This window comes from Lactuca sativa, chromosome 4 (assembly GCF_002870075.4).
Source record: "Lactuca sativa cultivar Salinas chromosome 4, Lsat_Salinas_v11, whole genome shotgun sequence".
In the NCBI taxonomy this organism is placed as follows: Eukaryota; Viridiplantae; Streptophyta; class Magnoliopsida; order Asterales; family Asteraceae; genus Lactuca; species Lactuca sativa.
In genome coordinates, this window is record NC_056626.2 from 58,410,161 (window position 1) to 58,482,249 (window position 72,089).

Sequence of the window (72,089 nt, forward strand, 5' to 3'; positions counted from 1 at the left end):
TTTTCCACCACTGCTTTCCTCCTTAGCCATATAAGCCTTTCCATGAGTAGGCTTCCTCACTTCTTCGTCTTCTGAGTCAGTAGACCAAACTTCGGTGCTACCGAACTCATCGTCATTAACCGAACCCTACACAATAAGAGCATTAATAGAAGGGTTAGCAGTAGACTTTTTCTTTCTCAACTCATCCAATCTCTTCTGCAGCACGGCTTCCTCATCCTTTCCATCGTCCTTTTCAGCCATCTTCTTAAGAACACAGTCCTTAGCGTAGTGGTTCTTGCCACCACAATAGAAGCAGCTTACTCCGGAATCGCCATCTGCCTTCGGTTCCTTCTTGGGCTCCTCAGCTTTCGGTTCATTGTTTGCTTTTTCTGAGCTGTAACTCCCCTGCCAGTTTCGGTTTTTGTTGCTGGGGAATCTCTTCTTTATGAACCTCTTAGGATTGGATACCATCATGGCATAATCCTCAGTTGAGAGGTCATATTCTTCCAAGTTGAGCTCTTCATCCTCTATCACGGCTTTACTTTTGGATAGGAGGGCCAACGAACCAAGACTTGAGACAACATTCTTCTCTTGAACCACAATCTTCTCTTGGGACTTTAGAATACCCACCAGTTTCGCCAAAGAATATGATTTAAACTGTTCATGGGCTTTGACTGTGGAAACAACTGCTCTCCATTCAGATCGTAGTCCGTTCAAGAAGGTAACCTTTTGTTCGATGAGCTTCCTTTCAATGTCGTGTTTGATCATCTTGCTGAGAAGATGATTGAAGCGATCAAACGTCTGGGTCACAGTTTCTTCGGCCCCTTGCCTGAATTCACCAAATTCAGATAGAATCAAGGTTTGGATGGAATGTTCAAGATCTTCGTCTGTGGAATACAGTTCGCGAAGTCTATCCCACACTTCCTTCGCCGTAGTGCATGAGCTGACCAGTCTGAATGTATCGGACTGAAGGGCGAATCTGATCAACCTTAGTGCCTTAATATTGCACTGAAATTTATCTTTTTCATCTTGCGCAATATTCGTCACGTCCTTAAGCAGATCGTTGTACTCTTTTTGCGTCTTAATGATTCTGGATGTAGCAGAATGAGAAAACGGTCCATTGATGATGGCTTCCCATATGAGAAAACCATTGTCCTCCGATCCAATCACGTAATCTTCAAAATGATGCGCCCATACTTCATAGTCATGGGTGTACAAGATTGGAATCTTTGTCGTCGAACCGATGCTGTTGGAAATATTAATAGGGCTTGATTGCGTCGCGTCCATAATGATCGTAAAAACCTGTTCAAAGATCAGACTTGTAATAAAGCAGATTAGGGCAAAACAATAAATACTAAGATACGTCAATTAAGATGACGGCTCAATAAATATCGATGATTGCGGAAAACCCTAATGGAAATCTTTTTCACAGAAAAGATGTGTATCAATTACACAGCCTCCTGCTCTGATACCAATTGAAGGGATTAAAACAACTTTTAATCTATGAAGATCGATTAGATCTTGAACAAGTATTTGAATATGAAACAGCAAGAACACAATATTAAAACAAAGCAGAACGCAATATTAAGAACAAAACAACTTGAATCAATCGTGTCGAATGATTAAATAAAATCCTTAGAAGAGCTCGATTAAGAACATCAACTGTAAAGGATTGGAAGATTACAAGAACGATTACTGGAAAATATTGTACTCTTGATAAATCGCTATATCGATAATCTCTAGAATCTTAACCTAATATGCATGCAAGCATTAACTTAAATACTATACATAAAAGGCTCTCGGTTGGACAGGCCCAAACCGGAGAATAAAAGGCTAATCTACCGAGCCCAAAAGACGCAACATCAAAACTCTTTTCAGCCCAACACCTTTGATCAGTTTAATAATCTCCTCAGTAAGATGATAAAGCACAGTATTGAAAGGAAGGTTATTGAGCAGAAGGTCACCTTCATGAACGGTATTAGACCCGAATGGATGGCAGTTGTCTCCAAAGTGAAGGCACACGAACAGTTCAAATCATACTCTCTGGCAAAACTGGTGGGAATTCTGAAGTCCCATGAAAGTTCGGTGTCAAAGGAAACAAACGTGGTTTCCAGCTTGGGTTCGTTAGCTCTTATTTCAAAAGGAAAAAGTGGTGTTGAAGAAGAAGAAGAATTAGATCTTGCTGACTATGATCTAACTGGTGAAGAGTATGCCCTGATGGTTTCCAATCCAATAAAGTTTATCAAAAGAAAGTTCCCAGCCAACAAGAACCGAAACTGGCAGGGAAGTTATAGTTCCGAAAAAGTGAAGGAGGAACCGAAGATGGGGTCAAAGTCAGAAGAATTCAAGAAGGAGACGAAGATTGGTGGTGGCTCAGGTTTTGATTGCCATTATTGTGGAGGCAAGAATCACTTTGCCAAAGACTGAATGCTGCAGAGAAAGTCTGAAAAAATTGATGAATACGATGAGGAAGCGAACCTCCTGAGACGACTAGAAGAGATCAAGAAAAAGAAATCAGCAACTATAAAATAACACCATGAATTCTTTGATTATACATGATACAGGTGATAATGATGAATTTGGTGGAGTGCTGGTGTGGTCCACAGATTCAGAGGACGAAGAAGTGAGAAAGTCAACTCATGGCAAGGCTATGCTGGTGAAAGAAGAAAAGGTTGTGGGAAGATGTTTGATGGTAACGGAAGGTGTATCACAGATGCGAGGATACAAAACAGATGGTGGGCTGGAAGATGAGAAGGAGAGAGAGGACAGGTGTTTCGCTGCGAAACCTGTCAGTGCACAGATCAACGAATGTGATGAGTTGATCAAGAAGGTACAAAATATTCATACTTCTCTGAAAATTCCTATTACTAACTATGAAAAGGAACTGAATAGCTTAAAATCTAAATTTTCTAGTTTAAGTAGTAGTCTTACCCAAACTCGTGTCACAAACTCTAACCTGACTGATCAAATTAGCAGGATATTGACGAAGAGTGAGGAGAGGAGGATCTGGATTGAGCAGAAGGAGAAATAATTAATTAGGTCTAGGGATGAGTCAATCTATTTGCAACGAGACAATCTTAAGATTTTAAAACAATGAAACATTTTTTGTTTGAAATAGGAAAGAAGATACATCGCATGATTATACCCTTCCTTGAGTTAAAGGAGGATGAAGTCGATGCCGAAGCTTACAACTGTGAAAATGTTGTATCTTCTGACGAAATCTCTCCTGCCTACAAAATTGGTCTTGACAAAATAGAGTCCTACATAAAGTCAAAAGACCATAAGGACATGCTCAAAAATCTGTTAGATGAAAATGATAAATTGAAACTAAGAACCGAAACTGTATAGAAATTTGACTCATTGAATGCCAAATTAAGTTCAGAAAATAAAATTGATGTTGAAAATGCATCTGAAGTTAATGAGGATGATGACATGAGTGAAATCTCTGTAGAGGACGTGGTGGACTATTCTGAATTTGTCAAAAGCGAACCCAAACCTAATAAAAATATGATCTCTGAAAACTCCGTTGAGTTCGATCGCTCATCGACAGACAAGAACAAAGTTCTCAAGGAAAAAGCTGTTGTATATCAAAAGGTTCAAACCACTCCAAATCAAGTTTACACAATTCAAGGAGTCACACCACAACAAACAGCCGAATTGACAACATTGGTAGAAGAAGATAATGCTAGTGGTTGTGATGAATTTTTCTGGTCAGCACCTATAGATAACGCTGATGAAACAAAAGGTTTATCTCAGAAAACCTCATGGAGAGTGAAGGATAGATATGTGGCAAAACCACTCAATGAACCTACAAGATATGATGTACCAAGCACAAGCGGCACCAAAACATCTTCGGGAAAACCAGTGATAACGTCCAGTGAGACGTGTTCGTCAAAGAGCGAAAGACATGCTCAAGTACCGAAGAAAAATGTCAATATTCATAAAAATCCAAAACAGGTGGCAGAACGGAAACACCAACGCAACCTGAGATACAAGAAGAATCTCTCAGAAAGAAAACAGTTTTGGCAATCCTAGAATCCTCATTACGTAAGGTATGAAAAGATACATAAGTCACGAGGAGAACCAAAGAGCAACCGAAAGGAAGGTTTCGGTCCTTGGAATGAAAGCAACCGAAAGGAAGGATTCGGTCCTCTACATGAAAGCAACCGAAAGGATGGTTTCGGTCCTCAACATGTAAGGAACCAAAAGAAAAGTTTCGGTCTTCAACATAATAGCAGCCGAAAGGATGGGTTCAGTCCCAGGTTCAATCAGAAGAACCAAAGAGAAGAATGTTCCTATTCTCAACCATGGAAGAGCAATAATCAACGATCTAATATTGCTTCTAAACCTTATTCTTCTCATTCTCATTCTAATTCTTGTTCTTCAAAAGATTCAAAGGGGGAAAGGAAAGCTCTTTTCAGAAGACAACAGATGCCTGAAAGAGATCCAAAAGCATGCAAACGTCAAAATTTCAAATCCTATGTCTAAATCAAATAAATCTAAGTCAAACAAAATCAAAGTTTCTACAATAAAAAGAAAAGATGAAACAACTCTAATAAAAAGAACTTATATGGTTGATGTTTCTCTTACTATTCCCTGTCCTGTAAAAGGCTCACAAGGACCCAAGAAACTTTGGGTTCCTAAATCTGCTTGATATTTTGTAGGTTATACGTGACGAGCAGTTTGACGAAGAATGGTACATCGATAGTGGCTGCTCGCGTCACATGACAGGAGGAGGGTAAAAACTGAGGGAGTTTCAGTCTCTCAAGGATGGTGGAACAGTGAAGTACAGAAACAATTCATTTGGAACTATCAAAGGCTATGGAATGATTACGAATGGTGACTTCTCAATCAGAAAGGTCGCACACGTTGAAGGATTACAGCACAACCTCATAAGTGTATCACAACTAGTAGTTGGGACCGGATTGTAGGTCTCCTTTGATGATGAATGCTCAGAGATTGTCGAAAAGAAGTCAAATAACATACTGCTGAAGTTGAAGCAAAAGGAAGAAATGTACCCTTTAAATCTCAATCCAATTAGAGGGAAACCAACCGTTTGCTTGCTAACGAAGGCTCACTCAGACGAAAGCTGGTTATGGCATCGAAGGCTCTCTCATCTCAATTTCAAAGATATCAACAAGCTGGTACTGGGAGATCATGTTAGAGGTCTTCCAGTTCTCAAATTTGACAAAGAACATCTATGTGCAGCTTGTGAAATGGGAAAGCAAAGTCGACAAAGTCATCATTCTATTATCAACACAAAGGTGATCGAACCATTAGAGCTATTGTGTGGTCCTTCCTCTATTGATAGCATTGGTGGAAACAAGTACATTCTTGTTATCGTAGACGACTTCTCTCGCTTCACATGGGTATTTTTCTTGAAGAAAAAATCAGAGGCAACTCCCAAGCTCAAACTCTCCATAAAGAAAGTAAAGGTTTAACTACGAAACGTGGTTCGTAACGTGAGAAGCGGCAACGACTTGGAGTTTAAGAACAAGGATTTCAAAGATTTTCTAGCTGAGAAAGGAATGAATCACAATTTCTCTACTCCATATACTCCACATCAGAATGGAATCGCCGAAAGGAGAAATCGTTCTTTGTGCGAAGCTGCTCGAACTATGCTAAGCTTCGCTTCCTTGCCTTTATATTTCTGGGTTGATGCTATTGCTGCTGCATGTTACAGTCAGAATAGATCGTATCTAAAAAAGTGATTCTCTATCACTCCTTACGAGATCTTGAAGAACCGCAAGCCTAATGTGAAGTTCTTTCACGTGTTCGGTTCAAGATGCTTCGTCTTCAACTCAAAGGAGAATCGAAACAAGTTTGATGCTAAGGCCGATGAAGGGATCTTTTTGGGCTACTCCTTGAACTCTAAGGCGTATAAAATTCTGAATAAACGCTCAAAGAAAATTGAAGAGACATACTATGTCACTTTCGATGACGGTTATGTCAAGAAGTTGAAGACACCTGAAGGTGCAATGCAGGAAATTTTTCCAAAGTCTAGTCATGTCACTGTGCCTATCTCAAATCTTTTCGAGCAATATATGCTTATCTTTGATGAACCAGAAAAAGCTATTGATTCTGAATCTAAGGCTGAAGATAACAAAGTCGACAGTATAAAGCAAATTATTGACGATGATGCATCGAAAATGGCGACTGAACAACCGAAGGCAACCGAACGGCCTGACTCAAGCGAACCTGTTGGAGACTGTTCTTCTATCCAGGATGAGAGTTCATCTCTAACAAATGATCTGGGTTCATCATTTTAGGGGGAGAATTCTTCGTCATCATCCAGTTCAACCGAAATTCCGAATGAAGGGGAGCATTTTGATCCAGATATTGAACTCATGTCATCATTCGAGGGGGAGAACACGAATGTCAATGATGATGATGATACACAATCAGAATTGGAAGAAGAAGTCATGCAAAACTGGATCCCTCTTACGATCCAAATTAACCTCCTCTCATTAAATGGACCAAAGACCATCCTCAAAGTCAAATCATCGGGGAATATTCAAAAAAGGTATTAACTCGATCCTAGATCAAAGTGAACCAAGCTGCACTATTCTCTCATGTAGAATTTTTCATGTTCAACTCTTTCGTCTCCAAAGTTGAACGGAAGATCGTGAATTCAGTTCTTGATCATTCTGATTGGGTTCAAGCCATGCAAGATGAGCTGAACGAGTTTGAAAAAAACAAAGTATGGCGTCTAATTCCAACTCCAAAGGATGATTCAGTTGTCGGTCTCAAATGGGTATTTAGAAATAAGATGGATAAGGAGGGGAATGTGATTCACAACAAGGCCGATTGGTCGTGAAAGGATACTACGAAGAGGAAGGTATAGATTATGAAGAGACCTTTGCTCCAGTTGCAAGATTAGAGTCAGTTCGAATCTTTCTTGCTTATGCTGCACACAAGAACTTTGAAGTCTATCAAATGGACGTTAAGTGTGCCTTTCTCAACGGAGAACTTGAAGAACTCTGTACGTTGAGCAACCGCCAGGCTTTGTGAACGAGAAGCATCCAGATCACTGCTACATTCTAGACAAAGCAATATATGGCCTGAATCAGGCTCCTAGAGCATGGTATGAAACTCTTACTCGCTTCTTAAAAATGTCCAAATTTAAACAAGGTTTGGTTGACCCAGCCATCTTTCGTAAGAGAGAGGGTAACCACCTTATGATAATCCAAGTTTATGTTGATGACATCATCTTCGGCTCCACGAATCCCAGCCTAACAGTTGAATTCAAGAAGTTGATGGAAACTAAATTTGAGATGAGCTCAATGGGTCCAATTAACTTTTTCCTTGGCTTAAATATTAGACACGGACCCGAAGGCATTTTTATCAATCAGGAGGCATATACAAAGATGTTACTTTCCAAGTTTGGGATGCTTGGCGACTCCAAAGTGAAAGTCCCTATGGCTTTTGGAACTAAGCTTACACCATCTTTGGAAAAGCCAGCTGCTGACATGATGCTTTATCGTCAGATGATTGGGTCACTAATGTATCTCACAGCCAGCAGGGCAGATATCATGTTCTCAATCTGCTATTGTGCCCGATTCCAAGCTAACCCACGCGAACCTCACATGCTAGCCGAGAAAAACATCTTTCGTTATCTGAAGCGAACTTCGTCTCTCGGTCTATGGTATCCAGCCAACTCAGGTTTCTTTGTTCATGCATTCTCAGATGCTGGATTAGGGGGTTGTGGATTGGACTGTAAAAGCACTACTGGAGGATGCCAATTTCTTGATGGTAAATTGGTTAGCTGGCAATCAAAGAAACAAACCTGTGTCTCTCTCTCCACGGCTGAAGCTGAATATATAGCCGCTGCATCATGCACATCTTAGGTCGTTTGGATTCAAAGTCAGCTTAGCGACTATGGGCTGAATATGAAGAAAATCCCACTATATTGCGACTCTAAAAGTACAATTAGGATTTGTCATAACCCAGTGCAACACTCGAAGACAAAGCACATAGCACTACGGTATCACTTCATCAAAGATCATGTGGAAGATGGTAACATAGAGATTCACTTCGTTAGGACTACAGATCAATTAGCAGATATATTCACTAAGGCTTTACCTGAAGCAAGTTTTAATAAGATCTTACAAGGCCTAGGAATGATGGAAGCAGAATCAGTACCAAAATCGCCTTCGCTTCACAAAAGGTAAGAAGCGAAATAGAGCGAAAGCTTGGTCTATTTCGGGTTCGGTTCACCCAGGAACCGAAATGAACCGAATGCTCGGTCTATTTCGGGTTCGGTCCTTCTGAACCTGTTCGCCTCTTTTTCATTAAAAGGGATTTCGGTTGTATTCTTTTGTATACTCTTTTCATACTCTTTTTTATGTTTTTCTTTTCATTTTTTTTTTATTCTTTTCATAAAATCCAAAAATATTTTCCTTTTGTTTTATTAAATTTTTTTTTTCACAAAATACAAAAATATATTTCCTTTTATTTCATGTTTCGCATGCTTTTCTTTGTATAATTGCTACTCTCGATGCTAAAGCTCAAGCAGGTATAAATTCTTTTCTATGAATTAGTTAAGTGTCCTTAGATTCATGTTGTTGCATGTTGACCAAAGCCTCTACAAATTTTGAGTGACGCCTTAATAATGTGATATATACAAATCATGTTTTCCCAAACTAGGTTGTTACATTCACTCTAATCGTGAGCTACCTTACTCTTCTCATATTGAGTTTAGAGTTTTCTGATTGGTCCTTCTTTTATAGCAGAGGTACATTCGCTTCTTAAACCACCTATATCTTTTTTCTTCATTACACTTCATCTCACTAATGCAACCCTTGAGACTCTCAGCACTAACCACTGAGGTTTATGGTTACACAAAAATCTGTGTTAATGATCTTAGTCTCGTGACACTACTAAGTGAAACCCACAATTCAATACCCTTAATGAATTGACGGTGAACAATTACTATGTTCTAGCTTTCATCAATGAAATCTCTTTTTATTTTGATAGATCCTTTTGAAAATGTCTATCACCAAGACTTTTCTTCCCCAAGGATCCAGTTATATATTTTTTTTGAGATTTCTCAGTTTCAACAAGTTACTAAATACATATCAAACGTACTTGTTCAACATGTCACATTGGTCTCACAATTACTTCATTCTCTTTTGGTCTTATATTAAGTACCGAAACTTGAATTGAAGTGAAATCCACCCTTACAAACCTTATATCTAAAAGATGCCTTTCATTGCCTCTTAACAAACACTTTATTGTATTCTAACAGGAAACCAACCAGACACTTTGAAGTTTCTCTTGACTTGAAAGGAAGAGATTTGTGCCCGGGATCTACTGTTTCATGTCTTATTCAACATCACAATATCCCACCAACTTTGATTTATTTCTTTTATTTCTTTATCATTCATACTCTATGCACGGAAATCTTTGATTTTCCAAAAGTTTGGTTCTATTTAATATGAGCTAATTTTTACAGTTTGGGTTCTAAAAGTATTATGGTGATCGATAAGATAATGGTGACGATGGTTCATATAGATTATATGGGTGGCGTTTCAGATAAAGCACTTGGATGAGTCAGCATTTATCCAATCGTTTCGTCGATTTGAAAAAGGTACTTTCTATGGAAAGGCGCGTTAAAAGTGAAACGTCTTTTCACACTCCTGCGTCATCATCGGGGTTGCCAACTATCCACTCCCCATCACATTAGGAACGGTTTCACAAAAGGACGAGATTTTAGCCGGATATTTCTCTCTCCTACACTCATGTATAAAAGGGTTTCTCACGCTCCACTTTACTCTTTTACCGCTCACAAATCTTCTAAAAGATAAAGGCGATTTCTTCAACTGTTCATCATCTTCTTCTCAAGCTTCATCAATGGCGAAATCATCTTCTGCTCAAGACACCTCTGTTCACTCCAACCTTCTGGCCATTAAACCCAACCAGAATCTCATTATCGACCTTACGCCTTAAGCCTATGAACCTTACATGCTACAAATTTTGGAGTGCCTCAAATACTCTCCACTCGTTGTCGCTCTATCCCAGGTGGAAGTTGTTCCCATGTCTTGCCTTTCTCACATCTACTCCACTGCATACTACTACAAAGTTGCTGAGAGACTACACTTCGACATTCACAACGAGAAGACCTTGATTTCAAAGAATCGCTTCTGCAACCTACTAGGTCTTGCTCATAACCCACTATGGTAAACCCTGATTCCATCACCACTGGTCAATTGTTCTCCATGTTCTACAATATGGGGTACACTGAAAACCTAACCACTGTCACGAAATTCAAAAAGTTCTGCCTTCCCTCACGATGGAACGACCTCTTTACTCTCTTATTCAAAGGGCTTTCTGAGTGCAGCGCTGGATCTGACGGTGCAAGAAAGTCCTTTATGACAATGCTTTATGGTTTGTACAATGGAGTACATTTGGATAATGGCTCAGTTTTATGGCAACAACTTGTTCAAAGCTTATTTTCTTCTTCACGACATTCTGAAGTCTCCTGTGGAAGGTTCTGGTCTATTATCACATAATGGGCGATGGATCGTCTCCATATCCCAATCATGGCAGATTCGTTTCTCTCTTCTATTGCCACGTTTCATACAACCAAGATTCTAGTCAGTGATCCGTCCAAGTATTTGTTTGTTGGATCGATTCCGGCATCCATGTATGCCTGTGTATCTGACCAAAGTCTAATCATTCAAGAATATAAGAAACTTCCATCTACGGGCCCAAGGGAACTCACACGAACAATGGTTTGTTCCATTGAGGAATCAGATAAACCATCCAAGAGGGGAAATAAACAGGATAAACCGAATGAAGGACTGGTAATCAAAGGAGCTAAGGGGCAGGCTCCAAAGAAACGAAAGACTGAGAAGGCAACACCTTCACAGCCTAAGCAGAAAAAGGCAAAGAAACCTGCTCGGAGGCTTATTCTTCAGTCCTCGAGTGATTCAGATTCTGATTATGTCCCTATTGGATATAAACGACCCTCTCCTACTGCATCTGGGAGCAAAAGTTCTGATGAGGAGGTTTTGATTCGTGGTGATACCCCTCCTCGTTCACCGACTCCAGAGGTACCTGTTCGATCTAAAGCTCCTTCTCCTCCACTTGCTTCTATTCCTACTTCCCTACCCACAGCCTTACTTGTTATCACATCTCAATTTTCTTCCACGATTCCCATCCCAATCCCCGCTTTTGTTAATGCTACTACCACCACCACAACAGGAGTTCAGACCAAAGTCTCTAATACGGGGGTTCGTTCTTCTCCACCCGAAACCCCTGTCACTACTAAACAGCCATCTCCTACCCATTCAACTGAAACCAACACTGTTCTTGGAGGTGAGGACTTGGAGTTTGATTCCACTTACTTCAGTCCTTATCGTGTTCAGAGCGAAGACAATGATGATGCTCCTATATCGGGATCTGCTGGAATTTTATCTGGAATTTGCTCAACCACAATACCTGACCTGGAGCTTGAAGAAAATCACAACAGTCAGGTTATTGATGCCCTCTTCAGCTGGGAAATTCATCAATGTCAAATTCAAAGTGACCCGAGGCTCAGATAGCTCGGTCCATACCATTTCCCTAGCTGATCATCCACATCTTAACCCTCACGACTGGATACTCATCAACAATATCTTGTTATGCAACTATCAAGCGAATGCTTGTTTGCTACATTCATGAAGTAGCAAAAATGGATCAAGAGATTACAGATGCCATTCAAAAGCATACTACTGTCAAAGCAATTGGTAGAGCTGGCAATGTAAACACGATGGTCAAGGGCAAGATTGACACCAAGTTTCATACTGTGATGTTCGTTAGGGGCGAAGGTAAAAAATGCATGTTCACTCTTATTTACGTTTCTACTGCTTGTTTGGAGCATATTTTGGAGATCATTCATAGGTGTAATCAGAACAGTGAAGCTGACAAGAAGTTGTTTACTGATATGCTTCGTTGGTATATTCAGTTTGGCAGACGCTTCTTGCCATTATTCCTCGGCTGTTCAAAGTTGTGAAGCAAGTCAAGGTCACACAACCGAAGTGAAGGTCTCGCCCCAATTGACGCAAAGGGGGATATTGTTGGGATTATGATGTTGCGTCTTAGGCTCATTCCTTTTAGCCCAGTTTTGTTGCCGGTTTGGTCCTGTCCAACCGTGCATTATTTTATTCTAGGGTTTTCATATTTAAGGTGCATGCATGCATCCTTAGTAAGTAACTCTTTAATTATTTTCTCATCAAAGTATTGTAAACCCTAGCTCGCCTCTACAGTGGAAGTTCTTTATCGAGCTCTGCTAAGGCGTGACGACATTTGAATCATAAGCTTCATATTGATTCCATATTGTGTTCTTAGTTGTATTGTGATTGAATTGTTTGTTCTTTATTAATATACATGTGAAAGATCTAAATGATCTAGAGATTTTTTCTCATCAGTTCACCAGTGTACTCTATCCCCCTCATGGTTGCATTTAGTACATCTATTGTTGAGGAAAACCCTTTGCAGTAATGTCCGTCCCGATGAAAATCCTAGATTAGGTCCCTTGTAATAGTTGTTGTCATATGGACGTAAAGTGAGGATAACAGGAATGGGTAATGGGGTTATTGTTGGTTGGTGAAGTTAAATATAATTATTTATTGTGGGTTGAAAACCGTATATGCTCAGCAGACTCCCATGCCTGAGCCACTCAGTTTTATTTGTATTACAGGTAGTAGCACGAGAGCATAAGTTGGACAACTTGTGAAGATATTTGCTTTATAGGCCAGTAGTTGTGTATAACTGTTGTAAGGCTTATAATATGTTGTTTATGCTTTTGTGTCTGTATCGGAACATGACATCCCGAGTTTTGATATATAATGAAAATACATTTCTTCAAGGAATGCTTTGATAAATTTTATTTATCATATTTTGTTTTCGGAACAAATTCCACAACTCTTTTAAATGAAAGGATTACTCTGAAAATTATTTTAAAAGCATAAATTAAATCGGTATTTTCTGGCCATGATTTTGAGGATGTCACAGTTGGTATCAGAGCATTAGTTTAAGCGAACTAGGAATTTGTAGGATTTCTGGACTTAAACTTAGAATGCTAAGTGAAGATTGTGGGGTGAGTGTCTGCTGTATTTTTGACACGAGCACTAGTTTATTTTAGGAAAGTTGCCTAATATGCTTTTATGTGCTAAATGTTATATGTTTTCCATATATGATATTATTTGTTCGGATCTATGGTTTGTTGCCAACCGGATCTGGAAGCCTTATGTGTTTAGGATTCTAAGCGTAGGACTACGGTATTAGAACTAGCATGTAAACGTTTTAGAGTGATGAGGATGATTTGATTTTCTATCATAATAGAGGATCTAAATTCACCTTCTTCGGTGTATAGATCAACGGTGGCAAGAACAAGAAGTGGTGTCGGAAACGCAGACGAAAACAGGAATCACCGGCCTCAACCACCAGTGATTGAGCAAATACCTGTTGTAGCAGCAACACCTGAGCCAATGACAATGGATGGTGTACAATTGATGATTCATACGATGTTGGATCGTCAGATGGAAGAAACTAGACATCTGCTGCAGCAGAATCATGAAGAACCTTTAATGCCGATTGTACAGCCTGAATTAAGTGAAGGGCAGTCGGAATGAGGAAACTTCAATGGGATTATTGGTCAAGCCAACCTACCGGTGGTTAGACATAACAACCAGGATGGAGGAAATGATGGGCGTAGGTGTAAGTACAAGGATTTATGGCATCCAAGTCACCATGTTTATCCAGAAGCCCAACGCCGGTAGAAGTTATAAACTGGATCTCGGAAATGGAGACAATGTTTGCAAGTTGTGAATGCAGCAACAGATAGAAGACCACTCTTGCGATCCCTGTGTTAAAATCTAGAGTGTTGAGTTGGTGTAAGCTTTTAGCTAACTTAATGCCCAAGGGAGAAGCTAGCAAGATGTCTTGGGAAGACTTTGTGGAACAACTGAAACTACAACACTGCTCAGAGTAGGACCTTCTGGAAATCAATAATGAGTTTCGGAATTTGAAAAAGCGAAAAATGAGTGTTATTGAATACGCTGCAAGTTTCACAGAAAATATGAAGGTTATCCCATACGTAGTACCAATAGAACTCTCAAAAGTCAATAAGTTTGTCCTAGGATTACCAGCGGACATTGGTCGAATGGTTAAACAAGCAGCCACATTGAAAGCCGCCATCTGGGCTGCTAAGAATGTTGAGACCCAGATCAGGGAGAAGGGTCTGGAGAGGCTAGAGGTTGGTGAGAAGAGGAAGTTCGACAGACCCTCAGGGTCCAGCAAGAAGGGTAAATTCTCGAAATCCGGTTCGAGAGGAGGTGGAGGAGGCGAAGCAAAATGGTGTAACAAATGCAAGGAGAAGCATCTTGGGAAATGTGGCAGGGAAACCACATGCTTCAAATGTGGAAAGCCAGGGCACTATGCCAACAAATGCACCCTTACCAATAAAATCTGCTATGGTGTCGTGAGGAGGGGCACATCTCGAGGGATTGTCCTAAAACGAAGGAGGCAGCAAGACCCAATATTCCACCAAAGCCAAAGGCAAGAGCCTTCCAAATGACACTGGAAGCTGCTAAAGAAGAAGCTGATGTCGCTTCAGGTACCTTTCTCGTAAACGAATTGTCTGCCCAAATTTTATTTGATTCTAGAGCCAACTACTCTTTTATTTCGCATTAATTTGGTAGAAAACTAGCTTTGCCTATCGATAGACTAGAGAATGCTTTATTAGTCGAAGTTGCTAATGGTAATTTTATACATGTTAGCCATCGTTTGAAAAACATCTTACTTGATTTGAATGGGAATAAGTTCCACGAGGAATTATTGCCTATCGAGTTAAATGGTTTCGACATCGTGCTGGGAATGGATTGGCTTAGCGCCAATGATGCTGAAATACTGTCCAAGAAGAAGATAGTAAAACTAAACCCGCCAGGGAAGGAGTCATTTATGGTATATGTGGACAAACGCAAAGTAAATTTTGGAATAATTTCTCTAATGAAAGCCAGAAAGTGTTTAGCCAAAGGATGTACATCATATTTAGCATTTGTGATTGATGCACAGAAGGAGCAAAAGGAGATGTAGAGCATTCCTGTGGTGTATGATTATCCAGAAGTATTTCCCGAAGATCTTCCTGGATTACCGCCTGATCGACAAGTAGAATTTCGTATTGACTTGTTACCAGGAACCACGCCAATAGCAAAAGCACCTTATCGATTAGCACCAACGGAGATGAAGGAGCTGATGATGCAACTTCATGAGTTATTGGACAAAGGTTTCATTAGACCTAGCTCATCACCCTGGGGAGCTCTGGTGTTATTCATAAAGAAAAAGGACAAGAGTATGACAATGTGCATCGATTATAGAGAGCTGAACAAGGCAACAATAAAGAATGGATATTCGTTGCCGAGGATTGATGACCTATTCGATCAGCTACAAGGTTCGAGCTATTTCTCGAAGATCGATCTTAAGTCAGGATACCATCAGCTGAAGGTGAGAGAGCAGGATATCGAGAAGACTATGTTTAGAACACGATATGGATACTAGGACTTTTTTGGTTATGTCGTTTGGACTAACCAATGCTCCAGCCGCATTCACGGATTTAATGAACAGAGTTTGTAATCCATTCCTTGTTGAATCTGTGATAGTGTTCATCAATGACATTCTGATTTACTCGAAAAGCCAAGAGGAGCATGGCAGACACTTGCGAGAAGTGTTAGAAGTATTGAAGTAGGAGAAGTTGTATGCAAAGTTCTCCAAATGCGATTTTTGGATTCGATAAGTCCACTTCTTGGGTCACGTGGTCAACCAAGAAGGGATAATGGTTGATCCAGCAAAGATTGAAGTTGTGATGAAATGGGAACAACCAAAAAGTCTCACGGAGATCTGAAGCTTTTTAGGATTAGCTAGATATTACCGACGGTTTATCCAAGACTTTTCTTCGATCGCTACTCCATTGATAGCTTTGAATCACAAAGGAGCTACTTATTCTTGAAGTGATAAGCACAAAGAAGCATTCGAGTTGCTAAAGAAGAAGCTATGTGAGTGAAACGACCCAAAAATCATGACTAAAAAATTTCTTTTAAACATTACTAAAAATAGATTTATAACAACGTATCATAAGTCAAACATAACCTTTGAGTATTAAGTTCAAAACGTAATATCATTATCAGAGTCAAACATTCCCAGGCTAACTGACTATGGTGTGTGCTCTGCAATCTTCCCGAGCTCCTCTTTCGCAAACCGAGTACCTGAAACCAAAACTGAAAACCGTAAGCACGAAGCTTAGTGAGCTCCCCCAATCTACCACATACCACACAAAAACATATAAAGCACATATTGGGCCTTGCCCACTGCATCAGACCGAAGTCCGGAAACTGACTGGGACCTTGTCCCCTGCATCGGACCGAAGTCCGGGCTAACTGGGGCCTTGCCCCCTGCATCGGACCGAAGTCCGGACTAACTGGGACCTTGTCCCCTGCATCAGACCGAAGTCCGGGCTAACTGGGGCCTTGCCCCCTGCATCGGACCGAAGTCCGGACTAACTGACTGGGACCTTGTCCCCTGCATCGGACCGAAGTCCGGGCTAACTGGGGCCTTGCCCCCTGCATCGGACCGAAGTCCGGACTAACTGAACAGAACATAACATAAACATATCAACTAGCATGAACACACGTATACTGCATACTACTTCGGGCCGTAGCCCGGAACACGTAACACATAAATCCTGTCTGAGCCACGAAGGCATCAAACATACTAACTACTATATCATATCAACATCCGAAAACTACTGTTAGCTAAACGGGCCGGCATTGTGGCCTTAGACCCATTCCTACTGGAAGGAGACTCACCTGATATTGCCGAACTGCCGCTGCTAACCCCTTCGACCGCTACCTGACCGCTAACTCCGAATTGCTGCTCCGCTAGCTCCCCGAGCTACCAACAACAACCCAACACTTAGTCTAACTGACCTCCAAAGGTTAACCAAGTCGACTCTGGTCAAAGTCAATGTCCTGGTCAAAGTCAACCCTCCAGGTCAACCCTACTCGCCGAGTCACCCTGCTGACTCGCCGAGTCCATAAATCCGGAGTCCTTCCACTCGCGACTCTACTCGCCGAGTCAGCCCCTGACTCGCCGAGTTTACTGATCCTCGATTCCTGTCCTGACCAACTCACTGAGTCCTGGCTCGACTCGCTGACTCGAGTCTTAACTCGAAGGGTTTAGGACCACTCGACCTGACTCGCCGAGTCTAAGAACAGACTCGCCGAGCACACGACAAACTTCATCCAACTCGACGAGTTGTTCATCCAACTCGCCGAGTTCATGCCCATCTTCATCCGACTTGACGAGCTGTTCATCCCACTCGTCGAGTTCCTCATCATCTCCAAGCTACTCGCCGAGTCCACTCGAAGGACTCGTCGAGTCCACTAAGATCCACTTACATGCAGAGGACTTCCGAGTCATGCATGAGCTTCAAACTATAGATCCACCCTCCCCACGCCTATTTCCCACGTAAAGTTGCAACCTTTACGTGTAGAGAGTGAGATCTAGGCAAAATACATCCATAGCTAGGGTTTAGGACCAAGAGACTCCAATTCCCACCCAATGGCTGATACTTTATGGGATTACATACCAAAATAAACATGGATCTGAGGTAGCAACCTCAGATCTGGACCTCAAGCTCAAGATTGGTCTTAAACATGGCTTAAAAGCCCCAAAACTCATAACCAAGGAAAAATATGGAGGAGAGAAACGAATTGATACCTTCCAATGCTCTGAAATGCTTCCCAAACTTCAGATCCAAAGCCACTCCCTGATGCTTCAAGGATTCCCACTCCTTCTTCTTCCTTAAACCCACTCAAAAATGGCTAGAAGCTTGAATAAACACAATGGGGGCTTAAGGTGCGGCGTTCTGGGTGCAAGAGACTGTAAAGGAGCCCTAGGAAGAAGGTTAAGATGCTTAAATAGGCTCCAAGCCCCAGATTTAGGGTTTTCCTCGCACAGACCAGACTCGCCGAGTCCACTTGGCCGACTCGTCGAGTTGATCACTTTCTTATCGACCCGGATCCCGCTCCGACTCGCCGAGTCCTTCCTTTGACTCGTCGAGTCCCTCTTAAATTTAGGGTTTCCTTTACTTTCTTGGCTTTCAAAATCCTGGGTGTTACAACTCTCCCCCACTTAAACTAAACTTCGTCCTCGAAGTTTGCTATGATCAACTGCCTGCGAACTGCCCCCAATTCTCTGCCTGGAAAACTAACACCCCTTTTGTCCGACACTCCAGCCACTCACCATGCCGATCATTACCATTGGAACATGCTGAATCCCTCTCTTTTCCATAATTTCCTCAACGATACTTCCTCCGACTGAAAATCCTGCTGCCTCCCATTTGCCTACCGGATGCACCGAGACTACTCTGGTCTAACCAATCTCCCTATATCTGAGTTACCGGACCCCCACCGGTCACTACACTCCATCGCAAACTCCTAGTCTCTCCCAGCGACTCCTGAAGATACTTCGACTATCTATAACTGTTATATCTATTATGCCGCTCATACTGAAACGATGCTGCTGGAACAGCTTGCTTATATCCCATCTGATTACTCAACTTCTACTAACTCGAGCCTTCCATCCTGAAAGAAAGGCTACCTGCCTAGCTATCCTTACAGATCACTTACACTTGGCAGAAGGTTCAACTGATCCTGCTGAGAGAGACTTGCCATTTCCAAATCAACCAACTATACCGACAGCACTTGCATTCCAACACGAAACTAATACTGACCCAAAACCCTGAAACCTTCAAACACTGAACTGCCTGCAATAATGAATATGCCTGAAACACTAAACTGACTGAAACACTGAGCTGCCTGAAACACTGAACTGGCTGGAACACTGAGCTGCATGAAACACTGAACTCCAACCCAACTGTGGAGTCAAGGGACTCCTCACTTAGTCGCTTCCACGACTCCTGAACGAAATCTTCCTCTAGGACTAGTTTCCACTAGTTATCCTGTCACTGTGGCTCTAGTAACCTTCCGATCCAACCGATCGGGTTCATATGTCACATCCTGACATCATCAGTTCCACGACTAACAACATGGTGGCTCCCAGACTGACGGTAGCCCACAACATACCCGAACCCCAACGGTCCACTGCGACTCTGATCTCATAACTGATGTGACGATCTATAGCCCAAATCGCTGACTTAGCCATAACTGATCCCTTTGGGAAATCCGAAAGCTAACCCGTGGATTCCCATATCCTCACTGCTGCACCCGAACTGGTGGGTACAACTGCTTTTCCGCGTCCAACACGCGCTCATGCCCCCTACCAATCTGATAAAGGCTGCAACTACGCTCGCGGACTTACAACTCTCTAGTACTATATGGCTACTAGTGAATGCTACGGCTACCCCCGCAGACTTACAACACCACTACTACTACTCTATCCCGAGGACATCCTGACTATCCCTAGTCCCGCTAGTGATTCCTCATCCCGATTTCTAAAAAAAACAGTCCTTAGACTTTGAATTCTGCATCATCCTCGACATCTTATATCCTTGATATACTAAGCGCTTCGTCGAGGAATCCTTCGGCTTGGTTCCCAAACCAACCGTCTACTAATCCGGATACAAGAAGCTATTGTTGGGAAGTTTCCAACCTCCCAAGCATGCTACAATTTCCGCAACCTAGATAACCTGCTCTATTGGGGAGCAACCGCTGACTATCAATCTAAAACCAAGGTATGCAAATGGCATATAACTCATTCATAAGCAGGCAACACTATAGCACAACACTTATACCACAATTTGATGCAGAACCATAACAATATAATCATGACATAAGCTGACAGAAAAACAAAAGTTACGTACCTTCATTACTCAGTGCTGCTCGAATCCCTGCTGAAATCTACCGGAAAACTCGGCTCTGAGCCGTAGGCACCCTTGCCCGGCCTCGACAACTGCTGGCGGTACTCGAAGTCCCAAGGGCAGGAGCTGGCACCTGCCCTGCTGGATACAAACTCCGACAGTGGGCCTTCTTGTGGCCCCTCTGACTGCAATGGAAACATAACGGATCAAGCCCCTGGGCGATGGTAACAACACAGTCTCTGCTAAAATGACCAATCTGGCCGCACTTGAAACACCCAGCATCGCCACCACTTCTACGCCTACACACACCCATGTGTGTCCTTCCGCACTTCCCGCATCGACTGCGGCTCTGATAGTTCCTCGTCCTCAAATCCGAACTCTTGGGCCTCTTACCCGAACCTGTGGCTACCTGATTCTCATCAATTTTCCTTTTCCCTTCTGACTCCCTGCCCGACTCTCGCTCCTGCGTTACCCCGACGGCAACGCCTGCTAACTGAACAACAGATGTCTGATCCTGAAGCCTCGCTATCAATCTATCAGTGATCCTCACGACCATGTCGGGCAGATCCTCGCGAATGGCTCGCGAAACTTCCTCAACTATCCAATCATGCAATGGTCTCTCTTGGAGACAGAATTCCCCACTCACCCCTGCCCCCTGATGGCAGGAACTAGAAATGAGATCTCCCTCCCTGATGGATCCCTGAACTCCATAAGATTCGGGACCTAGACGAGCCCCAATCTGTCCTGAAACTAACCCGGCCTTAAAGGCCTCAAGATGACTGTCCATGAGCTCCACAATGGCCTCTCTAACCGAACCGAAAATCACTGGAGTCTGATCAATGATGTTGCGCGTAATCTCTGCGGAAATGAAATCCCTCATCTGATCATCAAGCTGCCCGGCTCTGAAGCCCGAGCCAGACCCCTCCTTGACACCTGAACTGCTAACTGGTATCTCGCGCAACGTCACCATGCTGAAAATATATAACAAAATCCTGATCAATTTACATACTACTGCTGAGGAATTTCTCGCATACTCTACTGGTTCCTTGATTTTGCCTCGGCCCCTCTTGAATCGAATACGGATCCTCTGCTTTCAGTAGTATGGGCCCCTACTACCTTCCACATCTATCCGTACTTTCCTCAAGAGTCACCTCAACTCCACCAATTCCCCTTTACTCTTCAACTGATCTCTGCTACTCTCATCCTAGGCTTGCCCTAGGGAACTTATGACTCTACCCAAACAGTCCTCAGCTGCTGAAGGCCTCCTAGTAATGCCAATTAGTCACCACCTGAATACCATCACAGGCGACGAGGCTCAGATAATCCTTCAAGTAAAAGACTCGTCCCTACAACGGTTGGACTCAGACAAGAGCTGCGCAGTAGGGCCAAATCCAGCACTCTGAGATTATTCAACCCTGATCACATGTGATGTGATGTATTCACCTAATAGCTAACTCCCATCACTCAGAGTCCCACAAAGCACAAAGCAAGCAGCATTCGGATAAAGGAAATATACTCAAGCAAATCTATCCTCATAACGAAAACTGCACTAGCATACAATGCTAAGCTCATGCTATCAGGCATAACCTACACAGGCTATCCTACTACTGTCTATTCAATACTAGCATGTAATTCTCATAAAGCCGAACACATAAAGCAGGCACATAAGGCATCATCCTAGATCCTTAGTCCTATTCTAGCATGCTGTTGTACTGAAGCTGAAACTGAAACTGAAGCTGATACTGATAATCATAATATAACTTGTATGGGTAAATTGGGAGTACTTACTTGAGCTCGGTTGATTGCATGCACCACACCTTTTTCTCTTTTCAAAGTTCTTTTTGCTTTTCTAAAACTGTTTTTCATTCTCCAAAATTCTTTTTTACAAAAACTGTCTTTTCACATTTTGAAAACTTTTTATCCGACCCCTCAGTTTGAGTTCAGGCACACCCGAGAGTATGCCCGAATCCCTCAAACCAAGGCTCTGATACCAACTTGAAACGACCCAAAAATCATGACTAAAAAATTTCTTTTAAACATTACTAAAAATAGATTTATAACAACGTATCATAAGTCAAACATAACCTTTGAGTATTAAGTTCAAAACGTAATATCATTATCAGAGTCAAACATTCCCAGGCTAACTGACTATGGTGTGTGCTCTGCAATCTTCCCGAGCTCCTCTTTCGCAAACCGAGTACCTGAAACCAAAACTGAAAACCGTAAGCACGAAGCTTAGTGAGCTCCCCCAATCTACCACATACCACACAAAAACATATAAAGCACATATTGGGCCTTGCCCACTGCATCAGACCGAAGTCCGGAAACTGACTGGGACCTTGTCCCCTGCATCGGACCGAAGTCCGGGCTAACTGGGGCCTTGCCCCCTGCATCGGACCGAAGTCTGGACTAACTGGGACCTTGTCCCCTGCATCGGACCGAAGTCCGGGCTAACTGGGGCCTTGCCCCCTGCATCGGACCGAAGTCCGGACTAACTGACTGGGACCTTGTCCCCTGCATCGGACCGAAGTCCGGGCTAACTGGGGCCTTGCCCCCTGCATCGGACCGAAGTCCGGACTAACTGAACAGAACATAACATAAACATATCAACTAGCATGAACACACGTATACTGCATACTACTTCGGGCCGTAGCCCGGAACACGTAACACATAAATCCTGTCTGAGCCACGAACGCATCAAACATACTAACTACTATATCATATCAACATCCGAAAACTACTGTTAGCTAAACGGGCCGGCATTGTGGCCTTAGACCCATTCCTACTGGAAGGAGACTCACCTGATATTGCCGAACTCGCCGAGTTTACTGATCCTCGATTCCTGTCCTGACCAACTCACTGAGTCCTGGCTCGACTCGCTGACTCGAGTCTTAACTCGAAGGGTTTAGGACCACTCGACCTGACTCGCCGAGTCTAAGAACAGACTCGCCGAGCACACGACAAACTTCATCCAACTCGACGAGTTGTTCATCCAACTCGCCGAGTTCATGCCCATCTTCATCCGACTTGACGAGCTGTTCATCCCACTCGTCGAGTTCCTCATCATCTCCAAGCTACTCGCCGAGTCCACTCGAAGGACTCGTCGAGTCCACTAAGATCCACTTACATGCAGAGGACTTCCGAGTCATGCATGAGCTTCAAACTATAGATCCACCCTCCCCACGCCTATTTCCCACGTAAAGTTGCAACCTTTACGTGTAGAGAGTGAGATCTAGGCAAAATACATCCATAGCTAGGGTTTAGGACCAAGAGACTCCAATTCCCACCCAATGGCTGATACTTTATGGGATTACATACCAAAATAAACATGGATCTGAGGTAGCAACCTCAGATCTGGACCTCAAGCTCAAGATTGGTCTTAAACATGGCTTAAAAGCCCCAAAACTCATAACCAAGGAAAAATATGGAGGAGAGAAACGAATTGATACCTTCCAATGCTCTGAAATGCTTCCCAAACTTCAGATCCAAAGCCACTCCCTGATGCTTCAAGGATTCCCACTCCTTCTTCTTCCTTAAACCCACTCAAAAATGGCTAGAAGCTTGAATAAACACAATGGGGGCTTAAGGTGCGGCGTTCTGGGTGCAAGAGACTGTAAAGGAGCCCTAGGAAGAAGGTTAAGATGCTTAAATAGGCTCCAAGCCCCAGATTTAGGGTTTTCCTCGCACAGACCAGACTCGCCGAGTCCACTTGGCCGACTCGTCGAGTTGATCACTTTCTTATCGACCCGGATCCCGCTCCGACTCGCCGAGTCCTTCCTTTGACTCGTCGAGTCCCTCTTAAATTTAGGGTTTCCTTTACTTTCTTGGCTTTCAAAATCCTGGGTGTTACAGTGAGGCACCAATTCTTTCTCTACCTGATGGAGTTGAAGACTTCACTGTCTATAGCGATGTGTATGGTGTTGGGTTGAGTTGTGTTTTGACTCAAAGTGAAAAGTTGATAGCATATGTGTCTCGACAGCCGAAGGAGCATGAAAAGAACTACCCCACTCATGATTTGGAGTTGGAGTTGGCAGTGGTAGTATTTGCTCAGAAAATATGGAGGCATTACCTCTATGGATCGAAGTGCAAACTTTTCACTGATCATAAGAGTCTCCAATATCTCTTTAAACAGAAAGAATTGAATATGAGGCAACGACGCTAGATAGTGTTACTCTAGGAATACGACTGTGAGATACTTTACCACCCCGGTAAAGCAAATGTTGTTGTTGATGCTCTCAGTCAGAAAGTCAATCTTGAAAGGAAAAGGCCAAGAGCGTTGAGAATAGAAGTTGTCTCGACAATTGTGGAGAGAATAAAGAAAGCTCAAGAAGAAGTTTTAGTGAAGAATGACCGAAAAGAGGAACGTTTCGGCAAAATGTTGGTGTTTGGTACAAACAGTCATGGCCTGAAGGTATTCCAAAATCGTATTTGGGTGCCTAAGTCAGGAGGAATAAGAGATCTTATGATGGAAGAAGCTCACAAAACCATGTACTCAATTCATCCCAGTAGCACTAAAATGTATAGGGACCTAAAACCCTACTACTGGTGGCCGACGATGAAACTTGATGTAGCAAAGTATGTGTCCGAGTGTATGACATGTGCTAGAGTTAAGGCACAACATCAGAAACAATACAGGAGTTTAGAACCTTTACCTGTGCCTATGGGTAAATGGGAAGACATTGCTATGGATTTTCTCACTAAACTGCCCAGAACCAAGAATGGCCATGACATGATTTGGGTGGTCGTTGATCGCTTCACTAAGAGTGCGCATTTCATAGCAACCAATGAGAAATGGTCTCTATATAAGCTTGCAAATTTTTACGTGAAGGAAATTGTGAGGCTTCACGGTGTTCCGTTAACGATTGTGTCATATGGTGACAGCCGTTTCTCCTCGCGATTTTGGAGAAGTCTACAAGAGGAATTGGGTACCAAGTTGTGTTTGAGTACAACTTACCATCCACGGACTGATGGTCAGAGCGAACGATCGATACAAACTCTTGAAGATATGCTGAGAGTGTAACAGCCCAGAATTTCAGGTATTGTTATAATTATGTTTTGGGGTGTTTTTAGAGAGGACTCGGCGAGTTGGAGCCTAGACTCGCCGAGTGGGATCGCGGACCTGGTCGCGGGTTCGCGACTGGACTCGACGAGTCCGGATATGGACTCGGCGAGTCTACGCTGTTTAGCGAAAACCCTAACCGTTCAGGTTTGGGACGTATATGAGGGACTTTATGGCCGTCATTGTTCACTCTAGCCTTCTGAGAGAAACCCTAATTCGATTGTGTGCATCTGGAGCAAGGTTGAAGACCATTGTTGATTTTGGAAGAGTTGTTGTGCAAGGAAGAGAAGGCTTGGTTAAGGGAACAACAAGAGAAGTCACGTCCTGAGGATTGGGGACACAGAGAGCACATTATTCAGGTAATAATTCGAGTTACATTCTTCTATGTTGATGTGTATATGGATTTAGGGTTTATGGAACCCTTTTGTGGCTAGATTGAATGTTACCTTAGTCCCCCAAACGATTGGAACCCTGTATTGGGACCTTTGGAGGTCCAGAATGTCCCATGCCTGAGCATTTCGGGAATCAATGGAGGTTTTGGATTGGAATCCTTATGCCTTAGGTCAAAATGTAAATTATGAGTCATGGGGTGTATTATGAGCACCGAAATGGGGACATTACGTGATGAATCAGTCTAGGAAGGCCAGACCTATGAATGGTCGGAGCAGTTCTGACCTTAGAAAGCAGTTTGAGCGGTTGCATGGCATGGACTCGCCGAGTCCGATGAACAGACTCGGCGAGTAGCTTGAAGATTAACTGGAACTCGTCGAGTTGTTCTTCAGACTCGGCGAGTTGAGTCGGGGTGGCCCCGCGATTCTTCCAGGAGGAACTCGTCGAGTCAAGAGGGATACTCGACGAGTAGAAAGGGAATATTAGAGAATTGGTGAGGACGTCTAGACTCGCCGAGTCCGGTCAACTTGACCGTTGACCGTTGACCGTTGACCAGAGTTGACCTATGTCTGACTTCTTAGGGATAGTCAAACTTAGAAGATAAAAGTGTTAATAAGAGATATATGATGTTGTAGGGAGATTGTAGCTCGGCGGATCGAGCACGAGTGATTTCGGGATTTGCTAGCTTTCAATATTCACGAGGTGAGTCTTCTCACTATACTGTACCCGGAAGGGTTTGACTGTATGACCGGAAGATCAGATGTGATATGTGATATATGTGCTATATGTGGTAAGTTATTTGTTATATGTGCTATGATTGTTATGGACCGGAAGGCGATTATGTTATGGGCCGGAAGGCGATTATGTTATGGACCGGAAGGTCGGCGTGGGTAGGACCGGAAGGTTTACCCAGCAGGGACGGAAGTCCCCTGAGACACATGGACCGGAAGGTCAGGGCCTGGAAAGGCGTATGTGCGTAAGTTGTATATTGGGGAACTCACTAAGCATTTATGCTTACAGTTGTTATGTATGTGTTTCAGGTACTAGCGAGGACCGTGGGAAGGCGCCGGCGTGATCTATACACACTGATTGATGTTTTGAGATCTTGGGAATTCTATGAATTGTATTTTGACATAACACTTGGAATAATTATGCCTTGTTTGAATGAAAATACTTTATTTTTTAAATGAAAATTTTGTTTGAAAATTTGGGTTGTTACAATTGGTATCAGAGCCTTGGTTTAAGGGATTCGGGTGCACCTTCGGGCGTAACTGAACTCAAACCGAGGATTTGAGGAAAACTTTTAAAAATAAAGGCATAAACTTTTATAAATGATTTTGTGGTAAACAAGAAAGAAGCAGTGTGTACGATCAGTCAGCGCCCGAACGGTAAAGATCCCTAAAATACCTTACAATGTTATGTTATGAGATGAGTTATGATATGAATTGTTATGCATGCTAGAAGACTAGGTATTCATGATAGGACTAGAGTGGCCTGATTTGTGATGCCTTAGTCTAGGGAGTTTTCCGATATGAGATGCTTGATAGCGTGCAGGTAGATAGTGCATATCAAAAGTAGAGTACTCACTATCCGGGGTTTGGGGAGGAAGATTTGGGATGAATGCTGATGCGGTGTGGTCGGTAGTATTGGGCCCGTACTACCGAAGACACCGGGTCAGCGGGAGACCCAAGTAAGAATCTCTGGATATCGTAGACTGAGTAGGGTTGCGTTATCGAGTACGATTATACTCGATGGAGTCTCTGATAGTTTTATGTTGTATTTCAGAGACATCATGGTTAGACCACGCCATGGAGCGAGTTCGAGCGGTGTGAGTGACGAGGAGATTCGTCAGATGATTCATGAGGAGGTAGCTGCAGCGATCCGGGCTGAGATCCCGGAGATGTTTGGGTCTATTAAGACCACCCTGATGGAGACGTTTGAGGAGAGGTGCGCCGCATTGACTGAAGCTGCAGCCGCTGCAGCTACCGCAGCTGTGGCCGCTGCCAGGCCACAGGGGGGTGACTCGTTGTTGTTCCGGGAGTTCAGCAACACGAAGCCACCTGAGTTCGATGGGACGTAGGACCCGATTGCTGCGATGAGGTGGATCGTTGATATTGAGGGGTGCTTCTACACTTGTTCATGTCCGGAGCACCTGAGGGTACGGTTCGCTTTGAACCAGCTCCGTCTGGGAGCGAAGGATTGGTGGAAGTTCGTGACGGCGAACTTCACTTTGGCAGAGATTTCAGCAGTGACATGGGAGGGGTTTACTTCTATGTTCAGAGACGAGTACGTTCCCCCGGTGGAGAGGGAACGATTGGTTCAGGAGTTCTTGACCCTCAAGCAGGGTACTGATTCGGTTGCGGTGATCACGCGGAAGTTTCATGAGAGGGCGATGTTCTGCCCCGAGCTGGTGTCCACAGAGCAGGCTCGGATGAGCCGGTACTTGGGTGTTTTGAGGAGGGATATCCGGGAGTTTGTGTCAAACTCCACCTATCATACCTTTGCTGAGCTTCAGGCGAATGCCAGGAAGCGCGAGATCGAGTTGGAGACCCAGGCCAGGGAGGAGGCCGAGTCTCAGCAGGTGGACCGGCGGCCGGCTCAGTCTCAGCCGGCAGCCAAGCGGACTGAGTCCGCCGATTCGAGGATGGGAGGTCCGAAGGGCCGCACTTGCGGAAAGTGCGGCAAGGGTCATGATGGGGCGTGTCGATCTGGTGCTTGCTACAAGTGTGGCAGGGAGGGGCACATTGCTAGGGAGTGCCCCAAGGGGTTTACGGTTTGCTTTCATTGCAACCAGACAGGTCATCGGAAGGCCGAGTGCCCTCAGCTTCTTCATGGATCTGCACCTACTGCCAGAGCTACTGCGACTCGACCGGTGAAGGCCGAGGCCCCGAGGGCTCGTGGGAGAGCCTTTCAGCTGACTGCGGAGGAGGTCCGCGCTACGCCCGATGTTGTGGCAGGTATGCTGTGTTTCATGTATTTATTTTGATGTCGCGATGTTATGCTATGCGTAGGTACCTTCCTTGTGAACTCTGTGCCTGCTTTAGTGTTATTTGACTCAGGTGCGAGTAGGTCCTTTGTATCTTTAGCTTTTATTCAGCATATCAGCGTTAGTCGTGAGTCGTTGAGCCGGCCTCTGAGAGTTTCTATAGCTGGCGAGAGAGTGATTTGTGCCACGGAGGTTCTCCGGGGATGTGTGTTAGAGATTTTCGGGGTTGAGTTTCCGATTGACCTGATTCCTATTGCGATGGGTGATGTCTGTGTCATTGTGGGCATGGACTGGTTGAGCCGATTCGGCGCCGTCATCGACTGTGAGCGTCAGCTGGTGACTATACGAGACCCTAGTGGGGGATTTCTTTCGGTGTACGGCGAGGGTACCCGTTCGGGATCAGCTTTTTGTTCGGCCGCCAGGGCGAGGCAGTGTCTACAGCAGGGCTGTAAGGGTTTTGTGGCGTATGTGATGGATACGCGGGAGGTTTTCGAGAGACCGAGATCAGTTGAGGAGGTCCCAGTGGTGCGTGAGTTTCCAGATGTTTTCCCCGAGGAGCTGTCGGGAGTACCTCCTCTGAGGCAAGTAGAGTTTGGTATTGATCTGGTTTCGGGGGCCGCGCCTATTGCTAAGGTGCCTTATCGTCTTGCACCTCCAGAGATGCAAGAGTTGTCCTCGCAGCTTCAGGAGTTGCTGGGGAAGGGATTCATTCGGCCGAGCAGCTCGCCGTGGGGAGCGCCTATTCTGTTCGTCAAGAAGAAGGATGGTTCACACCGGATGTGCATTGATTACCGGGAGTTGAACAAGTTGACGGTCAAGAACCGTTACCCGTTACCGAGGATCGATGATTTATTCGATCAGTTGCAGGGAGCATCTTGGTTTTCCAAGATCGATCTGAGGTCAGGGTACCATCAGGTGAGAGTACGGGATGAGGACGTCCAGAAGACAACGTTTAGGACGCGATATGGGCATTATGAGTTTGTGGTGATGCTTTTCGGGCTCACCAATGCCCCGGCTGTGTTCATGGATCTCATGAACAGAGTATGCAGGCCGATGTTGGATCGGTCAGTGATTGTATTTATCGACGATATTCTAGTGTATTCGAGATCTAGAGAGCAGCATGAGGAGCATTTGAGGGAGGTCCTTGAGGTATTGAGATCGGAGAAGCTTTATGCAAAGTTCTCCAAATGTGACTTCTGGTTGCGGGAGGTCCAATTTCTAGGACATGTTGTTAATCAGGAAGGGATATTGGTCGATCCGGCCAAGGTTGAGGCGGTGATGAGTTGGGAGGTGCCGAAGTCACCCTCTGAGATCAGGAGCTTCCTTGGGTTGGCAGGGTACTATCGGAGATTTATTAAGGATTTCTCCAAGATGGCAGTGCCGCTAACCAGATTGACCCGGAAGGGTGTTGCATTCTCATGGGGACCCGAGCAGCAGACCTCCTTTGAGACACTTCGCCAAAGGTTGTGCGAAGCCCCGGTATTAGCTCTCCCGGAAGGGATGGAGGATTTTGTAGTATATTGCGATGCATCGATCTCGAGGCTGGGTGCCGTGTTGATGCAGAGGGGTCATGTGATAGCTTATGCGTCGAGGCAGCTGAAGCCTCATGAGGCGAGATATCCCACGCATGATTTAGAGTTGGGGGCAGTAGTGTTCGCTCTCAAGATTTGGCGTCACTACTTGTATGGGGTTCGATGTACGATATACACGGACCATAAGAGCTTGAAGTATTTGATGGACCAGCCCAACCTAAATATGCGTCAGAGGAGGTGGTTGGATGTCGTCAAGGATTATGATTGTGAGATCTTGTACCACCCAGGCAAGGCTAATGTGGTAGCCGATGCATTGAGCCGCAGGGCGGAGAGCACTCCACTGCGAGATGTATGTTTGAGATTGACTGTGATAGCTCCAGTATTGGATGCTATTCATGGGGAACAGGCCGAGGCTGTGCAACCAGAGATGCAGAAGAGAGAGCGGGTCATTGGTTTGGTTTCAGAGTTCGTTACGGATGGACGAGGGCTTATGACGTTTCAGGGTCGGATTTGGGTACCGTTCGTGGGTGGTACGCGTATTACTTTGATGGAAGAGGCTCATCGATCGAAATTCTCGATCCATCTCGGGGCTACGAAGATGTATTTGGATTTGAGGAAAGAGTATTGGTGGCCCTGTATGAAGAGGGACGTCGCATGGTTCGTTGAGAGGTGTTTGACCTGCCGTAGGGTTAAGGCCGAGCACCAGAGACCGCATGGCAAGTTGCAGCCATTGGAGGTTCCCGAGTGGAAGTGGGAACAGATCACTATGGATTTCATCACCAAATTGTCGAGGACTGCCAGAGGAGTCGATGCCATTTGGGTGATTGTGGATAGGTTGACGAAGAGTGCACACTTCCTTGCCATCAGTGAGAGTTCTTCAACGGAGAAGTTGGCGGAGATATATGTGAGAGAAGTGGTATCTCGGCATGGGGTGCCGATCTCGATTGTTTCAGACCGTGATGTGCGCTTCATTTCCAGATTCTGGAAGAAATTCCATGAGGAGCTGGGTACTAAATTGCATTTTAGTACCGCATACCATCCCCAGACAGACGGCCAGAGTGAGCGAACGATTCAGACGCTGGAGGACATGCTTCGAGCATGTGTATTAGATTTTGGGGGTATCTGGGATGCGTATTTACCCTTGGCAGAGTTTTCCTACAACAACAGCCATCATTCGAGCATTGGTATGCCACCCTTTGAGCTGTTGTATGGCAGGAGATGTCGAACCCCCATTTGCTGGGGAGAGGTGGGGCAGAGAGTGATGGGCAGTACAGAGATCGTGCTTCAGACGACAGAACAGATTCAGCAGGTTAGGCAGAGGTTATTGACCGCCTAGAGCCGACAGAAGAGTTATGCAGACAGACGCCGATCCGAACTTGAGTTTCAAGTCGGCGACTTCGTTCTCCTGAAGGTCTCTCCTTGGAAAGGAGTGATTCGATTCAGGAAGAGGGGCAAGTTGGGGCCCCGGTATATTGGGCCATTTCGTGTGATTGCAAGGATAGGCCAGGTAGCCTATCGTTTGGAGTTGCCAGCAGAGTTGGGGCAGATCCACGACACTTTTCATGTGTCGCAATTGAGGAGGTGTATATCCGATGAGTCGGCAGTGGTTCCATTAGAGGATATTCAGGTGGATGCGAGCCTGAATTATGACGAGAGACCAGTGGCCATCAGGGATCGGAAGATCAAGGTTCTGAGGAACAAGGAGGTACCTCTGGTGTTGGTTCAGTGGCAACACCGGAAGGGATCGGAAATGACTTGGGAGCCAGAGCGTGAGATGCGGGAGCAGCATCCGGAGCTATTTTCAGAGTGAGACTTCGAGGGCGAAGTCTAGTCCTAGTGGGGGAGAGTTGTAACAGCCCGGAATTTCAGGTATTGTTATAATTATGTTTTGGGGTGTTTTTAGAGAGGACTCGGCGAGTTGGAGCCTAGACTCGCTGAGTGGGATCGCGGACCTGGTCGCGGGTTCGCGACTGGACTCGACGAGTCCGGATATGGACTCGGCGAGTCTGCGCTGTTTTGCGAAAACCCTAACCGTTCAGGTTTGGGACATATATGAGGGACTTTATGGCCGTCATTGTTCACTCTAGCCTTCTGAGAGAAACCCTAATTCGATTGTGTGCATCTGGAGCAAGGTTGAAGACCATTGTTGATTTTGGAAGAGTTGTTGTGCAAGGAAGAGAAGGCTTGGTTAAGGGAACAACAAGAGAAGTCACGTCCTGAGGATTGGGGACACAGAGAGCACATTATTCAGGTAATAATTCGAGTTACATTCTTCTATGTTGATGTGTATATAGATTTAGGGTTTATGGAACCCTTTTGTGGCTAGATTGAATGTTACCTTAGTCCCCCAAACGATTGGAACCCTGTATTGGGACCTTTGGAGGTCCAGAATGTCCCATGCCTGAGCATTTCGGGAATCAATGGAGGTTTTGGATTGGAATCCTTATGCCTTAGGTCAAAATGTAAATTGATTCATGGGGTGTATTATGAGCACCGAAATGGGGACATTACGTGATGAATCAGTCTAGGAAGGCCAGACCTATGAATGGTCGGAGCAGTTCTGACCTTAGAAAGCAGTTTGAGCGGTTGCATGGCATGGACTCGCCGAGTCCGATGAACAGACTCGGTGAGTAGCTTGAAGATTAACTGGAACTCGTCGAGTTGTTCTTCAGACTCGGCGAGTTGAGTAGGGGTGGCCCCGCGATTCTTCCAGGAGGAACTCGTCGAGTCAAGAGGGATACTCGACGAGTAGAAAGGGAATATTAGAGAATTGGTGAGGACGTCTAGACTCGCCGAGTCGCCATAGCACTTGCCGAGTCCGGTCAAGTTGACCGTTGACCGTTGACCGTTGACCAGAGTTGACCTATGTCTGACTTCTTAGGGATAGTCAAACTTAGAAGATAAAAGTGTTAATAAGAGATATATGATGTTGTAGGGAGATTGTAGCTCGGCGGATCGAGCACGAGTGATTTCGGGATTTGCTAGCTTTCAATATTCACGAGGTGAGTCTTCTCACTATACTGTACCCGGAAGGGTTTGACTGTATGACCAGAAGATCAGATGTGATATGTGATATATGTGCTATATGTGGTAAGTTATTTGTTATATGTGCTATGATTGTTATGGACCGGAAGGCGATTATGTTATGGGCCGGAAGGCGATTATGTTATGGGCCGGAAGGCGTTGTGTTATGGACCGGAAGGTCGGCGTGGGTAGGACCGGAAGGTTTACCCAGCAGGGACGGAAGTCCCCTGAGACACATGGACCGGAAGGTCAGGGCCTGGAAAGACGTATGTGCGTAAGTTGTATATTGGGGAACTCACTAAGCATTTATGCTTACAGTTGTTATGTATGTGTTTCAGGTACTAGCGAGGACCGTGGGAAGGCGCCGGCGTGATCTATACACACTGATTGATGTTTTGAGATCTTGGGAATTCTATGAATTGTATTTTGACATAACACTTGGAATAATTATGCCTTGTTTGAATGAAAATACTTTATTTTTGAAATGAAAAATTTGTTTGAAAATTTGCGTTGTTACAGAGAGCATGTACCCTGGAATTCCAAAGTAACTGGGATGAACATTTACCTTTGGTTGAATTTTCCTACAATAATAGTTTCCACTCGAGCATAAAGATGACACCTTATCATGCTATGTATGGATAAAAATGTCGTACGCCGTCTTGTTGGCTTGAGGCTGGGGAAAAGCAGTTTATGGGACCCGAGATAGTCCATCGAACTGCTGAAAAGTTGAAAATAATTAGGGAGAGAATGTTAGTAGCTCAGGATCGTCAAAAGAGTTATGCTGACAACAAGCGAAGACCGATGACTTTTGAAGTTGGAGATTCGGTTTTGCTTAAAGTCTCACCATGGAAGGGACTTATAAGGTTTGGTAAAAGGGGAAATTTATGTCCAAGGTTTATTGGACCGTTTAAAGTTCTTCAGAGGATTGGGAATCAAGCATATAATCTAGAACCACCCGAAGAACTGAACGGAATTCATAACAGTTTCCATGTGTGTTATTTGAGGAAGTTCACGGGAGAAGTTCCCGACATGATTCCAATATCTGAATTAAGAATTGATGAGAACAAAAGGTTAATTGAAGAACTAGAGGCAATAGTTGATCGAAAGACTAAGAAGTTGCGACGCAAGATGGTCAAATTAGTGCTTGTCCGATAGAAACATGCGAACGGGCCAAATCTCACCTCGGAAACGGAGAGTGACATGATGAGTCGTTATTCGTATTTGTTTGTTGATGTGTGATTCCGGGGATGGAATCATCCTAAGGTGGAGAGAATTGTAACACCCATGTTTCTAGGCTAGGCATTAATGATGATGTAATATTCTAGGTTAACCTTTGTAACCCGTCTTGAGATAATAAAAATATATTATTTGAGTATTATGTGTTTTGTGCTTAATTGTGTTTCGACTTAGCGGTATGCAGCCCAAAGTTCGAATTTGAGATAGAGTGGTTTCTATCCGAAACAATCTAAACAAGAATTGAAGATCTTGTCGATAGTAGTCTAACGGTGAAAAAACAGACGAAAAAGGACGACAGATGAAGAAGATATGATTTTCGAACGGAGTTTTTGTTGGATTAGTGTCTAAGTCCATAACTATTTTGGTATGTACTTCACCCGATTATGAGCATGGTCCTTTTGGGTTGCCTTCACCATAGCAATATGTAGGATGAATTAAGGAGAGAAAGGTTTAATTATGATTTATTAATATATTATAAGAATAATATATTAAAGGAGAAATAATATTGTTTAATTAATATTAGTCAAGAATTAATTGAGAATTAATTTTGTGGTTAAAAGAGATTAATTAAACTTAGGGGACGGGAGTTGTAATTATAAGATAATTACAATTGTGCTATGGATTACCTAATAATATATAGGTTGGATGAATTCAATGGTAAGCCCATAAGGAATTCGTCCAAGGGATATCTTTAAGGAGTCCATGTGTTGCTTAGGGCTTAAGCAGTCAGATTAGGGTTTCCTAGCTGAAAACCCTAATAACCTACATGTATATAAAGGGCCCCTATGCCCCAAACACGTGGCTAAGAGTTCCTTTAGGGTTTCTATAGGTTTTGGGCAGCCTCCTCTCTTCTCCTCTTCATCCAAGTTGCTTAGTGGTGTTTGTGACTCCATTAGAGGTGCAGCACTTGAGGCACTAAGCTTTCTGAAGCCAATTAAAGCAAGGAATTGATTGTTATTGTTATATAACAATCAAAGGTAATTACTAAACCCTTATTTTAGTTCTTACATTATAGATCTAGGGTTTATAGCTTTGGATATTCAATTGCATGTTCATTAGACAAACTAGATCCAAAAGCTATTAGGGTTTGCATGTACACCATAGGAATGATGTATTGCTTAAAACCCATCAGTGGTATCAGAGCCTATGGCTGTTTGTTTGATGTATTTGATGCTTTGGCTGATTATTCATGCTTAAAATCGAAATTTTTTTGGTTCTGGTGGCTGGACTCTCCGAGTTCATGGCTGAACTCACCGAGTCCATAGTGAACTCGACGAGTCCATGCTTGACTCGATGGACTCGTCGAGTTGGAGTCGCAGATGGAGCAGATTTCAAGATTTTGACCTGTTTTGGCTGTAGATAATTACCTAAAACGTTTTATATTAATAAAATCCGATTTTTATCAATATTTGGAGTTTATCCTTGCCAAAATTGAAGATAATTGTCAAATTTAGATAATCTTTTGTTTTATTAGATAAATATTGATTATTTGTAATTTAAATTTGAACTTAAAAGTTTTGTTTTTTGAAATTTAAATAGTTAAACCTCAATGTTTTGAAAAGTTTCAAAACTTGCCCTCAAGTTTTGGAATTTAAATTTTTCACTAAAAGTTTAATTTTGAAATGTTTAAATTCTAAACCCTAATGTTTTGAAATGTTTCAGAACTTGCCCTCAAGTTTTGGAATTTAAAAGTTGATTAAAATTTGAATTTTGAAATGTTAAATTCTAAAACCCTAGTAATTTGAAAATTTCAAATCACACCCTTATGGTTTTATTAATTAATTAAAGTGTATAATTAAAAGAGATTTAATGAACCCATAAAGTTTTGGTTTACATTTAATTAAATTAAAAGTATAATTTACTAAATTAAACCACCTAGTATTTTAAAAGTGTAAAATACACCATATACTATATATATAACATTAAAAGTCTAATATTATATATATATATATATATATGTGTGTGTGTGTGTGTGTGTGTGTGTATATATATATATATATATATAAGTAAAAGTCAGTCTTACCGTTAGTAGGCCTCATTCACGAAGCTGGCCTATAAAGGGTGTTTAAGGAAATTGCCTATAAAATGGCGATTGAATAGGTATCCACTCTTAGCCACCGCACTCTTGACTACTGGAGGGTCGTTAGCCGAACGGGTAGGATAGGACAGAAACCTTCCATTATAATTATAATGAAGTACAAAGTAACTACATGCTTTTACAAATTCCCAAATCATAGTTACTTTAGGAAAAAATGTGAAATTGTATGCTAACCCATGGAATTACACTTCGTACCCTTGTCAAACGTTAGTGGAGCGTGTGTGGTTAACCAGAACACTAATTTGGGGATGACATTGGTGGCGAAGGGTGGCTCGATGCTTATCATAGATCAATGGAGCGTGTGTGGCTAACCGGCACATTGATTAGGTGATAGTAGCATTGCGTGCAACACGTGATTCGTATGGTTATTCACACCTTGTTTGTGATCCTCAGCATCCTAGTCACAAATAGTAGGGCATAATTGAGATTAAACATGCCATTGAAAAGTTCAATGAATCTCAAAAGATCTAGGAGTTTCAGTTCATTTAAAGCTTAAACTTCCTTTTCGTTTTTCATGGTGGAAATTGGTAAATCGTCATTTACCTACCTTCAAATATTCTGCGACTAGATTACAGCATCCCTCTTCTAGGTTTTAGAGTATTGTGTTAGATCCTAGCTTGATGTTTCATTTGGGTGTTACATCAAGAATTCTAATCAACTTAACTTGAATTTTCTCCCGTTTTGTAGATGTCTAGTTCTGAAAATCATGGTCTTCCCAAATCCCATTGAACAAGCTTTCAAAATGAAGATGATGTTCCACGATATGATAGAGGAACAAGAGATCATGCTTCACTTCTTCCACCTCCTCCAATTGTTCTCCCTACCCCGCAAGTTCAAAGGCTTGAAAAGTTCAAGCTCACTCAAGCCCTATTGGAAATTAAGCATGAAGATGGAAAGTCTGTATGTGCATACGTCTTAGAGATGAAGTTGCACATTGATAGGTTAAGGATGTTGGGTGTCGATATCTCAGAAATATTGACTGTTGACTGGGTTCTTCAATCAATTCCTGAATCATATAGTGAGTTCATTAGAGAGTACTCTATGATGGATCACGACGTGACCCTCATTGATCTCACGTATTTGCTTATAGATGTTGAATCAACAATGATTTGGCGTGTTGGTCAAGCAAATTTGTCTGGTGAATCAAACTCCCAAAATTTAATGGACACAGGAAACGTTGGAAGTCCAGAAAGAACTAAGTCTGTGATTGTCCGATGTGTTGTACCAAAGGATTCCATTTGCTTTTATTTCCAAGAGAAGGGGCATTGGAGACGAAGCTGTGCAAACTATGTGAGAGATCGAAGAGATGGGAGAGTCAAGGCGTATGGCTCTACTTCAGGTAAAATCCATTATCTAACTCTTTTAAGTTCCTATTCTAGATTCTTAATACATGATGTGATAAGGTTACATTTTGATGTTTTGTAGGATCGGAGAAAAGAGAAGAAGCTTAAGGGAAGAAGTGAGCTGAATCTAATCACGAAGAAATGGATTTCGATCGCATTTCTTGAAGATTGGATTCTTGAGCTACTACTTGGAGTTAGAATAGATTGCTAAGAAATATGTAATAACATAGTTTTTCAGTTGAATTGCATTGTAAGGACAAGTTTTTCCGCAATAAAATAAATTTTGATTTATTTATCCTTACAATGGCGTGTATGAAAAATTGATGTTTGAAGGTTTCTATTATTAGCAATAATGGATTTGATTCTTAGTTATGTTATTTGTGAAGATGTCAAGAATTTACCAAATAGGGAGAGTTTCTCATTGCCCAAGTTTCAATTGGACAGAAACTTGGAATCATACAACTTGGTTGTGTGATAAATAAGAAGCTTCATATTCGGAAATTAGACTAATTTTTTGACAAACTATCAATTGAAGGACTAGGAGATCGAGTACATCAACCATTGGGTGTTTTGTTTCAAGGGAAGAATAGTAAAGGAGGAAAGAAGAAGTTCCTCTTTTGTATTCATGATTTGGAAATATACACAAATTCACATCTATCAAGGATCCCACTTCGCATTAAAAATTGTTAGAAAAATATAAAGACAAAGTAAAGATTCGCAAAATCGTCCTTTGGTACATGGAGATAAAGAAAGTTTTGTTGCAGACAATGAAGACACTTTCTCTATTTTGAAGTTTCGAAATTGATCACAAAGGTGCAGAATGTAGAGTCTATATTAGTTGTGATATGTGGGAATTTAATTAGTGTATTAAATTTGGAATCATGTACAAATAGCGAAGGTCATCCTATCGTCGTTATCTAATATATTTACTAGGCATCTAAGGGGTTCATACTTTGAAGTTTAGTCATAGTATTTTTTTGATTCCGTGAGTACCCTATAATTGGGGTAAGTACTTAGATGGTAGAGTAACTTTTCACAATAGCCTTCTCATACTTGTACTCAAACACTCTCTTTGTACTCTTTTGGAATATACATGCTGAAACCAAATCTTATTTAGATCATTGTGTTCTCACTCTATTTTTTATCGATTGATTAAAACACATTTCTAATCAAGTTATCAGTGAGAACAAGTGCAAGTTCAAACACCACAAACAACTAAGGAGTCTAAGAGTTTGATACTCATTTAAGGAGACAAAGGAATTAGGGTTGATGTAGAAAGGATGAGAAGTCATCTAAGGAAATTTGTTTTGCACCTGTGTCCAACACTACAAGAAAAATAGCCTTTTACGACGCGCAAACCACGACACTCATTGATTTATGTTACGCAATGGAGAGTGACGTTAAAAAGGTGTCATCTCTTCAAAAAATTTAAGGATAGAAGACACGCATTATTGCGCGCCCTTAAATTAGTGTCTAAAAAAAACACGGAGGGCACCTATAATAAATTGCGCGTCGTCTAAGGATGTCGCTTTATAATTTTTAATGGAACGCGCGTTCCATCCTTTAACAGTAGGGGGAAATGAAATTCTGAAAAAATTAAAAATCCCGCCTTCCTTTTTTTTCTCCTTTCCCTCTTGCCCAAATTATGGACGCTCCTTCCTTCCCCCTCCTGCTGCCTACTTCTTCCCTCACTTCTACCTACTGGAACCACCATATCTCCCACTCTATGTTGAAATTGTTAGAAAAAGCCCTAATTATACTCTCAAGTCTAAATACAGAAAAAATAGAAGATGGTGAAGAAGTAGCAGTAGAGGAAGTGGAGGATGAACAGTCGAAAATGGAAGGAATGACATCAATAGCGTTGTTACTAGATGGCAGCCATACGGAGGTCAACATTCTTTTCTCCACAAATTTCTGCCCTTGGGTCATCTTTATTTCCCTAATAGCGTGCCCTAAGAGTTATAACTATTACTATGGTTTTCAGCCATTCGATGCTTCATCTCTCCCCCATTCTCCTACACTCCTCCATCTTCTCCGAAGGTTCGCCTTCATGATTCTCTCACCCCACATTCAAGCGATTCTCTCCAAAAAATACTAGGTAAAACTTAATTTCATGATCTTGTGAACAAGAAAGTCAAGTCGTCGCTGTCTTCTTCTTCTTCTATACCATAGATATCGTTCATAGTCTCTCTCCTAAAACTGATGCCACATGGCTTTAGTTTCATACGGAACCAAACATACTGATGCTATTTGAATGCTCATGTATCATTGATTCATTGCTCTGTTGATCTTCATTTTGTATTTAGATCAGTGGAAAAGCTTCTATACATGCCTATGCATAAAACAACTATGTCAATTTGAGTATATTGCATCAGCCATGTAAACAGTTCTATTCTTTATTTTATTTTTGCATCATGTCGATTTGAGTCTATTCTTATCTTGATAGGTAAGAACTGTGAAGGTTATCAATGTTTCCTTAAGTGCTTCCGAGCAAGACATCAAGGAATTCTTTTCGTTTTCTGGTGATATTGAATATATTGAGATGAAAAGGTTATTTCCCATTTTCTTAGGGTTTTTAAACATAGGTTTTTCTTTTTCTATAAATTATTCTAAAGAAAATCCATGTCATAAACACCATTTCAGTGAGAATGAGCGAGCTCAAAATGCATTCGTCACTTTCAAGGAGCCTCAAGGTGCAGAGACTGCAGTTCTACTCTCGGTATATACAAATCTTGATTATCTTGTACACAATTCTTCACAATTTATAAGAGTACACTCTTCCACCTTCTGGTTTTGATGATTTCAGGGAGCAACTATAGTTGACCAATTTGTTACCATTGTTCTTGCACCAGAGTACACTCTCCCTCCTTTTACAACTACACTTTCAGATCAACAAAACACCGTATGTTCTTTTTGTTATTTTATCATCAAGAATGCATGTAAATGCTTTGTTATATTATCTGATATTGATATAATGTGGTTCATAATTTAGGCAACAGGGGGGCAAGGTGTGGGAGGTGCTGAATCTGCTGTTCAAAAAGCAGAAGATGTCGTGAGCAGTATGTTGGCAAAAGGTTTCATACTGGGAAAAGATGCAGTAAACAAAGCCAAATTGTTTGATGAGAAAGTCCAGTTTACATCAACAGCTGCAGCAAAAGCAGCTACAATAGACCAGAAGATTGGTCTAACTGAGAAAATCAACCTGGGGACAACATTAGTGAATGAGAAAGTGAAAGAGATGGATCAGAAGTTTCAGGTGTCTGAAAAGACAAAAACGGCCTTTGCGACTGCAGAGCAGACTGTAAGTGTTGCGGGATCTGCCCTTATGAAGAACCGGTATGTGCTGACTGGGACCGCCTGGGTCGCCGGAGCTTTCAGCAGGGTGACGAAAGCCGCCAGAGAAGTGGGACAGAAGACCATGGAGAAGGTGGCGGTGGAAGAACAGGCGGCTAGAACGGGAACCACCAGGACTACTCATCAAGAACCACCGCCTACTTCTACACACCCTGCTACTAGTTGAACAAGAGCACCACATGATCAGGTCTTGTTGCTTCAGTCAAGTGTTAGGCTGTAGATTATGCAGGATTTATGGATTTTATTATTATGAATTTTCTGTTTTTTTTTTCATGGTTTTATTGGTTTAGGAGTTGATATATGACCTTTCATTTGTGATGTGAAGGCAAAGATTCAGAAGAAAGAGGGGATTCCATGGCATCAACAGATTTTGATCATTGATGGAAAGATCCTCGAGGATGGTAAGACTTTAGCAGATCATCACATCCGAATTGGATCTAGATTGGAGTTGGTTGTGAGTTTGGGAGGACCATAAAGTTGTTGTGTACAATCACCCTATCATGTCCCAAGCCGATGTCTCCTACAGGTATCTACATCGATCATGATTCGAATCTTATTCGATCACTTCTCATTTCAATTGTTCTACACAAATACCTGTGTCGATTGACTTGATTTTCATTTGATCACACATAATTGACTGATCTTTGTGTGTCCGTATTAGTTTACACCAGAGTTTCTTAGGTTTTGTTCATTCATTTCTGTATCTGATTTGGCCAAGTTTATTTTAGGTAAAATCGTGTTATTCAAAAGTGTATTCTTGTCATTTTGTTATTCTCTTCCGGCTTTTACTAATCTGGAACACACAACTAGGATGATTCAAAATCAATCAGTAACTTCAAATTACCTTCATTTATATTACACACTATTAACTTAAGCTCTGTATTTTCCTAAATTCCTATTTATTGACTGAAAATTTAGCTGATTGTCAGTTGTTGAATCATATATGCAAGTTTTTGTTAAGACTTTGACAGGGAAGACAATAAAGTTGGAGGTGGAGAGCTCAAAGAACATTGATACTATGAAGTCAAAGATTCAGGACATAGAGGGGATTCCACTGCATCAGCAAATGTCTTCTGCCTATTCTTTCCTCTAAATGGTGTACCACCATACAACATCTCATATAATAAAATACATGAAATAAAAAAAAGAATATAATAAAAAATTAGTTAAAGTATTGAAATGGGTAAAAGAAGGTAATTCAAATAAATGGTGTATATTTTAAAGAAAAATTTTAATTCATGAAAATTAATAAGCTTACCCACTGCCCACCAATCAATAGCACTGGAGTGGCCAGCTCCTGTTATGACTTCCTGAAATATCATCATAATTTCAAAGGGTAAAATAAAGAGACCATAAATAAGTGAAATTACGTAAATGCCCTTTGAGTACTTTTCATACCAGAGGTGGTGGTGAGCCCTCCTTTTGTGTTTCTTACCTCTGCTAAAAGTGAATTGAGGCCTGAAATCCAAGTTGCAGCTCAAAATTGTTGGGTTAAGAAGGGTGGTGCATTCACCGGTGAGGTTAGGTATGTTTCAAAGTGTCATTTATCAAATTACCATCCTTTTTTTCTAAAACTTTTCAATTTCCTATGTTTGATTTCTTCTTCTTGATTCTTACTAAATACTGAAGTTGGTTTTCTATATTTACAGTGCTGAGATGCTTGCCAATTTGGGTGTCCCTTGGGTCATCCTAGGTCACTCTGAAAGGAGAGCCCTATTGAATGAAACTAATGAGGTACCCTTTTCCTTGTGTAGATTTTACTCAGCCTGTTCAAATCAATTCACACTTTTCCTTGTGAACATCTTAATCAGTGTTGTATGCAAGTTACTGAAAAAGTTTTGTTTTCTTTTTCTTGTTTCATTCAGTTTGTTGGAGACAAGGTTGCATACGCACTATCTCAAGGTTTGAAGGTTATTGCTTGTGTTGGGGAGACTCTTGAGCAACGAGAAGCTGGAACCACCATGGAAGTTGTTGCTGCACAAACCAAAGCAATTGCTGGTAATTATTTTAAAACTAAACTTGCTTCTACTGTATGTCAAAAATCAAAAATCTTGTTTTATCTTTGATATAATAAGTAACTTGCACACAAAAGTTATGATTTTGGTGTTTAATGCAAGAAATCACAATATGCCTTTTCTATGTGATTCTGATTTTGGTAATTTTTTGTTGCAAGAGGAAAAGAGGAAAAGAAAGCTCAAGCCGAAAGAGATAAGATGCTGCAAATGCAAGTGTTGCATTCTTCATTTCAATTGTTAGTATGAAACACAGAGTAGATGGGCCAATGTAAACTTCTTATCCATATAACATCTGTTTGGAGCATTAGTCTTAAAGAATTATGAAAGGCAAGATACAACTTTACTTAGTTGGAATTTGATGTAGAGAGTAGATTAGATGCAAATTTAGATATTGTAAAAAATAGAATTGTATGACATTAAATTTTATGCAATGGATTGTATTTTTTGTATATGATATTTTATTTCTATTATGAGATATTAAATGCAAATTTAATTTAAAAATTAATAAATATATAAATATTTTTTTAGAACATTTAAAATTATGATACGCAAAAATGTGTGTCATCTTCATTTATGACATGGCCTTTCTAGACAGGGGCTTCCTTGATACGCATTGCGTGTCATAAACACGTGCGTCGTAAGGTTACGACACGCAAATGCGTGTCGTCTTCCTTTATGACAGGGCCTTCCTTGATACGCATTGCGTGTCATAACCGCGCGTCGTAAATGAGCGTCGTAAATGCGCGTCATAAATGCGTGTCGTCTATAGACGACGCGCAAAAGCGCGTCGTCTCTCTTTATGACAGGGCCTTCCTTGACACGCATTTGCGCGTCGTCTGAGCGTTTTACGACGCGCAATGAGCGTCGTAAAAGGCCTTTTTTCTAGTAGTGCAAGTACTTTAGATGAGGTCAAGTTGATCAACTAAAGAGCGATAATTTTATCATCACATAAAAGAGGAAAAGAAAATATTGAGTTCAGCAATCATCGTTGTTACTATTATTACCCTCTTATACCATGTTGTACACACATACATTTGAGGAAGGCTTTCTGCTTGTCATGATCTTGATCAATCAGTGATTGTGTTGTACAAGATCACTAGTTGTAGTCACAAGCAACGATACTACATTGAAAGTGTTAAAGTCATTGATATGACAATCATGATTTTCTTTCAAGAAGAAAGAGAGTTACCAATCACATAGACAGAGCCGGCTTGGGATTCGAATGGTTGTAAGTAGCAGAAAGTGAGGGTTTGAATCTATATAGTGGAAACCCAACCATCAATGCAAACATGCGAAAGGCAAATCGACTTAGGATTTGATGTCGTGATCCAAAAGAGTTTTTGCACAAGAAGAAAAGAGAGAATTATTATTTTTTATTATTGCTATGAAATTGGTAAAACCACAATGTGTCAAGGGTTATAGTTGACCAAGTAATGAAAGTATGCATTTTTGGGCATTACGTGTATAGAGAATCGGTTTATAAGGAACATTTTCTTGAAACTCGTTACCTTGAATAAGTAAAGTTTCTTATTATTCTTTGGTTTATTGAGAATATTTTTGTAAACGATGATGTGAAACAGTTAAAGTCAACAAAATCGAAAACCTAAGGAGAACACGAAACAGTTATGTTCGTGAACCTTTTCATTTAACCCTTAGTGATGAAGGGAGTGGTTGTTTAGGGAATTTCGATAGAAAAGAGTCATTTGATTTTAGTGAAATTTTAATCAACAAAGATGATGATTCAATGATGAAACTAGATCGGCAAATTGATAAGTTTTCTTAAAGGAACTTTGAATATTGTGTTTTTAGTAAGTCAATTTAGTACTATGGGTACATAGTACACAAACAATCCTTACTTTGGGAATCATTATCTAGAGTTGTTTTGTTACTGTATGATTCCAAGACGTAATGATCCTAAGGAGAAAGTAATTGTAATGCCAACCAGTTAGGGCTAGATATTCTAATCATAGTTGTTCATTTTATTGAGTAATTAAAATCCCCAAATATGAAAAATTTTAGTCATACGCATTACAAATTATATAGACCTTTTATCACTAAGCAATAAAAATAACATTTTTGATAAAAGATTATTTAGGATAATAATCTTGATGAAATTTGTAGTGGCTGCGATGGCAATTCAGTAGGGGTATAAATAAAGCTCAAATATAACTTCGTATGAAGAAGATATTATTGTTTGAACTTTTGTATTCAGGCTTATGCAAAAAAGTGTGTCGTAAAATACGAATCAAAGATATGTTGCTTATTAGCTTAACTAATCTAAATGAAAGTCGTACTAATCGTAAATGCACAAACATGTATATAAAGAACACCTAAATCTGACTTTGTATGAGAAAGTTATGATTTTTCGAAGTTCCAGTACAGTAGTCTGCGACATAGAAATCGAAATTAAGTCAATCGAGTGTTAGCCAAAACAATATAAATGGACAGGTGAAGATCTCTTAAGTTAGAATCCTTTGATATAAACACTAGGGGTGTTCACGGTACAGTTTGGTGCGATTTACAGTCAAAACCAAACCGCACCATACATGCGGTTTGAGTTTTTCGAAAACCACAAACCGTGCCGCAAACCATGTAAACCGCATTAAGCGATGCTATGTGGTTTTAGGCGGTGCGGTGCGATTTATGCGGTTTGAAGAATTATATATGTTATAAAAGTATTATACGATATAATAAAAAAACATATAATTAACACAAAAAAAGATGTTTATGATAAATTCACACACCGGTTAAACTGTACAATTATTAATAATTAGAATGAGCTAAAACTTGATCTTAGTTATGAAATCAATTCAATCCTTATCTTGCATCCTTGAATCTTCGATCTGTTTCTTCGTTTGTTTATATGTATGAGCAATTGGCTATATATATATATATATATATATATATATATATATATATATATATATATATATATATATATATATATATATATATATATATATATATATATATATATATTGCGGTGCGGTTTGAACCGTGGTTTCATATTCAAAAACGGTAAACCGCACCGCTTAGTGCGGTTTGAAAAAATTAGAAACCACAAACCGCACCGCGAATGTTCCAAACCGCGTTATCCGGTGCAGTGCAGGTAGTTTATGTGGTTTGTGCGGTTTTCTGCACACCCCTAACAAAGTCAGTCGAGAACGGAGTTTATATAAAGGAGTTATGATTTTCGCATAGAATTTAACAATATAATCTCTATAAAAATATGAATTTAAAATAGAGTAATAATTAGCTATTGAGGTATAAATGAAAGTTGTAATACTCGAAAATACTTATGTGTGGATATAAAAAACATAGAAAATGAAGCTCGTATACGAAAGTTATGGCTTTTATAAGATTTCATAAAAATACATGGCTTGATGACGTGGTGGCCCGAGAGCGCTCTACATAGAAAGGAAGCGACCATAATCCTCAGCCGACACGATGATGTGGCCCAACGAGCACATGCATGTGGTTCCCTAAAATAGCAATATGTGGCGGTGTTGGACTTGACATCCGGAAAAGAGGCGTGGCCTAGCAAACATGCGATACGTGGCACCGCACAAGACCAGAGATGCCAACCTTACACGCGGTGCATCCTGTTCTGGTAGCATGGCGCCCCTAAGTTTTCCTATTAATAGAAGCTGAAATCAAATTCACTTCTCATACTTCTCTCTGGATACTCTTCTGATTTAAGGGACAACATTTATTGAGACTTTGGAGTACTTGAGCGAGGCTTTGAGATGTCTAGGATCCTGACGAAAAGGAGCTTTCGGGTCAGAGTTCTACTCGCGCAATTCTCAACTTTTTGCTAGAAACTCTTTAAGTTAAGCCACATTTGTTATGTCTAATTGTAACTTTTGTTTAAGTGCATTATCGTTATTATGATCCTATAAACAAAATTTGTAAGTGGGGGAGAATTGGAACACCCATTCCCTATATATGGATCAGAGGATGGTATAAAAAGGTCAAATGCATGAATTTTGAGAAAAACTATATGTCACGACGTGACATGAAGGATGTAACGACGTGGCATGGAAATTAAGATCGCATGTTCGGAATGGTTTTCACAACGTGACAAATCAAACGTTACGACGTGACCTAGGGTATAATTATTAGCCTCCAACCTCTCTCAACAAAACCCTACCCCCATTTCATGTTTGGTGAGCTTTCATAATTAAATGGAGGCCTTGCTCTTTGCTTTTGGTGAGACTTAAAGAAAGACGAAGTACATTGTGGTGCAAGGAAGTAAGGAGTTAGCTTGGATCTCTCATTCCTTTTAGCTTTTGGAGTTGTTAGAGGCATAAAGTTCTCATCTTGATCATTTTTCTTCTTGTTGTAGGTTTGGGGTCATTTAGAGATATTGGTCCCATCCATGAATGCTCTTAGAGTTTGAGGAACTCCAGAGCTTGTTGTGACTCTTAAAGGGTCCTTATATTTTTAATAATGAGAAAAGAGTCATGTTTGGAGCTTTTTTGGGTCCATAATAAAGTTAGGGTCATATAAAGGACTTAATGGATTTAAGAATTGTAGATCTAGATTTGGAATAGAGTCATGATGGATAAAGTTGGAAACTTTATCACCTAAGTCAGTGAAAGGAAATAGATCTGAGGTTATGAGCCTTGATCTAAAGGAATTAAGCACTTAATGATGATTTTGGCTTTCTGCCAGAAGTCAAGACATGACAATGAGTTTGTCATGATGTGACGGTGCTCGAAATCATGATTGTTTTGTCCTTGCTCTCTCAAGATGTGACACATGGGTTGTCGCAACATGATGTTGACTTTGGCTAAGTTAACCTTTGACTTTGTGGGCCCCTGACTGTTGAATTTTGACCAGTTTGACTTGGAGTCAAATTTGGAGGACTTGGACTGTTGATTGAGGATTTATCCCTTTTGGTGATTAGTTGATTCGCGGGATTGAGCAGTGCAAGGAGTTAGAGTGCAACTGTGTTTCTCCCGTTCTGTGGTTCAGGTGAGTTTCTCACTATTCCACGTATCCCATTGTACATCCTTTGCATGATAGGATAAAGTTACTATTAGAGCACAAGTATGTTAGTGGCTGAGATAAGTTCTTTGTGTATATATGTGGTATGGGACACTTAGTGTTAATGTATGATATATTGGTATGGTCTTGCATGTTGATCGTATGGTACTGTTAGGATTATGTTTGGTTAGGGTAACTGGGGTAGACCAGCTATCAGTATTATCGATGACTGACCAACAAAGGACATAATCGAGAACTAGTCAATGGAAAGGAACTAAGGAATGCTAGTTGCATTGATAATGGACATGTCGATATTGACTGTTTATTTATGTTACATGATTGTGTGATAGTGATAAATTGGGTTCTATATAGTTGGATAGCCTGAGAACCCTTGGCCTAGTACCTGATTGTGATGGTCTTGTCTAATTATTCGCTCTCGAGTGGGTCATATGTTCGAATGTTTATCTGATCCCTGGCTACTTATGACTTTGTGACTCTTGAAATATTGTGGATGGATCACAACATTAGTATGAAAGACTGTGGTTGGATCATAACACTAATAAGAAAAACTATGGTTGGATCACAACACTAATAGGGAAGACAATGATTAGATCACAACAATGGTATGTATGACCAGGGTTGAGCTCTTAAGAATGGAGTCAGGGCTAGTCTTATATGCTCCCTGGGATTGGGCCCGTTACACTTTGATATATATATATATATATATATATATATATATATATATATATATATATATATATATATATATATATTACACACACATGCTTGTATTGTGTGTATGATCGAATATGTGGAATATTAGGGAACTCACTAAGCCTTATGACTGAAGTTGTGAATTAAAGTCACAACCGGACGGGAAGAGGAGGGATCAACGACGGAGCTACTAGCTACTAGTTGTAAAGGAAAGGACATTTTGTAGGTCATTTGTTAGAAAAGCTCGGCGGAACTGTACAATCACATTGAAGACGTTCGTTTCTGTAATTTTGCAAATTAAACTTTGATATTGTATGGTTTTAATCCAATGATTGTTACTCAATGGTTTTTGAAACAAGAGTTTTAATTGGTTATTATAATTTAAAATTGAAAAATCTCTTTGTAATTTCCGGGACGTTACAGTAATCAACTTGTCGTTCATAGTGATCCATCTCGATAGATCTCGTAAGGTCGTTGTATAGGATTAAAATGTGAGGATCGATGAGATAAGGTAGATTGTCTTATAGATATGATACATTTGTATTGTTTGGTAACAATTGGCTTTGCAGGTTTGAGATATATGATTTATTATCGTTAAGTTACTATGGGATTGTAAACTCTATTTATCTCACCATGATTCCCAACCTGACCCGCTCGATTTACATGCATCATAGGAAGCAGTGTTAAGAATGTTGATGACTTGAATAGGATGCGGAGTGACTACAGTGAAGACCTACAATGGTATTCAGGACTGTTAGGTCTCTACGCTGTAACATATATTGTGTATCGATTATGACATCCTTAGAAGTTTTTTTTTTTATATAAATTTGAGACAGTCATTTGTACTCTAAAGCATTGTAATATATTGGGAATTTCCGCAAATAAAATATACTATAAGTTTTAAATCGTAAAGAAAAATTTTATTTTTCAGCTTTGAAAAAAGTGGATGTCACAAGTGATAGTCGAAAACATATCATCTGGATCATAAAACCCATATTAAGTTGTCAAATCGATTCAACAAACCCCTTCGATATGTAGTCTTACCACTCGAAAGTTATCGTTGGGTAAAACTCTTACTTGAATTCCTGATACAGATGCACCACATGAATCCAAATTAGCCTCCAAAGATCACCTCCTAAACCTACCAGGAATTAGGATAGAAATGGACAATTTCTATAAAACAAAATTAGAGAACTAAAGAAATGATGATATCCAAGTCTGTCTATTCCATCCATCAGTTTCCATACAAAAGGTAGAAGACCCAACTAAAACAAACCTACCCATGTATTTTACATTTAGGGAAATAAAATAAATGGTATTTAAAAGGTCAAATAAATGAAAATAATATGGAATAAAATTACTTTAAAATAAAAGAAAACACATACTATGTAACGTCAGTTTTGAGAAAAAGAACATAATTTTAACTGCTGGAATTTGCTTGGGATAAACTAACCGAATTCAGCCTAATTTGTATCGGGTCAGAGTGATCTGTCACCCTAGCTGGTGTCTCAAATGTGTGGCTAACATCCTCCCCTTCATCAGAAAAGCTTTTCCTCAAAATTGGAATGGACTCTTCAAGGTCAAAATAGGGTTGCAGGTTAGTAACATCAAATGTCACGGATACACCATACTCACTCGCCAGGTCAACCTTGTAGGAATTTTCATTGACCTTAGTAATAATATGAAAAGGACCATCCGATTATGGGCTTAGTTTGGAACAACTTATATTCTTTATGAAGATGAACCCAAATAAGATCACCGAGTTGGAACAAAATATGTTTTCGCTTCTTGTCTCTTCGATATCTTATCAGCTCATTGTTCTTGGTAATCTTGGAATGGACCTGATGATGTAAGCACTTGATATCAGCAGCCAAGTCATTGGATTCTTTGCTAAATTTGGTGGTGTTATTAAGAACAACACGCTCCAGTGGGATGTGAGGGTTCACAACATATACCACCTTGAAAGGGCTTAAACTAGTAGTTTTACTTGGAGCTCGGTTATAAGCAAATTCAGCACGTGGCAGCAACTCTTCCCATTGTTTCAAGTTATAGGTTATAAGAGCTCGAAGTAGAGACCCTAGGGTGCGGTTGGTGACCTCTATTTGACCATCAGTTTGGGGTGCCATGTAGTGACAAACTTAAGACTAAGGCCCAACTTGCACGACAATGTCATCTAGAAATAACTAACAAACTTGATGTCCTGATCAGCAATCATAGTCTTTGGTACCCCATGAAGTTTCACAATTTATTGGAAATAAGGAGAAGCAACCTAAACTACGTCGTAAATAGTATGAAAAGCCACACAAAATGAGCCATTTGGAAAAGCAGTCAACCACAACCATGATAGAATCCTTTTTTCGTTGTGTACGGGACAAACCGCTGATAAAATCGATGTTAACATCGTCCCAATGAGCTATAGGTACTGGTAATGGCATGTATAAACCATGAGGAAAAGAATAAATCTTAGCTTGGTAGCAAGGTAGACAACGAAGAATGATGTGCATCACATCCCGCATCAATTTTGGCCAAAAGAAATTGTTCAATAACATTGGTGTGGTCTTATCTATCCCATGGTGACATGCTAAACCGCCTTCTTGAACTTCTTTAATTTACGACACACAAATACTATGTCAGGGCATACAAAGCTAATGTCTTTTGAAAAGAAAGCCCTAATACATATGATAATCCACAACAACAAGTTTTTGGTAGTTTAAAAACAAACTTCCAAAGTCTTGGTCAGTGGAATATGTTGGGTTTTGAGCACTATAACACTCCTATGGTGCACATGCAACCCTTAATACTTTGGATCCATGTTTTCTCTAATTATACATGCATTTTATTGTTCCAAAGCATTCTCCTTATCTAGCATACAATTGAAGCTATATAATATAAAACTTTAGTTTGGATGCTTACCTCTTGAGTAGGGTAGATTTCTTGACCTTCGAAAGCTTTAGCTACTCAAGTGTGATGCCTCTATTGGTTCACAAACACCAAAATGAAAAAGGAGGATTGAGAGAATAAGGTGGTTATCTCCAAGATATGGTGTAGCCGATTTTGGCTCTAGAGGGGCTATATTTATAGTGTTGCACGTGCTAGGATTACACTTTGCAAACTCTAATAACCCATGACTTCCCACATTATCATGCTCCATGGGTTTAATCTTCATGGACTATCCATGGATTAGTTTAACCCACCTACATGATCATGGATCATTGGCCCACACTAAAGAATGATTGATTTACATAATCAATCCCCCTCTATTTAATTAGTCTTTTTTTATCACAAAATTAATTCTTGATCAATACCAATTAAATAATATGGTTTAATATTAATATATTATACTTGTAATATATTAATAAACCATAAACAACCTTATTCTCAAAATCCATCCTATCAAGTTGCACTGGTGAAGGCAACCCAAAAAGGACCATGCTACAATCGGGTCAAGTACATCCCATTTATAGTTATGGGTTTAGACACCAAATCCAACAATCTCCCACTTGGATAAGTCTAGTAACTATAACTGCCAATGTGACTCCCGGATCTGAATTAGCAATCGTATGCTTTCAAAAACCGCTGTCAACTCTGACTCGGTTAGTGACACATCCATTAGATAATGAATCATATAATCCTCTGTTCTCAAGATATCAGCTGAAAATATACATAGAACAATGTCATACTTATTATCCAACAGTTTGTTTCCTGATTTCCGATTCGTTTCACATAGAACATAACTAAACACATCAATTTAGTTCTGACCGGACCCGACACATAGTCAAAACAGAATTATCACAGGGCCCACGATATCGCTTTTAATCCTCTTAGGATAAAAGGGAGCATATAAACTTAAACATTATATGCTTGTACTAACTACTCATTAAATCATGCACAATGATACGTTTTATCACATTAAGTTACTAATGCATTTTCGTATCATCAATGCACAACCAACTTGTAGTCAACAACTCATATATCTTGGTTTGAAGACTTATATAATATTATCGTCTCAAGATCCCTCAAGATAAATTCCATGAAGTGATTCAAGTGAGCGTCGGTTGATCCAATACTCCAAATCTTATTTCATAGGTACTCATGAATGGTGCAACAAACCTGTTGCTATGCCTGACTCCTTAGACAAATCTACAAGCCAACTCATGACAGTCTTCTTCCATACCTACTTCCAAAGTATGATCGACTGTGGATAGTTTGAATAAATCTTATTATTCTGGAAGTCAAAACATGCAAAGTGAAACAATAGTAAATGATTGACACAAGACAGTAACTTTACATATAAATAAAACTCCTTTTATTCATCATCAAATATCAATTACAATTTATCTATTACAAGTTTTGGTTACTCTAATAACTAAAACTAATATCTTCCTTTAGCCCAATGCCCATCACATGCTGCAAGTGCTTAACCCAAGTTAGTCCCTTTGTAAGGGGATCTGCTGGGTTGTCCTCTGACGATATCCTCTTCACCACGATGCGCCCTTCTTCTACTTGATGTCTTATGAAATGGTACTTTTTGTCGATATGCTTGGATCTACCATGATCTCTTGGTTCCTTGGTTAAGGCAACCGCCCCTTCATTATTGCAGAAAATCTCCATAGGCTCCTTTATGGAAGGAATAACTCCAAGGTATCCGATGAAGTTTCTCAACCATATCCCCTCTTTTGCTGCTTTGCTTGCTGATATGTACTCTGATTCACACGTTGAATGAGCTACATTCTCCCACTTGGAACTTTTCCATGTCACTGCTCCTCCATTCAGGGTAAACAGCCAGCCCGACTAAGAGCGGAAATTATCTCTGTCGGTCTGAAAGCTGGCGTCACTATACCCTGTCACTCTCAAGTCATCACTCCCAACAAGGGTAAGGACCCAGTCCTTAGTCCTACGCAGGTACTTAAGAATGTTCTTAACCGCAATCCAATGAGCTTTACACGAGTTCCCTTGATATCTGCTGACCATGCTCAAAGAAAAGCCCACACCAGGACGGGTACAAGTCATATCATACATGATCGAACCAACTGCAGAAGCAAATGGTATATGACTCATTTCTGCTATCTCAGCGTTTGTACTCGGACTCTGAGTATTACTCAGTTTGGTATTGATTAGGATAGGTAGGTTTCCTTTCTTGGAGTTCTCCATCCTGAAACATTTCCACACCTTGTCCAAATAGGTACTTTGGATAAGGCAGCTTCTCTGAGGTCCTTCATAGAGAAACACTTCCCAAGCCAGGACTTAACTTCCTGCAAGGTCAGGATGTCGTTTCCTATAAGCAGTATGTCATCTACGTACAATATCATAAATCTCACTATACTCCCACTAGCTTTGACATATACACAAGACTCATCCTTGCTTCTCGAAAATCCAACATCTTTGACTTTCTCATCGAAACGAAGATTCCATCTGCGAGATACTTGTTTCAATCCATAAATGGATTTCTCAATCTTACACACTCTATTAGGGTACTTAGCATTGACAAAACCCTCTGGCTGACTCATGTAAACATCTTCAGCCATTAAGGAAAGCGATTTTGACATCCATTTGTATATTTCATAGTCATGAAATGCAGAAATGGCCAACATAACCCTTATAGATTTAATCTTCGCTACTGGAGAGAAGGTCTCATCATAGTCAACTCCCGGCATTTGAGTAAAGCCCTTCGCAACCAATCGCGCGTTATATGTGTGTACATTCCCATCCATGTCGGTTTTCTTCTTGAATATCCATTTGCACCCGACTGTCTTACGACCTGATACATTGTCAACCAAGTTCAAAACTTGATTGTTATACATGGTCTGAATCTTAATGTCGATAGCAGACTCGGGGCCTACCATGGCTTCCTTGTAGTTATTAGGTTCATCCAGATTTACTAGTGTGCTATCACTGATAAATTTATCACCTTCTGCAGTAATATGGAAACCATAAAACTCAGGTGGAACTCTAACTCTACTGGAACGCCTTAGAGGTATGGACTCGTCAATTGGCTCAGTCGGAGTTTCCTTCTCGGGTTGAGTGCTAGTGTTTTAGGTTCCTTCACCTCTTGACTCTTGAAGCTCTTCAGGGTCAATTTGTCTCCCACTGTCCCCTTGAAATATGAGTTCTCTCTCACGAAAGACTTCTCTCTCCGCGAAGAAGACAACATTGTCACTCGGTTTGTAAAAGAGATATCCAAAGGACTTTTGCGGGTAGCTGATGAAAATACATCACTCACTCCAAGTTTCAAGCTTTTCATGAGTATCGCGTCTCACGAAAGCCTCGCAACCCCAAACCTTGATATGGTCTAATGTGGGAACCTTCCCAGTCCACATCTCGTGAGGTGTTTGGGAAAACTTTTTGGTAGAGACTAGAATAAGGATATGGGTGGCAGTCTCTAAGGCATACCCCCAGAATGAGATAGGTACCGAAGCTCAACTCATCATGGAACGAACCATGTTTAGCAAGGTTCTATTGCACCTCTCAGCCACACCATTAAGTTGTGGTGTCCTAGGTGGCGTCAATTGTGAAACAATTCCATATTCCTTAAGATAGTCAAGGAACTCGATATTAAGATACTCTCCTCCTCGATCGGATCGCAACATCTTTATCTTCCTGCCCAATTGATTCTCCACTTCCTTCTTAAACTCTTTGAACTTTTCAAAGGTTTCTTACTTATGCTTGATTAAGTATACATAGCCATATCTACTGTAATCATCAGTAAAAGTCACATAGAAGCGATTAGCATCCATTGTGGTGGTTCTGAAGGGTCCACACACATCAGTGTGTATGAGATCCAACAGACCTTCACCCCTTTCACAAGTACTCATGAAGGGTGACTTGGTCATCTTTCCAAGTAAACAAGATTCGCAAGTGTCATCCGAATTTAAGTCGAATGACTCCAAAACTCCATCCTTTTGGAGTTGGGCTATGCGCTTCTTGTTGACATGTCCAATACGACAATGGCACAAGCATGCTTTATCCAGATCATTGGAAGAATCAATGTGTAACACATTATTTCCTAGGTTATCTACAACATTCACAATTTCATACACACCATTGCAAGGTAACGCTTCAAAATAAAATACACCATTGTAATAAGCACTAGGTGTGAGACCCATGTATTACATGGGTTTATTTAAAAAAAATTAAATATAAAATTTTAACAATTTGAAAACTTTAAATTTATAAGAAAAATAAGAAATTTTTTGAATTATTAAAATTAATTAGACTTTAATGCATTAGATACATTACATATATAAACCATTTCTAATAAATACCTTACATATATATTACCTTATATATTAAATGTGGATTTTAATTTAATAAAATCAAAAATACAATAAAATGACAAGTGGAAAATAGAAAAATTTAAAATTTCTAGAAAATGCCATGTGTCCAAATGAATGAGAAGAGGACATGTGGCAAAGTCATTTTCATTTATTAGGGTAGATTAATAGAACCAACTTCATTATTAAACGAAAAGGTAAAACCTTGTTTAGACAAACTGTCAAAGGAAATAATATTTCTTGCCATATCGGCCGAGTAACAACAGTTATTCAAATCTGAATTTAAACCATTACTAAGCAATAAAGAATAAACTCTAATCTTGGTTACATGTGACATTTTCCTATTTCCCATGATTAATTTTATCTTTCCAAGCTCCACGTCCCTACTTCTTTTTAGTCCCTACAAATCAGAACAAATGTGAAATTCACAACCTGTATCAAGGACCCAAGAATTAGCATATGATGATTTTTTATATTGAGTAGTATAAATACCTGCAAAGGAGGGTTTAATCTTCCCATCCTTTATGTCCTACAAGTACTTTGGGCAACTTCATTTCTAGTGCCATTTTTCATGGCAGTGGAAGCACTCTGCATCCTTCGGATTAGAAGAATTAGCAGAACTGGCTTTGGTCCCACTAGAAGAGGATCCATCAAGAGAATTTCATTTGCGGCTCTTGGAGGGAGCCTTCCTCTTCTTTCCCTTTCCATGTCCGATTGCTAGAACATGGGCAGAAGTAGTAGTAGGAGTAGACACAACCGATTTGCCTTTCAGGTTGCTTTCAGCAGTCCTTAAAAGGCCTTGAAGCTTGCTAAGAGTGACCTCCTCCTTGTTCATATGATAAGTCATACGAAACTGATCATAACAAGGAGGTAAAGAGTGTAGGATAATATCTATGGCCAACTCTTCATCAAAACTTACATTCAATTTAAGCAAGCGGTCCACGAATCTCTACATCTTTTGCAAGAGGGTCGTGATGGGTTCACCATCCTTCATTTTGGTTGTGATCATGGAGGCAATGATCTCATACCTCTCCTGCCGAGCACTTTTGTTGGGTATTATGTGTTGCTTCATGGGCTATTCTTTTGTATATCCGGTATTGGGCCTGGCCAACCGTGATTATAGATTAGGGTTACATATTATATATAGTGCATGCATGTATGCCTTAGTACGCTAGTCATTGATTATATTTTTTTTTCTTTGTAACCCTAAACACCTATACAGTCGAAGTTCTTAATCAAACTCTTTTGAGGTGTCAAAGTTTAATCATTCGACATCATTCAAACCATTCTCGTGTTCTTTATTGCTTCATTTATTGTTTTTCTGCTTGAATCTATCGATCATTAAGGAATATTATTCCAACAATTGGTATCAGAGTAGGAGACTGTGTTACTCATACGCATCTCTTATGTGTGAAAAATTCTTTAGGGTTTCCGCTTTTATTAATAATTGATAAAAAAAAAAAGCCTAATCTTTAGATTACAAGTCTGATTTTAGCAGACCCGAAAACAAGCTCATCATGTCACACGACGACTCTCAAGTCAATCCTATTAACATCTCAAACAACATTGGATCCACTACAAGGGTTCCTATTCTCTACACTCAAGACTATGAAGTATGGGCACATCACTTTGAAGATTACGTGATTGGATCTGAAGATAATGGCTATCTCATCAGGGAAGCCATTACGATCGGTCCATTCATCCATTCTGGAACAAACAAGACAATAAACACTCAAAAGGCATATAATCAACTTTTATTGGATGTAGAAAAGATACCACAAGATGAAAAGGAGATGCTGATGTGCAATCTCAAAGCTTTAAGGATGATGCAGTTTGCTCTACAAGCAAACACATTCCGTCTGGTCAGTTCATGCTCTACTACAAAAGAGATATGGGACAGATTGAAAGAACTGTATTCAACCGATGAAGATCTAGATCACTCAATACAAACCTTGTTGCTCTTTGAGGTCGGTGCCTTTGCTCAAAAACCTGAGTGGCCTAAGACCTGAGTGGATGGCAGTGGTATCAACTGTAAAGGCTCGTGAACAGTTCAAGTCTTACTCACTGGCAAAACTGATGAGAATCCTAAAATCCCATGAAAGCATAGTAACAAAAGAAGCGAAGGTTGTGTCTGGCATGGGTTCTTTAGCCCTTATCTCGAAAGGAAAGAATGTGATGGAAGAAGAAGATGAATCGGATTTGTCTGAGTGTGATCTTACAAGCGAAGAATATGCAATGATGGTCTCCAATCTTAAGAAGTTTGCAACAAGAAAATTCCCTGCCAATAAGAACCGAAACTGGAAAGGAAGCTACAACTCGGAGAAGGTGAAAGAAAAACTGAAAAACGTCACTCGAAAGGATGATGATAAGAAAGAAAGCAAGCTGGCAGGAGATTCTAGATACGATTGCAATTACTGTCACGGCAAGAACCACTTTGCCAAGGACTGTATGCTGAGAAAGATGGCTGAGAAAACGGACGGTGAAGATGATGAAGCGTATTACCTGTGAAAGTTGGATGAAATAAAGAAAAAGAAAGCAACAAATATTTCAATGAATGCTTTGGTTGTGTGGGAGAATCTGGAAAATGACGATTTTGGTGGAGTTGAAGTCTGGTCAACCGACTCTGAAGATGAAGAAGTAAGAAAGTCCTCGCATGGTAGACCATATGTGGCTAGAGATGGAGTCAACAGTTCAGCTGGGAAGTGCCTGATGGTATCTGCAGAAACACCAACCGAGGGTGCAGTTATGGAGCTGAATCTGCAAAGAGAAAAGTGTTTTGCAGCCAAGCCTGTGAGCGAAACAATCAACGACTGCGACCGTTTGATCAATAAGTTACAATCCATCCTAGAATCATTGAAAGTTCATGTCACTAATTATGAAAAAGAACTAAACGAACTAAAATTTAAATTTTCTAACTTAAGTGATAGTCTCATGCAAACCCGACTCGCAAATTCTAACCTAACTGATCAACTCAGCAGGGAGACTTCCAAGATTGAGGAAAGGAGAGCATGGATATAGCTGAAGGAGCAAGAGTTAGCTAGGGTGTGGCATCCCCAAAATCACGGCCAGAAAAGACCGATTTTTCATTTATGCTTTTAAAATAATTTCAGAGTAAATTCTTCTGATTTGAAAGAGTTGCAGAATTTGTTCCCAAAAACAAAGTATGATAAAATAATATTTACCAAAGCATTTCATCAAGAAATGTATTTTCATTATATAATCAAAACTCAGGATGTCATGTTCCAATACAGACCATAAAGCATAAACGATAACATTACAAGTCATTCAACAAATATATACATATACAAACTTGTAAACAAAAAAACTTGATGATTCATCCATCTTATGCCCTTGCACCACTTCCTGTAATACAAATAAAACTGAGTGGGTCAGGCTTGGGAGCCTAGTGAGCATATAGGGTTTTCAACCCAAAATAAGTAATTATCTTTATTTTCATTAATCAACAATAACCCAATTACCCATTCCCGTTATTCTCACTTTATGTCCCTAAAACAACTAACACAAAGGACGTAGTCTAAGAATATTTTATCGGGACGACAACACATGCTTCGGGGGTTTCTCAGCAATATAAGTCAAATAAGGCAACCATGAGGGGAATGGAGTACTGCGAATGAACACCCAAGTTCATTAACACCTACAGGTGGCTAACCTGCTAGCGTTCCACAGGACTGTCTAGAAAAGTCTGTGGTCGTCATCTAAACTCCGCTAGATGACTGAATCAAAAACAACATCGAGGTCTCTCATCTGTTTATCACATAACTATCTACCCACGTTCTACCCGACATATTAGTAGACAAGCATATATATTTTTATACATAGTTTAAAACCTGTATAGCATTCTCATTCAATACATATTCCAAACAATGGATGAGACACATACACATAACACGTATTTCATAGAGAATAAATCATATCTATGAGATAGAAGAAAGTGAATACACATTCACACATATAACAACAAAATATACACATAACACGTATTTTGTATTAAATACTTCATAATTATGCGTTAGAAGAAACTAACCACACACTCACTTGATCAGAAGATGATCGGACAGCACTACGGCTTATAGAAGTAGTATTCTTCGGCAGATCTGGAAGATCTTCACAAAAACCGGAATTCTCGCGGGCAGAGCTTCGGCTCGGGAGTTGCACTTCTCGGGATCTTCGGGGCTTCGGGACTTGCTTCGGGGCTTGGGAATGATACCGGGGCTTCAGGATAATTCTTGCACGAAAAACGATGCAAAAACGCGAGAGAAAAGGAAGAAATGAGCAAAGAACTCAGCTGCCCTCGACATCCTTTTATAGGGGGCTGGAACTTCGATTTACGCTGGGCGTAATATGAAATTACGTTAGGCATAATGAGGATAGGATCGCTGACTCCCCCCATTCGGATAATATCGGTATTTTATATTTAAATTAAATATCGAAAATATTTAATAAACTTCAAAAATTCATATCTTCGTCATACGAACTCCGTTTTCGACGTTCTTTATATCCCCGCGTAGGTGAGACTATGTTCTACACCTTTTGTTTAGACTTCGTCGGCTAATTTCGACTTTATTTTTTTATTATTTATTTTTAGTAGGCCGGGACAGGAAAACTCCGTTATAAAATCATAACTTCTTCATCCGACGTCCGTTTTCGTCTATCTTTTTATCGTTTTACTACTATTAACGAGATCTTTGATTTTCGTTTGGATTGTTTCGGCTAAAAACCGCTCGATCTCAAATCAAGTATTCGGGTTGCATACTGCTAAGTCGAAACGTCGAAAAGTCATAACTTCCTCATACGAAGTTAGATTTGGGAGTTCTTTTTATGCACGCTCTCGGTTTAAAGAAATCTACGACTTTCGTTTAGATCACTAAGGCTAAATATCGTTCTAACGTAAATTTCACTTTTTACGTCATTCAGCGTTGTCGGTTTTGTCGCGAAACTTCGACAGGCCATAACTTCTTTGTTATAACTCGGATTTCGACATTCTTTATATCTTCGGAATCCTTATTTCGACCACTACATCTTTATGCAAAGATATCGGGCTTATCTCACACTTCAAATTTGACGCTTATTTTATTCTTAATTCATTAAATTATAATAATTAAGAAAATAAACACATAATTCGCATAATACTCAAATATTTCATCATTAATACTCCAAAAAGAGTTACAAGGGTTAACCTAGACTATTACATCAATGATAATGCCTAGCCTGGAAACGCGGGCGTTACATAGTGTAACACCGTGAATTACAAAATAATTTTTCGCATAATATAAAAACATTTTCATTTAAATTTTCATAAAACATCAAGTTTAAAACTCCAATCCATATCATACAAAATCCCAAGATCACATATTATAAAAATCCCATGCGTGTGTACAGATCAAGTCGGCGCCTTCCCACGGTCATCACTAGTACCTGAAACAAACAACACTAACACTGTAAGCACAAAGCTTAGTGAGTTCCCCAAAATACCACACATAATACATATTAGCCACTCGAGGCTATAACTCTGTGGGTCCGTAGACCCTACTCTGTGAACCCACTGGTTCTAACTTTGGGAACCTTTCGGTTCCAACTCTATAAGCATGCACAGCATAAATCACATAGACATAATGCAGTACAACACATAACATACATATAGCATACACATACTCTATCACATAACTCTAATTACCTACTCAAGGTAAAGTATAGTGAGAAGACTCACCTCGTATATCTCGATAACTCGCAAATCCCGGAAATCACTCGTGCTCGATCCTCCGAGCTATAATCCTCCTATAACATCATGTATCTCTAATTAACACTTTTACCACTAAGGTTGACTACCCCTATCAAGTCAACACTGGTCGACTCTGGTCAACAGTCAAAGGTCAACTTTGACCGGACTCGGCGAGTGCACTATGGCGACTCGGCGAGTCTATACGTGTTCACTGACTCTCTAGGATCCCCTCCTGACACGTCGAGTACACCCCCAACTCGACGAGTCCCACCTGGCATGAATCGCGGGGCCACCACGACTCAATCCGCCGAGTCTCCAGAACAACTCGGCGAGTTCCAGCTCGACTCAGTCCACCTGTTAACCCTCTCTAACTCTCCCTGACTCACTGAGTCAACCCTTAACTCGGCAAGACCACTCGCTGAGTGGTTAAGGACAATCTTCATGCTACTCGTCGAGTCTGTTCTTCGGACTCGGCGATTCCATGCCATGCATCAACTCAATCTCGCTTCTAAGGTCAGATCCGCTCCATCAACTAATAGATCTGGCCCTCCTAAGCTCATTCATCACGTAAAGTCATAGTCTTGGCTACCATGCAACACCTACAAGGCTCTTTTTGGAGAAATGACCTCTAAGATGGCAACCGTAGTCTCCAAACCCAAAAGGAGGACATAAAGCATGGCATTTGGGACTCTGTGGACCTGCTAAGGTCCAGATCTAGGTACCATATCCCCATGGGACCTCTCACACTCCAAATACAAGGCAAACAAGGCATGAAGAAACCCTAGATTTGACCATATCAACAAAAATACGAGAATAAGCTCTGTATGATACCTCAATAAGCTTCCTCTAACGAAATGGAAGTAGATCCAAGCTCCCCAACTCTCCTAGCTTGATTTCCCCTTCCTTTCTTGAAAATACACACAAAATTGGTGAATAATGGCCTCTTATCTCACTCACAAGAACTCTCAGCTGCTTAGGTGCTCTCAAGGACAAGGTAGCCGCAATGAAGGGCCATAAGGTCCTTTAAATAGGGCTTAGGACCGGGAAATTAGGGTTTCATTAAACAGCGCGGACTCGTCGAGTCCATCCGTTGGACTCACCGAGTCCAGGCGCGAACCCGCGTCCAGAACCGCGATCCTACTCGGCGAGTCTGAGCTCCAACTCGCCGAGTCTCCTCACAAAATACCAAAAATATATGAATACAAGATACCTGGAAATCCGGGCTGTTACAATTCTCCCCCACTAGAACTAGACTTCTCCCTTGAAGTCTCGCCCTACAAATAGCTCCGGATGCTGCTCACGCATCTCACGCTCCGGCTCCCAGGTCATCTCTGACCCCTTCCTATGCTGCCACTGAACCAACACCAGGGGTACCTCCTTGTTCCTCAGAACCTTGACTTTCCGATCTCTGATGGCCACTGGTCTTTCAGCATAATTCAGGCTCGCATCCACCTGAATATCCTCTAATGGAACCACCGCCGACTCGTCGGCTATACACTTCCTCAGCTGCGACACATGAAAAGTGTCGTGAATCTGCCCTAACTCTGCTGGCAAATCCAAACGATAGGCTACCCGGCCTACCCTCGCGATCACACGGAAAGGACCAATATATCAGGGCCCCAACTTTCCCCTCTTCCTGAATCGAATCACTCCTTTCCAAGGAGAGACCTTCAGGAGTACAAGGTCGCCGACCTGGAACTCAAGCTCGGACTGGCGCCTGTCTGCGTAACTCTTCTGTCGGCTCTGAGCGGTCAACAACCTCTGTCTGACCTGCTGGATCTGCTCTGACGTCTGAAGCACGATCTCTGTACTGCCCATCACCCGCTGTCCAACCTCTCCCCAACAAATGGGGGTCCGACACCTCCTCCCATACAACAGCTCAAAGGGTGGCATACCAATGCTCGAATGATGGCTGTTGTTGTAGGAAAACTCTGCCAAGGGCAAATACGCATCCCAGCTACCCCCGAAATCCAACACACATGCCCGGAGCATGTCCTCGAGCGTCTGAATTGTCCGCTCACTCTGGCTGTCTGTCTGGGGATGATATGCGGTACTAAAATGCAGTCTAGTACCCAACTCCTCATGAAACTTCTTCCAGAATCTGGAAGTGAAGTGCATATCATGGTCTGAAATAATCGAGATCAGCACCCCATGCCGAGATACCACTTCCCTCACATACACCTCCGCCAATTTCTCTGCTGAAGAACTCTCGCTGATAGCAAGGAAGTGAGCGCTCTTCGTCAATTTGTCCACAATCACCCAAATTGCATCAACTCCTCTGGTAGTCCTTGGCAATTTGGTGATGAAATCCACAGTGATCTGTTCCCATTTCCATTCGGGAAACTCCAATAGCTGCAAATTACCATAAGGCCTCTGGTGCTCAGCCTTAACCCTACGGCAGGTCAAGCACCTCTCAACAAACCACGCGACATCCCTCTTCATACAGGGCCACCAATACTCCTTTCTCAAATCCAAATACATCTTAGTGGCCCCCGGATGGATTGAAATTTTCGATCGATGCGCCTCCTCCATCAAAATGGTACGTGTTCCTCCCACAAACGGTACCCAGATACACCCTGAAATGTCATAAGCCCCCGACCATCGGTAACGAACTCTGAAACCAAACCAACAACAAGTTCCCTCTTCTGCATCTCCAGTTGCACAGCCTCGGCCTGTGCCCCACGAATGGCGTCCAACACTGGAGCTATCATGTCAATCTCAAACACACATCCCGCAGTGGGGTGCTCTCCGCCCTGCGGCTCAATGCATTGGCTACCACATTAGCCTTGCCTGGGTGGTACAGGATCTCACAATCATAATCCTTGACCACATCCAACCACCTTCTCTGACGCATATTCAGGTTGGGCTGGTCCATCAAATACTTCAAACTCTTATGGTCCGTGTATATCGTACACCGAACCCCATACAAGTAGTGACGCCAAATCTTGAGGGCAAACACCACTGCCCCCAACTCTAGATCATGGGTGGGATATCTCGTCTCATGAGGCTTCAGCTGCCTCGATACATACGCTATCACATGCCCTCTCTGCATCAGTACCGCACCCAAACCCAAAATCGATGCATCACAGAAAACCACAAAGTCCTCCATCCCTTCCGGGAGGGCTAACACCGGGGCTTCGCACAACCTTTGGCGAAGTGTCTCAAAGGAGGCCTGCTGCTCGGGACCCCATGAAAAAGCAACACCCTTCCGGGTCAATCTGGTGAGTGGTACTGCGATCTTAGAGAAATCCTTGATAAACCTCCGATAATACGCTGCCAACCCTAGGAAACTCCTGATCTCGGAGGGTGACCTCGGCACCTCCCAACTCATCACCGCCTCCACCTTGGCCGGATCGACCAATATCCCTTCCTGGTTAACGAGATGTCCTAATCACACTTGGAGAATTTAGCATAAAGCCTCTCCGATCTCAGAACTCCGAGAAGCTCTCTCAAATGCTCCTCATGCTGCTCTCTAGATCTCGAATATACCAGAATGTCGTCGATAAATACAATCACCGACCGATCCAGCATCAGCCTACACACTCGGTTCATGAGATCCATGAACACTGCCGGGGCATTGGTGAGCCCGAAAGGCATCACCACAAACTCATAATGCCCGTAACGCGTCCTGAACGTTGTCTTCTGGACGTCCTCATCTCGCACCCTCACCTGATGATATCCAGACCTCAAGTCGATCTTGGAGAGCCAAGATGCTCCCTGCAACTGATCAAACAAATCGTCGATCCTCGGCAACGGGTAACGGTTCTTGACCGTCAGCTTGTTCACCTCCCGATAATCAATGCACATCCGGTGTGAACCATCCTTCTTCTTGACAAACAGGATAGGCACTCCCCACGGCGAGCTGCTCGGCCGAATAAACCCCTTTCCCAGCAGCTCCTGAAGCTGCGAGGATAACTCTTGCATCTCTGGATGTGCAAGACGATAGGGCACCTTAGCGATAGGCGCAGCCCCCGGAACCAAATCGATACTGAACACCACTTGCCTCACAGGAGGCACACCCGGCAACTCCTCGGGAAATACATTCGGGAACTCATGCACCACCGGAACCTCCTCAACTGAACTCGGCCTCACGGAATCCACTCGCATATCCATCACATACGCCACAAAACCCTTACAGCCCTGCTGTAGACACTGCCTCGCCCTAGCGGCCGAACAAAACGCTGATCCTGAACGTGTACCCTCGCCGTACACCAAAAGAACTCCCCCACTAGGGTCTCGTATGGTCACCAGTTGTCGCTCGCAGTCAATAACCGCACCGAATCGGCTCAACCAGTCCATGCCCACAATGACATAGACATCACCCATCGCAATAGGAACTAGATCAATCGGGAACTCAACACCGAAAATCTTGACTACGCACCCTCGGAGAACCTACGTGGCATATATCACCCTCTCATCAGCTATGGACACTCTCAGAGGTCGACTCAACGCCTCACGAATAACACTGATATGCTGACTAAAGGCCAAAGATACAAAAGACCGACTCGCACCCGAGTCAAATAACACCAATGCAGGTACAGAATTCACAAGAAAAGTACCTACGCACAACATAATATAAGCATAATACCTCAACAACAAAATAAATATACGAAAGAATACATACCAGCCACGACAACGGGTGCTGCGCGAACCTCCTCCGCGGTCAGCAGAAAAGCTGTCCCTCGTGCCCTCCCTCGGCCTTCACTGGCGGACTCTGTGTAGCTCGGATGGCGGCAGGGGCAGATCCCTGAGGTGCTCCCTGAGATGATCCTCGCAACTGCGGACACTCTGCCTTCCGGTGTCCGGTCTGATTGCAGTGAAAACACACCGCAAATCCCTTGGGGCAGTCATTGGCCATGTGCCCCTCCTTGCCACACTTGTAGCAAGATCCCGCTCTACAAACTCCATCATGACCCTTGCCACACTTCTCACAAGTGCGGCCCTTCCGGCTCCCTGGTTTGGGATCAGCGGGCTTGGCCCGCTTGGCTGCCGGCTGAGACTGTGTCGGTCGCCGATCCCTCCCCTGAGACTCCGCCTCCTCCCTGGCCTGAGTCTCTAGCTCAATCTCCCTCTTCTGGGCATTTTCCTGAAGCTCAGCAAATGTCCGGTACGAGGAGTTCGCCGCGAACTCCCGAATGTCTCGCCTCAAGATACTCAGATATCGGCTCATACGTGCCTGCTCGGTGGACACGTGCTCAAGGCAGAACATCGCCCTCTCATGGAACATCCTGGTGATCGCTGTAACCAACTCAGTACCCTGCTTGAGGGTCAGAAACTCCTGGGCCAAATGCTCCCTCTCCACCTGGGGAACGTACTCATCTCAGAACATGGCAGTGAACCTATCCCAGGTCACTGTCGCAAGCTCAGCAGGTGTAAAGTGCGCCGTTACAAACTTCCACCAGTGCTTTGCTCCCAAGCGAAGCTGGTTCAGCGCGAACCGAACCTTCAAATGCTCAGGAGATGAGCAAGTGAAGAAACACCCCTCTATGTCAAATATCCACCTCATAGTTGCCACCGGGTCCTGGGTCCCATCAAACTCTGGTCGTTTTGTGTTGCTGAACTCCCGGAACAGCAACGCATCACCACCTTGCGGCCTAACGGCAGCAATAGCTGCGGTGGCCGCTGCAACAACAGCCTCAGAAAGAGCGGCATAACGCTCGTCAAAAGTCTCAATCAGCATGGTCTTAATAGACCCGAACATCTCTGGTATCTCTGCCCTGATGGCCGCAGCCACCTCCTCGTGGATGATCTGGCGGATCTCCTCATCACTGGTATCAGTGCTCTCAGGCATTAAACGTGTCCTCACCATGATGTACCTCTGAAATACAACATACGATAAATTAGAATCCATTCGAGCATACACACAATGTACACCGCTCCGGTGCTTTCAGTAGTACAGGCCCAATACTACTGTCCGCACCGTATCAGAATACACCCCAAGTCCTCCTCTTCGGATCCCATATTCCAAGTACTCTATCATGCATAGGCTACTCTCTAATAGATCTCTCATAAGCCCTCGCTGCTACCTACTCACCCTCAAGCATCTCATAGCAGCTCACCTCTTCCTAGGCTAAGGCATCACAAATCAGGCCACTCTAGTCCTAATAGGAATACTTAGCCTACTCTAGCATGCGAATACATCATATCAATATCAATAGCACATAACATGAGGGTATTTTGGGAAATAACCGTTCAGGCGCGGACCGATCGTACACACACTCTGCTCTGCGTTTTTCCAAAATCTTTTACTCTTTTTGAAAATACTCTTCAAATCCTCAGTTTGAGTTCAAATACGCCCGAAGGTGTACTCGAATCCCTCAAACCAAGGCTCTGATACCAAATTGTAACACCATGAATTTCAAAATAATTTTTCGCATAATATAAAAACATTTTCATTTACATTTTCATAAAACATCAAGTTTAAAACTCCAATACATATCATACAAAATCCCAAGATCACATATTATAAAAATCCCATGCGTGTGTACAGATCAAGCCGGCGCCTTCGCACGGTCATCACTAGTACCTGAAACAAACAACACTAACACTGTAAGCACAAATCTTAGTGAGTTCCCCAAAATACCACACATAACACATATTAGCCACTCGAGGCTATAACTCTGTGGGTCCATAGACCCTACTCTGTGAACCCACTGGTTCTAACTCTGGGAACCTTTCGGTTCCAACTCTATAATCATGCACAACATAAATCACATAGACATAATGCAGTACAACACATAACATACATATAGCATACACATACTCTATCACATAACTCTAATTACCTACTCAAGGTAAAGTATAGTGAGAAGACTCAACTCGTATATCTCGATAACTCGCGAATCTCGGAAATCACTCGTGCTCGATCCTCCGAGCTATAATCCTCCTATAACATCATGTATCTCTAATTAACACTTTTACCACTAAGGTTGACTACCCCTATCAAGTCAACACTGGTCGACTCTGGTCAACAGTCAAAGGTCAACTTTGACCGGACTCGGCGAGTGCACTATGGCGACTCGGCGAGTCTATATGTGTTCACTGACTCTCTAGGATCCCCTCCTGACACGTCGAGTACACCCCCAACTCGACGAGTCCCACCTGGCATGAATCGTGGGGCCACCACGACTCAATCCGCCGAGTCTCCAGAACAACTCAGCGAGTTCCAACTCGACTCAATCCACCTGTCAACCCTCTCTAACTCTCCCTGACTCACTAAGTCAACCCTTAACTCGGCAAGACCACTCGCTGAGTGGTTAAGGACAATCTTCATGCTACTCGCCGAGTCTGTTCTTCGGACTCGGCGAGTCCATGCCATGCATCAACTCAATCTCGCTTCTGAGGTCAGATCCGCTCCATCAACTCATAGATCTAGCCCTCCTAAGCTCATTCATCACGTAAAGTCACAGTCTTGGCTACCATGCAACACCTACAAGGCTTTTTTTGGAGAAATGACCTCTAAGATGGCAACCCTAGTCTCCAAACCCAAAAGGAGGACATAAAGCATGGCATTTGGGACTCTCTGGACCTGCTAAGGTCCAGATCTAGGTACCATATCCCCATGGGACCTCTCACACTCCAAATACAAGGCAAACAAGGCATGAAGAAACCCTAGATTTGACCATATCAACAAAAATACGAGAATAAGCTCTGTATGATACCTCAATAAGCTTCCTCTAACGAAATGGAAGTAGATCCAAGCTCCCCAACTCTCCTAGCTTGATTTCCCCTTCCTTTCTTGAAAATACACACAAAATTGGTGAATAATGGCCTCTTATCTCACTCACAAGAACTCTCAGCTGCTTAGGTGCTCTCAAGGACAAGGTAGCCGTAATGAAGGGCCATAAGGTCCTTTAAATAGGGCTTAGGACCGGGAAATTAGGGTTTCATTAAACAACGCAGACTCGTCGAGTCCATCCCTTGGACTCGCCGAGTCCAGGCGCAAACCCACGTCCAGAACCGCGATCCTACTCGGCGAGTCTGAGCTCCAACTCGCCGAGTCTCCTCACAAAATACCAAAAATATATGAATACAAGATACCTGGAAATCCGGGCTGTTACACATAGGGCTAGTAATGAGATTATTTATTTGAAAAGAGACAATTTAAAATTTTTGAAACAACGAAATGTTTTCTGTTTAATTGCAAAATGCGTATACGCTAACATAACTCAAATTCATCTAGATTGTGAAATAGGGAAAAAAGATTCAGAAGATGATTTTACCAATCCTTGAATTTAAGGAGGATGAAGTTATTGCTGAATGTGAATCAATAATGTCCTCTGAAGAAATTCCAGTCACTTACAAATATGGATTGGACAAAATTGAGACCTTTATCGACTCCAAAGAACACAAAAGTATGCTTAAAAATCTGTTGGATGAAAATGATAGGTTGAAAATTAAGTCTGACACCATACGAACATTTGACTCGTCACATGCCAAACTTTGTTCAGATCATAAAATAAATGTCGAAAACACATCAGAATTTGATGAGGAATGTGAGTTGAGCGAAATATCTATGGAAGATGTAGTTGATTGTTCTGAGTTCTTAAAGAACGAAACTGAGAAAGAAGAACCCCTTATATCTAAAAACTCTGTTGAGTATGCTCGATTGTTGAATGACAAGTCCAAGAAACTCAAAGAGAAAGCAGTGGTTTATCAGAAAGTTCAAACCGTGCCAAATCAGGTTTATGCAGCTACAGGAGTAATTGGAAAACAAACAGCATAACTAAAAATTATGGTTGATAAAGACAACGCTGAAGGGTGCGATAACTATTTTTGGTCTGCTCCTATCGATAGGAGGCAACTCAGAAGGAATGTCTACCGAAAAAACTTGGGCGTAAGACTGCAATAATAGTTGAATAATTGGGTGTGGTTTGATCAGGGGTTTTTTGTCTTCTTCGTTAAAACCTGCCAAAATAAATTCTATGACAGAACGGTATTCATGTTGATCGGTCTTGAGCGGTGTGCGTAAATTTAGTGATCTATTAGACTAACTGGATGGAGAGATACGAGTGAGGAAGAGTTTTTGATCATTGCAGATGAAAGAATAAGTATTTCGGTCGATCAAATTACCATGGATGACAAAGAAGAATGCGACAAGCGTCCACCGGGAAACATCACATAAAATTTTGTCTGTATAGGACATGACACTGCTCAACGATAAAAGAATCCGGTGAGAAACATAAATTCCTTTCCCATGATTTAACCACTGAATCATGTAAGGAGAAAGGGTGAGGTTCTATTTGTAGGCATAATTTGTCAACCAAGGTCTGTGACGCAACATTTATGCAACTACTTCCATTAATTATTAGAGTACAAACCCGCTGACTAATGGTATACCGTGTATGAAAAATAAACTCGCACTGGAGAGTTTCTTCTTGAGTTAGTGTTATGTTTAAAGCTTGTCGGATGACCTGACACTCTCCCTCATCAAGATCCATAATTTCCTCATCTGTATCTACATTTATCAACTGCTCATTTGTGAATTCACTACTAAATTTATAACCACTACCGAGTTCGAAATCAACAAGGGTGATGACTCGCTTGTTTGGGCACTCAAATGCAATGTTCCCTAATCCCTGGCATAGGAAGCATTGCCTTGGGGATTTTTGGAAATCAATGTTTGCATTGGGCGTATTTGGTGATTTAGGGTTTAAAAGGGTAACGAACTTGGTTATGGTGCTAGGCTTCGGGTACAAACTAGACCTAAATTAGATAGAGTGAACTTCTGTTTTTTCCTTTATTTCACTGTTGAGACTCGACCTTGTGGGTCAATAAAGTGAGCTCAACTAGGGTTTGGTACGTATGAAATTCCATAACATTTGATATTCGTGATTCCAGACCACCCAAATAGCATACAAGAGTTTGAGGATCATCTTCAGGGATATAACATTTCATTAGGATGTATTCAAATTCTATAGAGTAATCTTTAATCATACCAATTTCGTACTTCATAGAATGCAATTATGAGAAACCAGACTAAATATAATAAGACGAGGGGAACTTCTATTTCGTCTTTTCTTTCATATTTGATCAAGTTCGGATCTTTTCCTTCCCGTTTCGCTCATGTTCAAGAAAACATTTGACCACCATGTCATAGCATACTTGCGTAGTTTAAGGGAAACAATTTTAACCTTGTTGTCCTCAGTGGTCTGTTTGTAATCGAATACCATTTTTGTGGTTCATATCCACTCTATAAACTCATGTGGATCTAGCTTGCCATCATATTCAGGTACGTCAACCTTTAAGTCATTTGTTTGCCCCTACCACTTCCTTCTTTATTAATTTACTCACCAGAATTGGAACTTTCACCACTAGTTCGTCGTTTATTGGAACAAAGTAACTCTTGAACCTGATCTAGGAACAACTTCATTTATTGTTCTACGACCCACTTATCAACTTCCATAGTCTCCAAAATCTTCTACCATTCGGTACTGCTATGGGTATCAATAAGATTTAATACCAAAAGATAGCCAAAAACTTATCAGACGAATCGTAAACC

The 72,089-nt window shown here is 41.6% G+C and overlaps 2 protein-coding genes across 2 annotated transcripts; both read left to right on the forward strand.

Annotated features, from left to right (window-relative positions):
- Positions 1–11,653: 11,653 nt before the first annotated feature.
- On the forward strand, positions 11,654–41,162 carry LOC111878557 (binding partner of ACD11 1). The gene is made up of 6 exons (XM_023875075.3): positions 11,654–11,789; positions 39,284–39,429; positions 39,952–40,055; positions 40,149–40,224; positions 40,312–40,407; positions 40,498–41,162. Exons 1-6 carry the CDS (start codon positions 11,654–11,656, stop codon positions 41,023–41,025), a joined length of 1,086 nt encoding a protein of 361 aa, XP_023730843.3. The 3' UTR covers positions 41,026–41,162.
- Positions 41,163–41,372: 210 nt separating this feature from the next.
- LOC111878528 (triosephosphate isomerase, cytosolic) lies at positions 41,373–42,940 on the forward strand. The gene is made up of 4 exons (XM_052770876.1): positions 41,373–41,385; positions 42,261–42,384; positions 42,509–42,593; positions 42,725–42,940. Exons 1-4 carry the CDS (start codon positions 41,373–41,375, stop codon positions 42,923–42,925), a joined length of 423 nt encoding a protein of 140 aa, XP_052626836.1. The 3' UTR covers positions 42,926–42,940.
- The last annotated feature ends 29,149 nt before the right edge of the window (positions 42,941–72,089 follow it).

What these genes read in the sequence shown, in the direction of transcription:
- LOC111878528 (XM_052770876.1), top strand. An exon ending in GCATTCACCGGTGAGGTTAG is followed by an intron (nt 42,385 to 42,508) that starts GTATGTTTCAAA and finishes CTATATTTACAG; the next exon opens with TGCTGAGATGCTTGCCAATT. An exon ending in TATTGAATGAAACTAATGAG is followed by an intron (nt 42,594 to 42,724) that starts GTACCCTTTTCC and finishes TGTTTCATTCAG; the next exon opens with TTTGTTGGAGACAAGGTTGC.
- LOC111878557 (XM_023875075.3), top strand. Translation starts at nt 11,654, where the DNA reads ATGGATCAAGAGATTACAGATGCCATTCAAAAGCATACTACTGTCAAA. An exon ending in GAATATATTGAGATGAAAAG is followed by an intron (nt 40,056 to 40,148) that starts GTTATTTCCCAT and finishes ACACCATTTCAG; the next exon opens with TGAGAATGAGCGAGCTCAAA. An exon ending in AGACTGCAGTTCTACTCTCG is followed by an intron (nt 40,225 to 40,311) that starts GTATATACAAAT and finishes TGATGATTTCAG; the next exon opens with GGAGCAACTATAGTTGACCA.